This window comes from Amblyomma mixtum, unplaced genomic scaffold (assembly GCF_055824585.1).
Source record: "Amblyomma mixtum isolate Tamu unplaced genomic scaffold, ASM5582458v1 scaffold_20, whole genome shotgun sequence".
NCBI classification, from domain to species: Eukaryota; Metazoa; Arthropoda; class Arachnida; order Ixodida; family Ixodidae; genus Amblyomma; species Amblyomma mixtum.
Window position 1 is genome coordinate 1284421 of NW_028317717.1, and position 72089 is coordinate 1356509.

Sequence of the window (72089 nt, forward strand, 5' to 3'; positions counted from 1 at the left end):
ACTCCCTTTTACACTGGCCAGCAGGAGTTCCTGGGCGCGTGTGTGGTTTTCCTTCCTGTGCTCTTGCTTCCGTGCTAGCATCGGGACGATGCTTCTTTATAGGGGGAGGTAGTGTCGCGAGTGGAAGAAAAAGACGAGTAGCGATTGCGGCGCGCCGACGACGACGTTGCTGCTGGTGGACCTGCCTGTTTTGTTCTGTGCTCTCTGTCTTCACCCGTTCTCGCCGCCGGCCTGTACGTCAAGCCGTGACAATATTACACATGGCCAGAAAAATGCTGCAGTGGGAGAATAAGCGCTTCTGGTACTCATCTTGCACAAACGATAGACGACCAATGTCGTAATGAACACAACATGAGTCGGGCCACACAACACTCCGCCACGGTGATTGAAGAGGTAGTCAACGTTCGGTAAATCCATTTTATCAAAGCTGAAAAATAAAGTTCTCACCATTCTGTGCATGCCTTTGCGCTAGACATTTCGCTGTGAAAGTTGGCATTCAGAAGTTGGCGCCAGTGCTTTGTCGCTTTCTCTTTTCCTGCCGGAGAAAAAAAAGGTCGGCGCTGATTCAAAGCGGCAATTACGCCAAGAACCATATTCATTTCCGAACACATTTCAATATAAAAGTATGGTGGTACTCACAAATAGAATCTTGCAGGCCAAGCTACTGAATTCCGTCATCATTGTCAAATCGTATCGGGTGTGGATTCTCGACAACGAACGGCGTCAGCTTGAGCGCGCATGCTTCGTCGGCAAGCTGGTTGTGTGGCTTTTCGCCGCCTTGCTAGCTACAGGCGATACTCGTTGGGCGAGTGTTCGGGAAAAGAGGAGACGACGATTGGACAGGTTTCTTATATTTTTCGGAGAATTTGCTGCAGCAAGAGAAACGGCAGCTGCAAAAGGGGTAGAAGAAAATCTAGGGAGGGTGGATGAGCGGCGTTGCGCTTAGTTGGGCGCGAGGGGAAAACAGGTTAGAGAAGGTAAGTGTACCTAAAATCACAAAGAAAAAAATAACTCCTAGCATGGTGAGGGCCAGCGCTCTTCCAACAAAGAGGCTCGGTCCGGCAAAAGGCGGCTGTATGGGACTTCAAAAAGGGCGTGGAGATGGGGGGGGGGGGGTGAAATGAGTGAAAGAATTCCGGAATGTCCGGAGGATGCGCCATAGGCAGTTGAGCACGTGAAAAGCGGCAAGTAAACGATAATTCGGAGATGTAGGAAGTGGAAACGTGGAGCTTGGGCATGAATTTCGTCAAAACGGCTCCAAACATTAGCGTAATCTCTGCGGTCGTGTGCCTCTTTCGTTGAAACTCAGATAAATGTGTTACTATGAAAATACCGGAAATATAAAAGAATAAATAAAATTAGCGGGAACAATGCGTTTTCTTTGTGTGTTTCATATATGATACTTGTGGCGGACAAAGTAGGATGACATACGTCCAAGCAACACCATTCATCAATATAATGCAATGATTCGCTTCTAGAGCGACGAATACCCCACATTTTATACACACCAGTGTAGGCAGGTCGGCCTAAGCCATAGTCATGCGGTCCACCCGTGCGTGTCTGCGCTAGCTCGAAATGACGCGGCGCGCTACTCAGCAATGCACCTGTTATAGCTCATTGGTATTAAGGATACGCGCAAAGAAAAGGCAAAAAAATAACTAGTGGAAATGCGACCGGGAAAAAGTTCCGATCTTTAATTTGAAAAACGTGATGACAATTTAAAGCAAAAACGTATGCTAGAGCCGTCGTTATAGAATACCCAAAAAGCACAGCAGAATAACAAAACAATTTCCGACATTAAAAAAACCTAGCCACCTTAGCTTCGCGGCTTCTGGAAGCAGAGCCGTTTGTTCGCTTATCTTTTTTTAATTTAACATACATCTACATTTTCTTTCCCGTCTGCTGCTTCTTCACGCAGTAAATGTGCAGTGAGTTGTTCACGTCAACTGTTCATTTGCGATAAAACCAAAATCCCGTTTTACTCAGATCGTTTCTTCTCTCCAAATGCGCGACGCAATAATTTGTGACCTAGTTAAATTGTAGTAGAGAAAAAAGCGATTTATTTGTTTTTTTCTAGGGTGAGCATCCTGTGGGCGAGGCATTGTATTCCGAATTGTGTCATACGGTTCAGCGTTTCGTGCAGCATAAACTTGTTAAGTTGAGCCTATATCTTGAGACACGAATTTGAACCGGCAACTTATAATCGGGAGCTTTGGTATGCGAGAGATATGCGAGGCAGTACGTTAATTAGTGCGGTATTATACCATTCCTCGAATCGAAATTTCATTTTCTTGATTGTGGCACCTCTTTCTTTCTTTTTTCTTTGCATACCATAATTACAAAAGACGCCGTTTTTCAAAATTCGTATAGCTTCGTGAATATATCTGACCTCTGCTCACTTTCGCGCGATCAATTACATCGCGCTTTTTATTGTAATTTCGCGTCAGAGTTCGACGCTAGCGCTGTTGTTGGTCATAAAAAATAAATAAATAAACAAGTCCGAATATTGAAAAAAAACGGATTGAGAGAAATAACCACAGATAATCACAGGCACATCCTTTGGTGTGTCGTGGAGCGGCACTGCCAATACAGGAAAAACAGCGGACAAGTAGGGCCATCGTTGCGGGTGTAATGAGGCGGCACTGCCAATATGGGGACGACAGCGGACATTTAGGGCCATCGTTGGAGGTGTAACTAAGTGGCATTGCCAATATGGGGAAAGCATCGCACAAGTAGGGCCATCGTTGGAGGTGTAACTAAGCGGTATTGTCAATATGGGGAAACATCGGACAAGTAGGGCCAATGTTGGAAATGGCACATTGTGGCGGTGCCAATATGGGGACAATGAAGGCAACATTGGCCCTGTATAGGGCCACACATAGTCAACAGACTCCCAATATTGGGCCAACGGTTTGTGCTGCCTGGGTTCATGCACGCCTGGGTTGGGCCTATGTTCAGCCAGTCTATCCACAAAGGTCCAACGTTTGTACAAAGACTATGCCCGTATTCAGCCAATGTATGAATTATGCCCCGAGATTCACGCCAGTAGTATGCCCACATTCAGCCGGTCTGTCAATAATGGCCCTACGTTCGCACCAATAATATGACCACATTCAGCCGGCCTGTCAATAATGGCCCGACGTTCGCGCCAGGCCTAGGCCGATTTTCAGCCACTATCAATAATGGCCACAGGATCACTCCGACTTGTGCCCGGTTTTCCACCCTGGATCTAACTTTTAGAGGTGGCCTATCAGCAATTGCAAGAACAGTGGGAAATTGTAGGTCATCGGAGGTCCCACCTAGTTTTATACCACACCTCTTGCTAGCGACCAACAATGCAGACATATTCCGCTTGTTTTCCACGAGCCGGAACTTGTACATGTAACGTTTTACATATAAGCAGACAGCGGACATGCAAAAAAGAAAGAGGGGATTCAAGGAACGAAATTTATTGCATCTACGGTGCCAGTACATCGTGAGGTGCACTGTGTCCGGATCCTCTTAATCGATGAGTCATATCGGCACTAATCGTTGCACTCCTCTTGTAAGAGAACTTTTGCAGTGCCTTGAAACAAATTCCTCGCCAAGCTCTTGCGCGATGACCTGGCAGTACATCGAAGCTGCAAAGAGAGGCATGATGTGATCATCAGTGTAAGTGCAACCATCGCAGAAAAAAAGACAAGAAATAAAATAACACATTGAATTTGGTGGTGAGCAGCGTGCGACAAAGTACTCGCAACACATGTTGATAGTATAATTTCTAATTGATGTTTCATATAAATCCCCACACTAATTCAAAAATGTAGAATGGAATTTACAAATTTTTTTTCGCATTGTATGACTAATTTCTAATCCTAATTTGCTGTGTCAGACCCTCAAATACATATGAAAATTCCCAACAAGAGATGAATATAGTGTTTAGTACAAATTAATCTATTTTTATATTTCCTATCAAAATTACGTGTCTATCGCGAGCTGGTTGTTTGCCTTTTTGTTCCAGCAATATATGGCACAATAGCAGCTCCTCCCCACTGAACAGCTGTGAGCAATTTTTTTTCGCTATGAAACATAATATTCCATGCAAAGACGGCTTGCAGAGTTTTGCGAAATGCGCTGAACGCAGGAGGCCGAATACCCTTTTTTAAAGTAAGCAGATTATTGATGTCGCTTCGCATGCATGCAAAAGGTGAGACGGAACTCTTACTTGAAAACCACACGAAAGCACTCTTCTGATAGTGCATGGGAGATTAATTCAGAGACAACATGGATAAAGTTCGCTGGGACCACGAATTCCGCATTTTCTTGTACGCCTGCAAGTGGCCAAAACAAAGGGGCACGGCACTGAAATATTACACGTAGCCAGACAACAGCTGCTGTGGAAGAATAAGCGCCTGTGAAGCTCATTTTGCACAAATGATATACGACCAATGGCGTAATGAACACAACAGAGATAGCGAACGTTCGGTAAATCTATTTCATCAAAGCTGAAAAATTAAGTTCTCACTATTCTGTGCACTCCTTTGCGCGAGACATTTCGCTATGAGAGTTGGCATTCAGAAGTCACGCCTGTGCATTGCCTCTCTCTTTTCCTGGCGGAGAAAAAAAAGGTCGGCGCTGAGTCAGAGCGGCAATTACGCCAAGAACCATATTTATTTCGGAACACATTTCAAGATAAAAGTATGGTGGTACTCACGAATAGAATCTTGCAGGCCAGGCTACTGAATTACATTACAGTTCTCAAAACGTATCGGATATGGATTTTTGACATCGAACGGCGTCATCTTGAGCGCGCATGCTTCGTCGGAGCACTGGTTGTGTGGCTATTCGCCGCCTTGCTAGCTATAGGCGATACTGGTTGGGCGAGTGTTTGGGAAAAGAAACGACGATGGGACAGGTTGCTTATATTTTTCGGAGAATTTGCTGCAGCAAAAGCAACGGCAGAGTGAAAAGGCGTAGAGGAAAATCTAGGGAGGGTGGATGAGCAGCGTTGCGCGTAGTTGGGCGCGAGGGGAAAACAAGTTAGAGAAGGTCAGCACAATTAAAATCACAAAGAAAAAAAAATAAATCCTAGCATTTTGAAGGCCAGCGCTCGTCGAAGAAAGAGGCTCGGCCCGGCAAAAGGCCGCTGTATGGGTCTTGAAGGGGGGGGGGGGGTGATGAGTGAAATGATTCCGGACTGCCCGCCGGAGGATGGCAGTTAAGCACGTGAAAAGCGGCAAGGAAACGACAACGCGCAGATGTTGGAAGTGGAAACGTTGAGCTTGGGCATGGATTTCGTCAAAACTGCTCCAGACATTAGCGTAATCTCCGCGGTCGTGTACCTCTTTGGTTCAAGCTGAGATAAATGTGTTACTCTGAAAATATCGAAAATATAAAACAATACCGAAAATTAGCAGGCGCAATGCGTGTTCTTTGAGTGTTTCATGTATGATACTTGTGGCGGACAAAGTAGGATGACACACGTCCAAGCAACACCATTCATCAGTATAATCCATTGATTCGATTGTAGAGCGACGAATACTCCACATTGTATCTGCACCAGTGTAGACAGGTCGGTCTGAGCCATAATCATGCGGCCCACTCGTGCGTGTGTGTGCTAGCTCGAAATAGCGCGACGCGGTGCTCAGCCATCCACCAGTTCTGGGTTATTGGTATTAAAGATTCGCGCAAAGAAAAGGCAAACAAAAACAAGTGGAATTGCGATCGGGAAAAACTTTCGATCTGTAGTTTGATAAATGTGATATTTATAAGCATAAACGTATGCAAGAGCTGTCGATACAAAATAACCAAAAAGCACAGCAGAATAACAAAACAATTTACGACATTAAAAAACGTAGCCACCTTAGCTTTGCGGCTTCAGGAAGCAGAGCCGTTTGTTCGCTTATTTTTTTCAAAATCTAACATACATCTACATTTTCTTTCTCGTCTCCTCCTTCTTCACGCTGTAAATGTGCAGCAAATTGTTCACGTCAACTGTTTATTTGCGATAAAACCGAAATCCCGTTTTACTCAGATCGTTTCTTCTCTCGAAATGCGGCACGCATGAATTTCTGACCTAGTTAAATTTTAGTAAAGGAAAAAGCGATTTATTTCTTTTTTTTTCTAGGGTGAGCATCCTGTGGGTGAGGCATTGCATCGAGACAATGTTCGTCTCTGTGTTTGCCGAAAGCGGGAGCTGAAAGCGAATTTCATATCTTCTCAAGCTGTCAGTAAGTAAGCGCTCTCAACACTCTAAGCAGCAATCTTTTAAAAGACTATGAGCGATTAAACTTCGGTAGGGGCTGCCGACGGCATCTACAAATTTTGCAGTGAACTGCGGCTGGCTCAAGGTAGTAACATCTATCATATTTTATGAGTATAGGTTTAAGCTGCGGACGAGACAGTGTAACAACTGCTGTTTCTTTTGACAGCCTTTTTTGTCGGTACCTTGCAATCCCAGACAATGTAGTTGAAAAATATTCTGGGTGTGAAGTTTACCGCATTTTCAGTTGCGCGAAAGTATTTACTCGCCAAAAATTTAGATTAAGTCTGCATCCAATTGTCAAGATTAGTGGTTAGAAGCATTAAATAAACTGAAAGAAAGCGCATATCACTAGAGCGGCAGAGAAGCCACGTCTACATGAATGTGAGGGCGGCGCAGCATATCAACTTTCTGGTGTACCGCACTGCCAAAAAAATGCACTAATCGCTCAGGCATTGGGCAGATCGACAAGTGCAAGTCCAATGCAAGCGTCTGCTGGGGTGAGTAGAAACAAGTTTCGGCAGGAAGCCTAGATGTGTGCCTCCCCCCTCCCCATCCCTTTCCTCCGCATCGAGGCACCCTGGCTTTCACGCCCCCCCCCCCCCTCCTCCCTGAGCGCCTACGCAGTAAACCCTCAGAGGGATAACAAAGCATGCAGACCAGGCTCAAGATGTGAGCGGCCGCCCTCCCCCGCCGCGTGTCCTGGACAAAACGTCACTGTTCTCGCTTGACTTGATGTGGTACATGCAAGCATGGCGTGTCCCCTCGGCGTGATACACTAGGAAATACGATGCGCTGCTGTTGTATTCATGTAAACGTGGAGCCGGGCCTTGTTAGCTTGCCTTCGGTTTCGCCCACCTAAATCTCTTAAAGCTGCAGCAGTGCTAACGCTCCTTAATCTCCTTATTTCGGAAAAAAATTGCAAACTTCGCTTCGCGGCTTCAGAACGGAGATCATTCATTTTTATTTTTATTTATGTAATACGTCCTTTTTCCGCTCCTCTCACTGCTGCACTGCTCCGGCACTGCTCTCAGTGCCGTACGCCGCGTCACTTAACTTGCGCGCATCACGTAATGAGGTTGTTTGCGCTTGTTTGTGGTAAAACTATACACTCGATTCGATCACACCGCATTATTGATATTAGTAGCAAAACACTGAGCTTTCATGAAGAATAACAAAGAACGAAACATGGTGGTGCGCAGCTTGCAGGCCGACGCTAAAGATCATTTTTGTGTTTTTTATCCTGAGCCCTTTCGGATGACGAGTCGAAGCAAAAAGTTTCTTTGTCCCCGACACCACATACCATAGTGACAAAAGAAGCCGCTTTTCAAAACTGTTGCCTTCGGGAATGAATGTGACCATTGCTCATTTTTTGACCACTTTGCTTGTTTACACCGCTGTTTTCAGTAAGTTCACATCAACGTTTCACGCTGTTGTAGTTCATGAAACAAGGCAACTAATTGCAAACAACCAAACATGATCGATTATCAAAAAGAACGTTTGACGAAAATCGTCATTGAAAAAAAACAGGAAATCATTTATTTATTTATATATTTATTGTACCCTCAGGGCCCGAAGGCATTACAGAGGGGAGAGGGAATACATAAAAATTCAGCCTAAAGAGCAACAACAAGGAGAGAAAACAAAATAAACCATGAATACATAAAAAGTGAGAGCACAGGAAGGCAATGAGATTAGAATGCAGTGGGGATATATTAAAACAGTGTGTAGAGAGTGAAAGGCAATTTTTATACAGTAATAAACGACACATACTTAGAAAGAAACATTAAGGACTTTACGAAATGCATTGTTATCGGAAATACCTGCGATGTCGTGGGGAAGGTGATTCCAGCTGACACAAGTTCGGGGTATGAATGAGTCATGAAAACATTTGGTGTGACAAGATGGGATTCCAATTTTATGACGGTGATCAACGCGTGCTGATATGTAACATGGTCTAGACAGTAACTTAGGATTGAGAAAGGTGTTGTGGTAAATTTTATGAAAAAGACACAATGAGGCTATTGATCTGCGGTGGGAAAGAAGTGGTAGGGACAAACTTGATTTCATGGCGGTTACACTGCTTGTTCGGTGATAATTAGAAAGAATGAAACGGCATGCGCGGTTCTGCACAGCTTCCAAATCATAAACAAGTGAATCAATGCCAGGGCTCCAGACAGATGCAGCATATTCTAACTTGGACCGTACCAATGTTTCATAAGTAATAATTTTATTGAAGTAGATGAACGCGAGAAATTTCTGCGAAGGTACCCAAGCATGCGATCAGCGTTATTTATTATGCGTTCAACGTGAGTTTTTCAAGACAGGTTACAAGAAACTTCAACACCCAGATATTTATAACATGACACGGTTTCGAGAGACACGTTGTTAATGTGATAAGAAGAAGGGGCATTAGAGAGACGAGAAATGCGTACATGTTTACACTTTTTAATGTTAAGTTGCATGTTCCAAGTAAAACACCAGTCAAGAACCTTGTTAATATCGGATTGAAGACAAGAGACGCCATTACGATCTTTAATTTCGCGCTAAATAACACAATCATCGGCAAAAAGATTAATTGAAGAAGAAATGTTAGCCGGTAAGTCATTTATATAGATGGGAAAAAGGAGGGGCCCAAGAACTGACCCCTGAGGCACGCCGGAACGGACAGGCAAAGAATGAGAGTTTATATTGTTCGCTGTTACGAATTCTGAACGGTTAGAAAGAAAGCATTGTAGCCATGCAAGTACATTAGGTTCTATGTTAAGATTGCTTAATTTTAGAAAGAGAAGCTCATGTGAAACAGTGTCAAACGCTTTCGAGAAGTCCAAAAATATGCAGTCTGCCTGAGACCCGTAGTCAAGGATGCAATGAAGGTCATGTGTGAAACATATTAGCTGCGTTTCGCATGAAAAAGACTTACGAAAACCATGCTGGGCAATGTTGAAAAAGGAGATAGATTCTAAAAAAGAGATGAGGTGAGAATACATGACGTGTTCCATGCTCTTGCACGCAATACTAGTGAGCGATATAGGTCTAAAGTTATCAGGAGAATGTTTACTTCCGGACTTATGCAGTGGAATCACCTTCCAAATTTTCCAATCATTGGGAATACAACCTGTTGCAAGAGACTGTTCAAACAATTTAGTAAAAATTATGGAACAATAGTACTTTGTATTAATTAAAAACTTCGAATTAATGTTGTCAACACCGCAGGAAGAGGAAACCTTAAGAATTTCTATGATGCACTGGATGCCTGACGTGTCGAATATAACTGGATCCATAGGAAGAGCATCAAAAACAGGGCACACGCGATGAACAAGAGAAATATTGGTAGAAAATGCCGCAGCAAATATATTGTTTTGAACAGAAGCACATTCGTATATAGGAAAGGCAACACCAACAGAAGGAGTAAGTAGTATTGTGGAAGGGTCTTTCTTGTTAACTAGATTCCAAAATTGTTTTGGATTATTGACCAGCATAGCAGCCAGTGTGTGGTTAAAAAATGTGTCCTTTGCGTTTTTTAGCGCACCTTTGTACTCTGCAGCTGCGGAAAAGTAGGCCTCCCATCGTTGTGTAGAATTCAACAACTTCGCAGAGCGGAACAAGCGCTTCTTCTTATTGCAGAGTCTTTTTAAAACATTATTAAACCAAGGTGATTCCCGATCGCACTTCAAAGATCTTAATGGTACAAAAGTGTTAATGAGATGTTCAACGATATCCTTGAACAAATCCCAGTTAGCGTAAAGAGAACGCTGTGAAAATCCTGGTAAGTAATCATCCAAAAAACCAGCTAGTTCGCAGTTAATAGCATTAAAGTCAGCCCGTTTATAATCTCTAATGTGTTTAGTCTGACTAACTCGGATACACGCAGGAATTTGTACATCAAAATGCAGCAAAGAATGATCACTGAGACCAGGTAGGTAAAAAATCGAAGGGATAAGATCAGGCACGTTAGTTAGAACAAGATCTAAAACATTCGATGAGGATAAAGTAGTTCGAGTAGGTTTAGAGACTAACTGCGAAAGATTGCAATCCATACAAGTTGACAAAAACTTTTTACACTCAGTAGAAAAAGAGCTGAGATAAGGTAATGTACTAGTCCACACGATACTAGGGTAGTTAAAGTCACCAGCTAAGACAGTGGGTGTACTCCGAAATCGTACAGTTATCATGTTAAGGGAATCATGCAATTCATCAACGAATGTTCGGCTCGAGGAAGGGGACGGTAACATATACCCAAAATCATTCTCTTAAAACGTACACTAAGTTCCACCCAAACCAGTTCCAGGGTAGTTGAAATATTAATAGGCGATGCTACAAAGTTATCCGCGACAGCTATTAAAACACCTCCTCCAGATCTCTCACTTCTGTCAGATCTAAACACGTTATAGGGTTTTTTGCAGTCAAATAGTTCAATGTCCGCTATCTTGGAAGAAAGCCATGTTTCGGTTAGTAAGACCACATCAGCATCACACGAATCAATGATATGATTAAGTTCATCGCGCTTGGGTAGTAAGCTTCGTATGTTGGAAAAAAGAAAAAAAGCGAGTTGCCAGTATCGGACACCGGCCCACTGCCCCTCGCGCAGACCTACGGCGCGTAGGTCGAGCCAGAGGTACCGTGATTTGACTGCTGATTGTGGACTGGCGAATGAGACAATCGATCAGTCGGCTCAGCATGTGACGAAGCAGCGATACCGTGACTTGAGTTACTATCAAGAGAAGTTGCTGATTCCCGAAGATTAGCTTCCATGAAAACGCAGTCGCGAGCAGGGTTATAACTGTAGCATTTGTTCTTAATGTACAATTTGTTGTACCTAAGCTTGTAAAATGAGTCCTGACCCTTAGCGAATTGAAGCAGCTTTTTCCTGGCCTGACGCGTTTCCAAAGACTAATCTTCACTTACGATGATACCTTCATCTTTAAGTTTGGCTGACTGGGATAGAATTTGTTGCTTTGTTTTAAAGGAGGAGGACTTCACGATGACCGGGCGACATTTGTCATCCGTAAATGTACCAATCCTATGGGTACGCTCAAACGCATCCTTCGTAAGCGCCGGACTGAAGCAGTTAGAGATAACGCTCAAAAGCTTGTCTTCCGTTCCTTCCCATGTTTCCGTTGGACTGTCACGTAAGCCAAAAAACAATAGAGTGTCTCTTCGCTGCCTGTCTTCAAGCTGTGACTGACTAAGCCGCAATTTGTCATTCTCGCTAATGAGGTTATCAGCGAGTTCGCGCAGGGTCAGCAGCTCTTGTTGAGCTTCGTCAGAAGCAGAAGCTTGAAGTTAAACTGCCGACAGCCTCGCATCGATATCGGAGATATTCTTTTGCATAGATTCCTGATTTTCTTTTATTTCAGATATGGAAGCAATTAAGCGTAACTGTTCAGTTTCCATTCTAGCAGTGCGTGAGTTAACGTTCTGTAATAAAGTTAACACGTCATTAAGCTTTTTTCCTGTACAGAGTCATCCGTTTCACTGTTCTTAGAACGCGTACCAGGGCCAGGGTTAAGTTCGACATCACCCGACTGCAGAACCAGCTGAGCACACACATCAAATGACTGCACAAGCAAACCAAATAGCACTTGTGGGCGTGGGAACAGCACAAGACAAACATTGCTAGATTTCTTTGCAAACATAGGAACGTCATTACTAACCTGCATGAACAAACGCATGCTGTCAAGCAACCGCGCTACGATGCTGTTCACACGCCCACTGGAAGGCGCGGGCCGCTGGCGTTCGTTTGTATCCATAGGAAATGGTGATGTCGTAAGCGATGAGCTGAACTTCTGCGATGGAGCCACGGTCCAAGAGGGTTGCCAGGACGGGTCATATGAAGCCAGGTCAGCATAACAGCAATAAGGTGCAGGTGCAATCCATGCGGTGTCTGTTGGAGCGGTTGATGCCACGTAGATCTGAAGATATCCCGCTATCTGCATGAACAAACGCATGCTGTCAAGCAACCGTGCCACGATGCTGTTCACACACCCACTGCGAACAGCATGCGCCATGGAGTGCATTGCGAATGGAGCGCAAATAGCGTACAAGTAGGACCATCATTTTAGGCGTAAAGAGGTGGACAGCCAATATGAAGATAAAAGAAGACAAGAAGGGCCATCGTTGGAGGTCTAATGAAGTGGCGCTGCCAATATAGGGGCTACAGCGGACAAGTAGGGCCATCATTGCAGGTGCAACGAAGCGGCATTGCCAATATGGTGGCTACAGCGGACAAGTAGGGCCATCGTTGGAGACGATACTGAATTACATTGCCAAGATGGAGACAATGAAGTCACGACTGGTCCTATATAGGGCCAGATATAGCCAACTCTTTCCCAATATTGGGCCAACGGTTTGTGCTGCCTGGGAGAAATGTATGACATTTGTAGGATAATATTATATGATTTGAATGATAGGTCTATGATATCTCTATGATAAAATACGAGTTTATTGCATCATACTACTTTTTTCAGCAGGGAAGTTACTATTCCGGAGCCAATCTCAGTAATCCGGGGACTTCTGCTATGGTTTCATTACCGTGCTCCCGGACGAGACGTCCGAAAGTGTGGGGACAAAACTGAGCGAGGATTCCAACATGGTGTATGCACGCCAAATGGAAAAAAAATTGGCAGTGGTTTAGCTCTGGTTAACTCTATAGTTGAATTAGCGCGTAGTCTCTTCCTTGCTTCGTTCTTTCGTTGTTGCCTCTCTTTCGCGCTATGCATAACGACTAGAATCCACTGAGGCGAAGCCCATATATATATACGACACCGATTCGACAGCGATGCGACACCTCCACTCCCTCTACCCCAGCGAAGGGTATCTGGTGGAGCGAGCGGCGACGGCAGCGGCGTCGTCGACGGCACCATCTGTTGGAACGAGGCTGCGGTGTTGCTAGGCAACGGCGGCTTAACGTCATTCGTGGGCCACGGCATACGGCTAACTGCGACCACCCGACGAGCTGAGGTGGCTGACGTAGTGTTGGTTTCGCAACAAAACCCAGATCACTGTGAACCCCTTTGTGGGGGCAAGGACACTCTTTACAGCTCGAGAGCATCGGCACCGCCATATTTGGTGACGTGACCATTCCGTCACTTCCGGTTTCGGGCCTTCTCTTTTCGACGAGTGCCGGCGCGCTGGTGCACGGCTGCAAAACACTTCACCGCATCTCGCTGTGGATAGCGAGCTGTCGGACGGCACAAAGACTTCGGGTGAGTGAGGATAGGATGCGTTGGTACTGGGAATTGTTTCGTTAAACGGCCTGATTTACTTGTCTCGTTAAGACTGCCCGCATCGGGTCGAAAGTGTCAACAAATCGCGGTCAGCTACCTGAGCGTAACTTCGTTTCCTGAAACTTCGTTTCCCGAATTGCACATCTTAGCTTGTTTTGGCGTGCAGAATCCGAGTGCATGAATGAGGTCTTTACTTTCTTTTCTGTTTTGGTGCCTAAATGTATTTATACGTGCAGCGTGCCAAATAAATATCAGCTGTTAGTTGAGCGCTGTGTTGTCTGTTTTCTTCTTTCTCTGCTCTCTTCTTTGGCCTTTGGCCTTGTGCTGTTTCAATCATACAATATAAGAGTAGCGGGTTGCGATCGCCTGCTAGTTGTGGGCGACTTTATCGCTCCCAGTCAGCTGTGAAGGTATCGCAAGGAGGAGTCGCGCGGACGTAAGCTGGCGGAACTTGCGTCCACATTGGACCTCAGCCTCCACATGGACCCCGTCCACCCAACACGGCCAGGGAATTCCGTGACACGGGATACGTGTCCGGACTTAACCTTCACTCGCAACATACGACACGCAGACTGCCTCAAAACCGAGGAGACCCTCGCTACCGCCAACTGCATCCTTAAGACTACACTACGCACACGCCCCCTCAAGCGTCCCACAACACAAGCCAGTATCCCAGATTGGACGAAATTAAGGCAAAATTTTCACTCACTTTATAATACACCCATTTCCGATCACGGATACGCAGCTGTCACGGGCGTGGATAACCACCTTCTAAACTTCTGGCAAGTCTGTCGCAACCTCGTCCGCCGTTGGCGACGCCAAAAACCCAACAGAAAGCTTAAACCTCGAACTGCCGAGCTTACGCAGAAAGCGGCACAGTACGCGGCCCAATTCGCCGACTCCAACTGGGTGGATAGACGCAACACGGCCGCGCGACAAATGTCCAGCCGCTACAGATGGCGTCTTTTTCGAGCCCTAATCAACCCAAAACAAACACGAACCAAAACACAAAAACATTAGCAGCGAGCCATGGACGCTTTCCCTGGCAACACAACTCAACTAAACAGAAACTTCGGGACCAGAATCTATGTAGAGCCCAGGATCTCCGTACATCTGCGTAATGTTATCCAGGCAAAGAAAGCACGGAGAATGATCAACCTTTCCAGCTGCATGATGTGCGCGCGTCTCTCGCCGAAATGAAATGGTGCACTGCTACAGCAAGGGATAAGGTCACCTTAAGCTTTTGTTGAACCTGCCAAACTTGGCATACCATTCCCTCCTTGACTACATCAATGCAGTTTGACGCGGGGACGCCCCCCTGCCAATCGACTGGAAAACGGCACTGGTCACTGTTATTCCTAAAGAAGGCAAACCAATTGACAAAGATAACCTTTGCCCCATCTCCCTCACCTCCTCTATGAGCGAACTGATGGAGACGATGCTGACGGATCGGTTATCTGCATATCTTGAACACAACATGTCTTTGCAAGCACAATGTTCGCACAAGCACAAGCACAATGTTCCTCATTCAACTCAATCAGGATATCCTTGGCCACATCGAATGCCCCCATAATGACCGGGTAGTACTCGCCTTCGATCGTCAACGGGCATTTCACAATGTAACACACGAGATCATACTCACTAACCTAAGCCAGACAGCGTGTGGCCTCAACACGTCCCGATAGATGTGCCAATTTTTAATCGATCGTCAATCTTACATCCGCATCCAAGACAGAGAGCATGGTCCTTACCTACTCCGCACGTGGGGAAACCCCAAGGCGCGGTACTTTAACCGCTGCTCTCCAATCTGGCTATGATGCACTTGTCTCAGCTGGGTTGTGTCGCCGCGATGCAGCACACCCTGCACGCCGATGACATCACCCTAAGGGCCACGTACGGCAGCACAGTAGACGCTGAAACCACCCTGCTAACAGCGGCGACGATAGTAGATCGCTACGCCCGCTGCTGCGGTCTTGAATGTTCGCCTCAAAAATTAGAATTTCTGCACCTCCGCCCGTCACAAAAGTGCACAACTAAAATCTCTCTCTTGAGAGTGGTCCCATACTCGAAAATGAGGAGATACTGGTACTGGGACTCTACACCCACAAACACAGATGGTCAGACCCTACATTGGCCGAACTCCGTAAGGTGGGGGACCAGGTGAGCCGCATGGTCTGCCGGGTTTTCAACAAACGCGGGTGGTTACGAAGTAAGGACGCCTTGCGGCTGGCAAACCTCTTTGTAACCCGTCGAATTCGACTCGTTATCTGCACTAACGCAAACAAAAGGAGGATACACTTGAGGTCATCCTTCGCAAAATTACTAAGAGCGCACTTGACCTCCCCATCAGTACTTCAAACAGCCGGCTTATGGCCCTTGGGGTGGTGAATACTTTCCTGGATCTCCGGGAGGCGCACCTTATCAATGAGTATACACACATGTCGCTAATGGAATCGGCTCGCCGCCTTCTTTCTCGACTCCATATAGAACACTCCCCTGCAATAGAAGACAGGTTTCACATCCCAGAGCTGTGGAGACGTGCCCTCCACGTGCGGCCTCTTCCAGCCATCATGTCACACGAAGAACATAACGGTCGGCGCCTGGCACTAGCGGAAGCCCTTGCCCGACATAATGGCAACAAAACAGGCGTATACTACGTGGACGCCTCCGGTCCTCACCACGAAAGATGGTACACGGTCACGGTAGTTCACAACAGCAACACAGTTAACGGCCTCACCTTCAGAGCCAGCAGTGCAACACAAGCAGAACAGGTCGCGATTGCTCTCGCGGCCTCTTCACCACCTCATCGCGGCCATCACCACCTAATCGCGGCTCTCGCGGCCATAATCACTACCTGGGCGGCTAGCTGCGCAAGAAAAGTGCCGCAAGATCATCAAGCCGGGATCTGCACCCACCCAAAATCAGAAGCGGACGCCAGGACTCAGAAAGGCCCCGACGCCCGAGGCCGGATCCAAGCAGGCTCCGGCACCCAAGCCCGAACCCAAGAAGGCCCAGTCCGAGCAGCCCAAATCTCTAGAAACTGAGAACGTGACGAGGCTGCCGGTCTTCAAAGATGGGAATTCCCCGCGCCTACATGGTCAAACTCAGGTGAAACACTACAGTGGGCTAGTCTCTGGGTCCACCCCTCTCCCTCCCTAGCGAATCCACCGTACAGCGGCAGTTAGAGGAGCTCAGCCGCCAAAACCTAATTCTCTCCGACAAATTCAAGAACTACAAGTAAAGCAGGCCAGGCCTAAACATAAGGAGAGGACAACAGTTCGATTACAGACGAGAATTAGTGCACGTACCCTTAAGACGACTGGACGTACTAGTCATCGACGCGTGTAATCAATGATTCGTCAATTGCTGCTACTGTCGACAGATCCAGCGCAAAAAGCGGTCCGGTGCCATCTGGCACAACACATTGTTAACAGCAGTGGCCAAGGCGACATGGTTTAAACACGTCTTCTGTGTAGTTTAATAATTCTTCAAGAACGCAGCTACGACAACGTTTCGATTAAAGAGAAGAATTAGTGCACGTATCCTTAAGACTTCTGGACTTAATAGTCATCGCAGCTTGTAATAAGTGATTCGTCACTTGCACCTAGTGCAGGCAGACATAGTGCAAAAAAGGGTCCAGTGGCATCTTGGACAACACATCGGTGGCAGCAGTGGCCACGACGACATCGTTTAAGTCCGTCTTCGGTGTAGTTGCAGAATTCCTCAAGAACGCAAGCTATGACAACGCTTCGATTAAAGGAAAGAATGAGTGCATGTACCTTTCAGACGGATTGACAAACCGTCATCTCCGCTTGTGATCAATGATTCGTAAGTTGCTGCTAAATGCCGACAGATCCAGTGCTAAAAGTGGTGCGGTGGCATTTTCGACAACACATCGGTGGCAGCAGTGGCCACTACTACATCCTTTAAATCCATCTCCTGTGTAGTTTCAGAAATCTTAAAGGACGCAAGCGACGACAACGTTTCAATTAAAGAAAAGAATTAATGCACGTACCCTTAAGACAACTGGACTTCTTGTCATTTATGCTTGTAATCAATGATTTGTCAGTTGCTGCAACTGCCGACAGATCCAGCGCAAAAAGCGGTCCAGTGGAATTTTGGACAGCACATCGGTTGCAGCTGCAGCCACGACGACATCGTGGGTACGTGCACAAATTTTTTCTTTAATCGAAACTTTCTCGTAGCTTGCGTTCTTGAAGAATTCTGCAACTACACAGGAGACGGATTTAAACGATGTTGTCGTGGCCACTGCCTGCACTGGTGTGTTGTCCAAAATGCCACCGGACCGCTTTTTGCGCTGGATCTGTCGTCAGTAGCAGTAACTGAAGAATCATTGAGTACATCCTGAGATGACTAGTAAGTCCTGTCGTGAAAAGGGTACGTGCAATATTTCTTTTCTTTAAGCGAAACGCTTCGTAGCTTCCGTTTTTGAAGAATTCTTATACGACACAGCAGACGAATTTGAACGATGTCGTCGTGGCCACTGCTGCCACTGGTTTGTTGTCCAAAATGCCACCGGACTGCTTTTTGCGCTGGATCTGTCGGCAGTAGCAGCAACTGAAGAATCATTGAGTACAACCTGAGATGCCTAGTAAGTCCTGTCGTGAAAAGGGTACGTGCAATAATTCTTTTCTAAACGTTGTCCTAGCTTGCGCTCTTGAAGAATTTTTAAATTACGTAGCAGACGGATTTAAATGATGTTGTCCTCGACACTGCTGCCACCGATGTGTTGTCCAAGATGCCAAGGGCAATTTTTGCGCTAGATCTCTCGGCAGTAGCAGCCACTGAAGAAGCATTGATTACAAGCTGAGATGAGTAGAAAGTCCAGTCGCCTTAAGCGTGCGTGCACTAATTCTTTTCTTTAATGGAAACGTCTTCGTAGCTTCTGTTCTTGTAGAATTCAGAATCTACACAAGACAGGGATTTAAACGATGTCGTCGTTTCCACTGCTGCCAGTAGTGTGTTGCCCAAGATTCCACCGCACTGCTATTTGTTCTGGATCTGTCGGCAGTAGCAGCAAATGATGAAGCATTGATTACAAGCTATCAAGCTGTGGCTTCTATAGAGTTATCTCGTCGCTAGCGCCGCGTAATTTACGCCTGCCTTAATTGAGCAGTCATGGGACTGGGAAACATGCCTGATGATTTCATTCTGCAGCCAAGACTTTCAAAGCTGGATTTGCAGGGTCTTCCTTTCGCTTCTATGCGCTTCAGCCAGCTAACTTTCCAGCACCTGTCGTTATCATGTGATACTAGACTACTTAAAAGCCAGCATGGCCATCCACTCTTGGGTTTCGGTGCCGCCATGATGACGAGATCCCTACACTCTCTTGTTGTTCACCTTCTAGAGCTGTATCTCGTATCTAGATTGGTTTATTGATTTATTGGGGTTTAACGTCCCGAAGCAACTCAGGCTGTGAGGGACGCCGTAGTGAAGGGCTCCGGAAATTTCGACCACCTGGGGTTCTTCAACGTGCACTGCCTTTCCAGTGTACAAGGGCCTCTAGAATTTCGCTTTCATCGAAATTCAGCCGCCCCAACCGGGATCGAACCCGCGTCTTTCGGGTCCGCAGCCGAGCGCCCTAACCAATGAGCCACCGCGGCGAGGCTGTATCCCGTATCTAGAGCCGATCAGTTTACGCCTGCATGGATTGAAATGTCATGGCACTCGGAAACGTGCCCAGCGATCCCACACTGCCAGCCAAGCCTTTCAAAGCTAGATTTGATGGGTCTTCCTGCCGCTTCTACGCCCTTCCGCCAGCTAACTTGCCAACACCGATCGTCCTCATGTGATCCTGCGCTACTCAAACGCCTGCATTGCCATCCACCCTTGGGTTTCGGTGCCGCCATGAGGACGGGATACTTACAGTCTCTTGTTGTTCAGCTTCTACACGTATATCTCGTATCTAAAGTCCGTTTCGTACATTAAGTGCACCGCTGTGAAGGCTACGGAAGTAGTCCACAAAAAAAATAAAGAGACGTGTATTACTCCGTGCTGTTCAGTGGCCGTGCGGTCTAACGCGTCGCTCGGATAGTCGACAGGCAATGGGAGTGCGTGGGTTCAAATTACGCATGGTGAAGCTTTTTATTTTTGCACATTTTTTTTCATCGCAAGTTGCATTTCGCGTGACTTGAATGAGAAAACTCGTTTTGTTCAGATTCACTTGAATATTATGCCGTGTTCTGCAATGAACTGCATGCACCTGTTCATTTAATGCACACCGCGTTAATGTGAGCTGTCCGAAATTCATTGGCAATGAGCTCGCACCGGCTTTTGGTCAGCAGTGGCGGTTTTCTTCCCGATTCTTCAGCATTGTGACTATACTTTTTAGATGCAAGCAAGAGATTTGTGCGAAAGATGACGTTCATTCGTCGGGATTAATTAATTACCGCAGTGGTGAGTGCTCCGCTGTGGCCCTTTTAACAAGTGGCCCTCTGCAAGTTTCAATTTCGCCGTTGCCGAGGAACCCACTCTTTTAAGGGCCTTTCTTAAGGTACCTGGCATGTTATGAATTTTTCTGTGCAACCAGTTAGCGGCTGATCCAGTCTTCGCCAAAAGAGTCTGGGACCGACTTTGGCACTGTGCTTTAGAGTAGACCAAAGGACATGGCGAGTGTAATTCTTTGCCAAACGAGTCTGGGACCGACTTTGGCACTGTGCTGTAGAGTAGTCCGAAGGACTTGGCTAGAGCAATTGCTTTTTACTGATCACAAGGTTCAGAAGCAAGATGTCTGTTAATTTAAAATTGGCTAAAAGGTTGGGCTCCTAGAAGAGCCCAACCTGCTCAGGCAGGATTTTTATGCAGCCAGGCAAAAAGAGTTCCAAGCTGTGGGAGCGTCAATTAAGCATGCAGAAAAAGTTGTACAACGCTAGGAAAAAATATTTCGACAGAACAAAATATAAATAAGGCACGACAATAAAGAGTGCTGACCCCGCAGTGTTTGCGAGAAATCGTTTATTCTGTAAACAGCCAGTGGCACGGATCACAGTGCATACAAATTAAAGGGCACATGCATTGGTTGTAGACCAACACACAACCGGTCAAGTGCTCCAAAATTGGAAAAAAAATCTGCAGCCATCGAACAGCTCTATTTCATACAACGAAAATCTGACCAATTTACTAAGAAAGACATTACTCGAAACAAATTCACACTGAACTGAGCAAGAGCCACCTTGAAACCATTCACGCCTTCCAAAAATTAGGGCCAAATCATACAGTACTGGCTACCTCAACACTGGCACTACAGAACATGTCAAAAGGACCAGAGATTGACAGTAATGCGAGACAACACCAAACCAGGTCTCCCTTTTCAGGCCATGAAGATCAGACACCCATACATACCATACCCAACCCTCACACACAAAATGAGGCCCATTCCTAGTGGTTTGAGAAAGTTTGAAAGTTTTGGACCGCACATTGAATAAATTTCTTTTCAGTTAGTTGAACGAATCAATCAATACATGTTCACAATTACATTAAATGAATCCGGTGTGGTCTCAAATTTTCAGATACTTTGCAAATAATGGACACAACGCTTCATTAAGCACAACCGTACTTTTCTGCAATGAATATTCCAACAACTGCACGCATTGACGACGTGTACCAGTATTCATATACTAATTTGACCACCTCACCACCTACACAAGTTTCGACTGCCCGATACTATTTGATGCAATGAAATGCAATGATTTGATGGAAATGTTACAAATTCCCCAGTAGAATGATCAACACACACACACCCGCGTACACACACATTTCACATTTCCACCCACACACGCACAAAGGTGATCACAGCATGCAGATGAGTACTCTCTCTTTCCTCGGTAGCATGTGTATTACACATCAATTCGAAGTCAGACAAGTCCCTCGATGCAAATTATATCTTCACTGAAATCAATGCTCGACTAATCAGAGGAGGAGTTGCACGAGTCAGTAATGCTGAATACAACCGGTTCAATTTCAACGTCAACAATCATATCGCGTCGCCATGCTTCAACCTAAACTTGCTCCACATGAACGAAACAGTTTTGCCAGTTTTCCTAGCTTACAGACGCCAGTGCTTCCGGCAGGAGCTTTTCCACTTCAGCCAAAGTGAAACATTTTTGCGACTTGCTATGTATCCCTTCACCTGGCTCCAAACAAGTTCTATGGTATTGAACTCGCAGTGGTATGGTGATAAACGAAGCACTTCGTGGCCATGGGTAGCCGCCAGGGTGTCGATGCGGTACACAACCCTGGGTGTTTTTACTTTTAGAGAAAGCTCCAGCAGTTCTGACCTCACCATGTCCTGGGACCACGGAACACCTTTTTTTATGAGCCAAACCTGAATATCAGCTTTGCGTGTATACTGAGTAGGCGCTTTTTCAAGACCCACGTTATGATATGGAGCATTGTCAATGACGACTATGCTATTGGCCGGAATGTTTGGCAAAAGCTTCTCGGTGAACCACTTCTCAAAGTAGTTGCCATGCATCTCAGAGTGGTAGTGAGCGTGGTTTCCCTTTTTTTTTTGCTCTGAAAAAGACATCAGCAACTTGCACGAATTCTGTTGCACTGCTCCCAGCATGTGCAAGGATCAAGCTGGCCCCCTTAACCGAAAGCGCAGCAAATCCCGTTGTTAAAACTTTCAGGAAAGCATCCTGAGATGACTTCACAGTCTTGTCCTGCCAGACGTATTCTTTTGTGTGCCCTGCGTTTACCCAGGTTTCATCTAGGTAGATGATGCACCTCTAAATGCAAAACAACCGAGTGCACGAGTTAATGCTTCTCAGTAAACAAACACACTGCAGAATGTAAGCAGGCAACGCCTGCAAGAAACACGCTGCTGACCACTGTCTCACAAACAGCCGCTCAAAGACAATCGAGAAAAAGAATTATCTTGGATTTATTGATTCCTTGTTCGGGCTTATATTTGGCGCCAAGGCAGCATATGGTAGGCACTTTATATTCACTGTATGTTTGCAAGGGGTACTTGACTAATTCAGATTATTTGAAATCTCTTCACTTGTGGCATCTGCGAACAAAAATTCCCAACGTTCGCAGCAGTAGCGTCAGTAACTCGCACCACCGCAGCAACAGGCAGTGTACGGCGGGTGACTATTCGTTCCTACGGTGACGACAAGATGACACTACCCACTGCTGTACTACGACATTTTTGGCAGTTTTGTTTTTGCTTGCCGCACCAATTAGGATTTAGCGATTAATTTTGACCCATGCAGGCGCATGCCCCACACAAACGCAGCGCCAAACTGTCCATGAAACGTCACCTCTACGCAAAAGGTGGGCAACAGCAACGCGATTAAGACGGTTTCTTTTAAATGTGTCCTTCTTAAGCAACACTCACTGTTAGGACTACGAGGTTGCAACGCTAACATCGAGCTACATATGAAGCCAGTCTAAACGTGTTGCGTAAGAAAATAAGCAAGGAACGACTCGTACCTGCCCTATACTCGGAATTCATTTAACCCGCGGATACCTGCGACGCAAGGCAATGATGTCACTTCGCTCGATCAGCGCAAGGATACGGTTTCTTTTGTCAAGTGTGTATCCGATGTCCTTCATCAACCTCCATAACGTCGTTTTCTAGAAGTTAGGCAGGTCGTCGTCCTCATTGACAGCCTTTAGCACACAGTCCCGTGTTGGGACTTCCCTCTTTGCGCACATACGGTGCACTTTAAGACGGATCGCATGGACTGTGAAGCTGTCATTCTTGACTGTGCGCGAGCTTGAAATCTTCACGTCGCCAGCTCTGTCCTTCGGAGACGCCAAAGGCCCGCACAGACTATCCGCCTTGATTTTGGCAAAGGTACGGGGAGATACTCTGGTGTCCTCGCTCACAGCACTCAGTACATCTCGAGCAGACTTCTCCGGAAAACGGATCCTGGTACGGGAGTACACATTTGCAAATACTTGCTTGGCGTGCCTTGACAGTTGGGATGTACGAACCTTCGAGAAAATGCGTACAGGAGAGGTGGCTGCGGCCGCTGAGCAGGACGCCATTTTCTCAAAAGTGAAAGGGAGAATCGCCCTCAGTTTTGCAACTAAGTTTGCTACTCAGTCACTTTTGCTGCCGCGAGGGTGCGCTGACGCTGGAAAAGCGTCGGCTAGGTGGCGTGAGCTGCCGCCATATTCAAAGGACTCAGCCTTATCCCTCCACGCGGATAGCAGCCGCGATAGCAGCTGTTTTCTGCGGCCTCAGTTAAAAATGACGACACCGCGAGATGCCAACCGCGAAGTTAACCAATCAGCGGTGGCCAGTGAAGTCCATAGCTAGGGGCTTTAGCGGCTAGTAGCAGGGCTCCGCCCAGGAAGCATTTAGTTGCGCAATAAGGGACCGTATGCTAATGTTTTGCTGTAAATACGCAGTTAATAAAAGGAACAATGTTTTATTTTCCTAACAAACTATGTTTCAAACCTAACAACATTAAGCAAAACAAGAATCGCCCTCAGTTTTGCAATTAAGTTTGCTACTCAGTCACTTTTGCTGCCGCGAGGGTGCGCTGACGCTGGAAAAGCGTCGGCTAGGTGGCGTGAGCTGCCGCCATATTCAAAGGATTCAGCCTTATCCCTCCACGCGGATAGCAGCCGCGATAGCAGCTGTTTTCTGCGGCCTGGCCGTACTCCCTCCTTGCTAACGATGTTTCCTAGAAAGAACAGCTCTTCATAGGCAAAGTGGCACTTCTCTGCTTTCAAAGTTAGGCCCGACGACTTGATTGCGTCTAGTACTGTTCGAAGCCTTTTCAGATGCTCCTCAAAGCTCGAGGCGAAGACAACGACGTCATCTAAATGTACCAGACAAATCTGCCACTTCAGGCCTGCCAGCACTGTATCCATTACTCGTTGAAATGTCGCTGGTGCGGAACAGAGACCAAACGGCACTCACTTGTTCCTCCACGACACTGAGCGCGACGTGATGTTCCAGAGTTCTCACCGACGGGATGGCCTCTTCGAGTTCAAGGTGATGCCGTTTGGTCTCTGTTCCGCACCAGCGACATTTCAACGAGCAATGGATACAGTGCTAGCAGGCCTGAAGTGGCAATTTTTCTGGTATATTTAGATGACGTCGTTGTCTTCGCCTCGAGCATTGAGGAGCATCTGAAAAGGCTTCGAACAGTACTAGACGCAATCAAGTCGTCCGACCTAACTTTGAAAGCAGAGAAGTGCCACTTTGCCTATGAAGAGCTGCTCTTTCTAGGCCACATCGTTAGCAAGGAGGGAGTACAGCCAGACGCGCAGAAAACAGCTGCTATCGCAATGTTTCCGAAACCGGCCGATAAGAAAGCTGTGCGCAGATTCCTCGGACTGTGCGCGTACTACCGACGATTTATGAAGACCTTTTCGCGCATCACCGAGCCACTGACGCACCTGACAAAGGCAGACGTGCCATATAAATGGGTAGCGCCGCAAGTGGAAGCGTTCAAGGAACTTTAGCGTCGTTTACAGTCGCCACCGATCCTCGCGCAGTTCGATGAAAACGCCGAGACTGAAATTCATACCGACGCAAGTAGTGTGGGCCTAGGCGCTGTCCTCGTTTACAAAATTGACGGAATGGAGAAGTTCATCGCGTACGCTAGCCGTTCCCTGTCCAAAGCCGAAGCTAATTATTCGACAACTGAGAAGGAGTGCCTTGCCATCATCTCGGCTACGTCGAAATTCCGCCCCTACCTGTACGGACGACCATTCAAGGTGGTCAGCGATCACCACGCACTGTGCTGGCTCGCCAGTATGAAGGACCCCTCCGCCCGCCTCGCTCGATGGAGCCTGCGCCTCCAGGAGTTTGATGTAACCGTCGTTTACAAGTCCGGCCGCAAGCACTCTGACGCCGACTGCCTGTCACGAGCCCCTGTAGATGAACAGCCGCCGGACGACGATGAGGACGCCTTCCTGGGACCCATCAGCTCCAGCTCTTTTGTACAACAGCAACGCGCGGACCCCCACATAAAATGCCTCACCCCCATTAATGTTACATTATTAAGGTACATTATTAAGGTTTCTTCACCCTCCGCCTCGTTCAAGCGAGGATTGGCTTCGTTCTGTTTAAAGAACGATGTCCTCGTGAAAAAGAACTTTGCAGCGAACAAGACAGCCTACCTCGTTGTTGTACCTGTAAGTCTGCGCGGAGAAGGTCTTCAGGCCTCACAAGACGAGCCGACAGCTCGACATCTCGGGTTTTCTCGCACCCTCCGCCGCATTCAAGACATGTATTACCGGCCCCGACTGCCTGCCGATTTCGCACATTATGTGAGAACCTGCCGAGATTGTCAGCGACGAAAGACCACTGCAACCGGACTAGCGGGATTTCTGAACCCCATTGAACCCCCCTCAAGGCCCTTTCAGCAGATCGGCATGGACGTGCTTGGCCCTTTCCCGAAATCCACATCTGGAAATAAGTGGATCATTATAGCGACCGACTACCTGACCCGCTACGCCGAGGCAAAAGCCCTACCGAACGGAACAGCAGCAGAAGTCGCCAAATATTTCGTGGAGAACATTCTTCTGCGACACGGCGCCCCCGATGTGCTCATCACTGACAGAGTAACAGCATTCACGGCGGAACTGACGCAAGCCATCATCCATTACAGTCAAACCAGCCACCGGAGAACAACTGCATACCACCCGCAGACCAACGGATTGACCGAGCGCCTCAACAAAACCATCGCCGATATGCTCGCCATGTATGTCGATGCCGAACACAAGACCTGGGACGTCATCTTGCCTTACATAGTCTTCGACTACAACACTGCAGTGCAGGAGACCACCCAGATGACGCCTTTTAGTCTCGTCCATGGCAGAAAGGCCACGACCACCCTGGACGCCATGCTGCCGAACGTCACCGAGGAATATAACGTCGACGCCGCCGCCCTTCTACAACGCGCAGAAGAAGCGATAAGACTTGCCCGATTAAGGATCAAAGACCAGCAGCGGACCGACGCCACATGCTCCAACCTACAAAGACGCAACGCGGAATACAAGCCAGGAGACCGAGTCTGGGTTTGGACGCCGATTCGCCGCCGAGGATTGAGCGGAAAACTTTTGCGACGCTATTTCGGCCAGTACAAGGTTCTTCATCGGCTAGGTGAATTGGACTACAAAGTCGTCGCTGACCAAATGACTGCATCCCAGCGACGCCGCGTACGAGCCGAAGTAGTCCATGTCGTACGCCTAAAGCCCTATCATGCACGCTAAAGGGCGCCGTGTTTCCACATTCGGTGTTTATTTTTGCGCAATCCGTTTTTGGTTGTTGATAGCCGCATTATGTTCTAAAGCATCGAGTCGATGCTTCTTTAAGAGGGGAGTAATGCCGCGAATCTTTGTAGCGTTTGTTTGTTGTGTTTATTTGTTCATGCTTCAAGGCTGCCGGCACGCCGCTTTATCGCTTCGTTTGTGACGCAAGGCGCGCCTAGAATTACCTCGATTGATCGCATCCGGACGGAGCCGATTCTAGTTTGTGCCAGAATGTTCTAGTAAGTTCTAAAGCTTTATCTCGAAGGTTCGCTATGAGCTTTAAAAACAGCACGGCCGACAGCGGCGGCCATTCTGTTCGACGACCGCCAAGCACGCTTGTTGCTACGCCGCCGCCGAGTGATTCAGTTCTTTGCGGGTGCAAGTCAGCCCAAATAAAGAGTTTCGTTTCGAAGTCATTCTGGCTGTGTTCCTGTTCGCCGTACTGCAGTCACCACAACGTGACAATATTCAGCCTTCGTAAACATGGCAGCCAGAAAAAAATCAGCTGATTCCACGGCGGTCCCTTTGTTTTACACATTACTTAGAATCAAGGTACTATGCAGACGTCTTAAGTGCGCAGGAAATTCTATTTAAAGGGAGTGATTGCTACGGGTCTGCCGAGATCAATTTGCAAGGAGCGCTTGGCTCGAAAACCGGCGAGAGCAGCTTTAAGGCAAGTTCACACTGGTGAGTTGCAAACGTCGCGCTAGTATTCTAGACAACCGATTTCGGTCAATTGGTTACGGTTTCCGAAGCACATGTAAAGCGGGAAGGGAGCGTAAGAAATCGATTTAAGCCTGTCGCGCGACCTCCGCGACTCGCCAGTGTGAACTCACCTACCCTGCTATCGATGGTAAATGTGCTCTAAGGGCGATGCGTGGTTTTATTTATTTTTGTTCCGAAAATACCAGGCGACGATGAATAATCACACTACAGCAACTGCCGACATACGGGAGCAGACCGGTGCAGCTGCTGGGAGCTTGCAATCTCACTGCGGGAATTAAGAGCCGGCACGCCGGGTCACTGTGGCAACAATCACTCTTCCACCTTGTTTATGCGAAGGAAGTCCTACTTTGCCGCCGCCTTGTCTTGGGGGTCTCGCCGAAAAGCTCGCACCTCCTGCAACTTAACTTTGACAGTGGTCTCCGAAACTGACCTCAAACACTTGCTCACAATCGGTTGGGCTACGCCGACGTTTACTTCATTTACTACGGTGTCTTGACACCCACCCACCGGCGGCGGAGGCGCGCACAGCACTTGCTGCTCCACTGACCGCGCACTCACACTCACACCTCCAAGTTCAACGGCAAGTTCGTCGCACAGCCATTGTGCTCCTTCCTATGTCAAAACGTCGAAACAACTCGTCCGGCACGTCAAAACCGTCTTCATGCACCCTCTTACACCGTTGCTCGCGCGGCCACCGGCGATGTAAACAACCGCCATTTTCTGCTTCAAGCGGTTTGAGACCACTCGTCCCAATCCAGGAACAGCGTCTCAATCGGCTCGCATAATTAGGTAAGCAACGTCAACACTTCCTGCACGTTGGTGACGCCGGCCGGTGACGCAAAAAATCAATATGGCCGCTGGTCATGGCTGACCAATAGGAACGGGGCAAATGAGACACTTTTTGGGACAGTTTCCGATTGAGACGATTTTGAGCGACTCGTAATCCCGCCCCAGATCTCGATCGATTCACTCGCAATAGCAATGTTTTTTGTCACACTGATGACAGAAGTGTTTTCGCTCACCAGAAGTAACGCACTATTTTGTGGCACGGATGCACGTCGCAAAAAAAGAAGCGCTAGCTTTGACAGCGTTGCACCCGAAGTATGAAACGGAGCATAGCGGCGCCCAGTTTGCGCCTGCCTGGACTGAACAGTCATGGGACTAGGAAACGTGCCCAGCGATTCCATTCTGCCATCCAAGCCGTTCAAAGCTGTATTCGATGGTCTTCCTTTCACTTCTACCCCTTTCAGGCAGCTAACTTGCCAACACCGGTCGTCATCATGTGAACCTGCGCTACTTCAACGCTAGCATTGACATACAGGTTAGCGTTTCGATGCCGCCATAAGGATGGGATTCTCAGGCACTTGTTGTCCACCTTCTATAGATTTATTTAGTCTCATACGGCGCCCAGTTTACGCCTGCCTCGATTAAAAAATCATGGGACTCGGAAATGGACCCAGCGATTATATTCTGACATCAAGCCTTTCAAAGCTGGATTTGATGGGTCTTCCTTTCGCTTCTAGGCCCTTCATTTAGCTAACCTGACAGCACCGTTCATCATCATGTGGTCCTGCGCTACTCAAACGCCTGCATTGCCATGTAGCCTTGGGTTTCGGTGCCGCCATGAGAACTGGATAGTTAGCCTCTTGCTGTTCAGCTTCTACGGTTTTATCTCGTCTCTAGCAGCGCCCAGTGAACGCCTGCCTAGATTGAAAAGTCATGGGACTCGCAAACGTGCCCAGCGATTCCATTCTGCGGGTCATGGCTTTCAAAGCTGCATATGATGCGTATTCTTTAAGCTTCTACGTCCTTCAGCCAGCAACTTGCCAACAACTGTCGTCATCATGGGATCCTGCGCTACTTAAACGCACGGATTGCCATCCATGCCTGGGTTTCGGTGTCGGCATAATGACGGAATTCTTAGTCTCTTGTAGTTCGGCTTGTACAGATTTATCTAGTCTCAATCGGCGCCCAGTTTACGCCTGACTGGAATAAACAGTCAAGGGTCTCGGAAATGCTTATTTTGTTTATTGTTTCTTGTAATACCCACAGCGCCACAAATGGCATTACAGTGGGGAGCGGGGGGAATAACACATCATACAAACGAAAAAAAAGGTAACAAAGTGCAGTACATACAATGCAACCATGATGCAATAATACAGCCTTAAAATAGCATTCACAGAGATGAAGAGAATAGATCACCTGACGTAATTAATACCACCACTTCAGAGAGCCGGTTCCAATTTCTTATAGACCTAGGGAAAAAGCATATTTGTACATCTCTGATTTACAGTTAATTTCCTTAACTTTTAATCGATGGTCACGGCGTAGCGAAATATAGTTTGGTGAATAGATGTACAGGTCACGGTTTATGTCAGTATTGGAATAGTAAATACTATGAAAAAATTTTAACCTCAAACAATACCTACGTTTTTCAAGCGTCTTCCATCCCAGCGAGTTTTTTGCACGCGAAACGTTAAAGCTTCTTGTATAGTTGTTAAAGACATATCGGATACCCAAGTTTTGTACCCTCTCAAGCTTATCTATATCCGTTTTATGTCAAGGGTCCCATACTGCGCAGGCATAATCGAGAACCAAGCGAACGTTTGTCATGAAAAGTAACTTTCGTTTCTAAAGGGAATTGCTTGGTGTTACGCCTAAAAAAACGAAGAACGCTACACGCCTTTCCTGTTGCATAGTCGACATGTCGTCTCCAGCTTAGGTTTGAGTTTATGAATACGTCGAGATATTTGTATTGATACTGAGGAAAGTTGTGTCCCATTAATTGTATAAGAGACTTCGTGGGGCTTTTTCATTTTTGTGACTCGCATATACACAGATTTTTGCAAGTTAATAAACATACCCCATTTCTTACACAAATCAGACATCCTGTTCAAATCAATCTGTAACTGCACACAGTCAGTCCGACTATCAACAACCCTATACAATGCGCAGTAGTCATCTGCAAACAGACGAATATGATAAGAGATATTAGAGCAAATGTAATTCATAATGATCAAAACTAACAAATGTCCGAGCACTGATCCTTGAGGTACACCAGAAGATACAATATATTCGCTTGATAATTTTCCATTAATAATTACTCTTTGTTTCCTTAAGTGCAAGTAATCTTGTATCCAGTCAATCATTCTGTCATCAACGTTATACGAAGACAATTTTTCAAGCAAAAAAGAATGAGGAACAACATCAAACGCCTTCTTGAAATCCAAGAAGACGCAATCTACAGACAAGCCTTCATCAATTGCACTTGTCAGATCATGAATTAGTTCAGTCAACTGTGTTACACAAGAAAGGCCTTTACGAAACCCATTCTGCTGATTGCTTAATAAGGAATTTGTATTCATAATGATTAATAATGCTAGAGAAAAACACATGTTCCAAAACTTTACAAGCAATACTCGTCAAAGAGATGGGATGATAGTTAGAAACAACATTTCGAGGGCCAGATTTGCGCACAGAAACTACATTGGCTAACTACCAGTCAGAAGGCAGTGCACCTTCCTCTAAGGATTTTGTGTAAATGACTCTCAGATATGCAGACAACTCACACACACATGCACGGAAAAGAGCAGTTGGTAGATCGTCAGGACCAGGAGCACTGGCAGCATTCGGCCCTTTGAGTATCGAATAAATTCCTCTTTGATTAAAGTCCACACAACGCATGTGATCAGAGTTAACTCGACCAAAATTGAGCTCAACGTGAGAGGTGTTGGAAGGAGCAGAGAATACAGAAGAAAAAAACTCATTGAAGCACTCAGCTTTATTGATACTCTCGTCGATAATGGAACCTTCATGTACAAGAGATGGAATCGATACTTGATCCTTGCCGTTTCTTTTCATGAAGTGCGAAAATTCTTAAGGGCGTTCTTTTATGCGCAAATGAAAAGAAGAAAAAAATAAGTCATTTGCTTGTTTAACGGCTACCTTCGCTGCGTTCGCGATTCAATTCTGACAGCCACGCCCTTTCAAACCTGGATTTGATCGGTTTTCCTTTTTCTTCTACAGCCTTCAGCCAGCTATCTTGCCAACACCTGTCGTCATCATGTGATCCTGGGTTACGTAAACGCCTGCGCTGCCATACACCCTTGCGTTTCGGTGCCGCCATGAGGACGGGATAATAACAGTCTCTTGTTGTTCAGCTTCTACAGGTACATCTCGTCTCTAGCGGCGCCCAGGTGACGCCTGCCTGGGCTGGAAGGTCGCGGGGCTCTGAAACTTGCATAGGGATTACATTCTGCCATCCAAGCCTTTCAAAGCTGGATTTCATGTTTGTTCCGTACTCTTCTACGACCTTCAGCAAGCCAACTTGCCAACGTCGGTCGTCATCATGTGATCCTGCGCTACTTAAACGCCTGCATTGCCATCCGCCCTTGGGTATCTGTGCCGCTTGAGGATGCGATACTTATAGTCTTTTGATGCTGAGCTTCTACAGATTTATCTAATCCCAAGAGGCGCATAGTTTATGCCTGCCTGGAATAAACAGTCGTGCGACTCGGAAACAGGACCACCGATCCGATTCTGGAAGCCAAGCATTTCAAAGCCGTATTTGATGGGTCTTCCTTTCTCTTCTACTACTTTCAGCCGGCTAATTTTACAACACCGGTCGTCATCATGTGATCCTGTGCTACTTCAACGCCTGCATTGCCATCCACCTTTCGGTTTCGGTGTCGCCATGGGAACGTGACTCTAATAGACTCTTGTAGTTCAGCTTCTACAGTTTGATCTAATCTCTAGCGGCGGCCAGTTTACGCCTGCCTGGATTGAAGAGTCATGGGACCCGGAAACGTGCACAGCGGTTCTAATCTGCCAGCCAAGCCTTCCAAACCTGGATTTGATGGGTGTTCCCTTCGCTTCTACGCCCTTTACCCAGCTAACTTGCCAACCACGGTCGTCATCATGTGATCCTGCGCTACTAAACGACTTCATTGCGATAAACCTTTCCTGTTCGGTGCCGCCATGAGGACGGGACCCTTAAGTCTATTGTTCAGCTTCTGCAGGCTTATCTCGGCTCTAGCAGCGCCGAGTGCACGCCTGCCCGGATTAAGCAGCCATGGAAGTCGAAAACGTGCCCAGCAATTCCAATGTGCCAGCCAAGCCTTACAAAGCTGGATTTGATTTGTTTTCCTTTTGTTTCTACTCCCTTCAGCCAGCTAACATGTAAACACCGGTCGTCATTATGCGATCCTGCGCTACTTAACCGCCGTGCGTTGCCATGTACTCTTGGGTTTCGGTGCCGCCATGATTACACGATCCTTACATTATCTTGCTGTTGAGCTTCTAAACACACATCTCGTAACTAACGCGCCCAGTTACGCCTCCCTGGATTGAACAGTTATGGGACTCGGAAACGTGTCCCGCGATTCCACTCTGCCAGCCAAGCCTTTCAAAGCTGGATTTGTTTCGTTTTCCTTTTGCTTCAAAGCCCTTCGGCCAGCTAACTTGCCAACGGCAGTCGTCATCATGTGATTCTCCGCTACTTATACTCCCTTTCATACATCAGGTGCAACGCTGCCAAACCTAGCGCTCTTTTCTGAGCAGCCTGCATCCGTGACAGAAAGTAGTGCGTTGCTTGTGGTTAGCGAAAAATAACGAATGCTTTGCCGGCAGGCTTTGTGGATAATAGAGTAGTCGTCAGCGTGACAAAAAACGCTGTTATTGCGAGTGAATCGATCTGTGATTTTGTATTTTGCGTTTGTCGTCTTTTTCCATTTCACGTTTTCGCTGCCCCGCTGGCCGCCGTGTCTATTCTTTCCGTGCGGCTCCCTTTTACTTCTGAGAAAATGGCGTCCAACTCAGCGGCCACGGTCAGCTGTCCTGTACGCATTTTTCCGAAGGTTCGTGCATTCAAGCTCTCAAGGCACGCCAAGCAAGTAATTGCGAATGTGTTCTGCCGTACCAGGTTTCGTTTTCCGGAGAAGTCTGTTCGGCAAGTACTGAGTGGTGTGAGCGACGACACCGGCGTATCTCCCCGTACCGTTGCCAAAATCAAGGCGGAGCGTCTGTGCGAGCCTGTGGCGTCTCCGAAGAAAAGACCTCGCGACGTGAAGATTTCAAGCTCGCGAACAGTCAAGAATGACAGCTTCACAGTCCATGCCATCCGTCTGAAAGTGCACAGTAAAGTGCACAAATAGTGCACAGGGAAGTCCCAACACTGGGCAGTGTGCTAAAGGCTGTCAATGAGGGCGACGACCTGCCGAACTTCAAGAAAACCGCATTGTGGAGGTTGACGAAGGACATCGAATTCACATTTGAAAAAAGTAAATGGAACCTTGCGCTCATCGAGTGAAGTGACATCAGTGCCTGGCGTCGCAGGTACATACCTGCGGGCCATCAAGGAATTCCGAGGACAGGGCAGGTACGAGTCGTTCCTTGCTTATTTTCTTACGCAGCACGTTTAGACTGGCCTCACATATAGCTTGATGTTAGCGTTGCAACCTCGTAGTCGGAACAGTGAGTGTTGCTTGATAATAACACATTTAGAAGAAATTGTCTTAACCGCGTTGCTGGGGACCTTTTGCGTAGAGGTGACGTTTCACTACGAGTTTTGCGCTACGTTTGGGTGGGGCACGTGTCTGTATGGGCCAGATGTAATCGCTAAATCCCAATTGGTGCGGCAAGAAAAAAAAATAAAACTGCCAAAAATGTAGCACTCTAATGGGTAATGCCATATCGTCGTCACCGTAGGAAAGTATGGACACCCACTGTACACTGCCCGTTGCTCCGGTGGTGCGAGTTACTGGCGCTACTGCTGCGAACGTTGGCAATTTTTGTCCGCAGTCGCCGCGAGTGAAGATAACTCCAGGAGAGGAATAAGCCGGGCTAGTTGGTACATCATTTGAATAGAAACAGCGCATTAGACGGGACCAAGAAGAGAGAACACTGTGTGTCTGTGTGTTCTCTCTTAGTCACGTCTAATGCGCTTTTTCTGTTCAAGCGAGTAAAGAGATTTCAAACGTTGCCGAATTAGTCAAGTGCCCCATGCAAACATACAGTGAATATAAAGTGGCTACCAAATGTCGCCTGGGCCTGAAATATAAGCCTTAACAAGGGAGCAATTAAGCCGAGATAATTCTTTTTCTCGAGTGCCTTTGAGCGGCTATTTGTCAGACAGTGGTCAGTAGTGTGTTTGTTGCAGTGCATTGCCTACTTATATGCTGCAGTGTGTTTGTTTACTTACAAGCATTAATTCGTGAACTCTGTTGTTTTGCATTTACAGGTGCATCATCTACCTAGATGTAACCTGGGTCAATGCAGGGCACACTAAAGAATACGTCTGGCAGGACAAGACTGCGAAGTCATCTCAGGATGCCTTCCTGAAAGGTTTAACAACGGGATTGGCTGCGCCTTCGGGCAGAGGGGCCCGTTTGACGTGCTGGGAGCAGTGCAACAGGATTCGTGGAAAACGCGGCTGGTTTCATCGGAGCAAGAAAGGGAAACCACGCTGACTACCACTCTGAGATGGCGGCAACTACTTTGAGAAGTGGTTCACCGGCAAGTTTTTGCCACGCATCCCGGCCAATAGCATTGTCGTCATTGACAATGCCCCATATCATAGAGTGGCTCTTGAAAAAGCACATACCAAGTCTACGCGCAAAGCTGACATTCAGCTTTGGCTCACAAAGAAAGGTGTTCCTTCCTTGGTCACAGGACTTGGTGAGGGCAGAACTGCTGCAGCTTTCTCAAAAGGTAAACAAACCCAGCGTTGTGTACCGCATTGACACCCTGGCGGCTACCCATGGCCACGAAGTGCTTCGTTTACCACCATACCACTGCGAGTTCAATACCATAGAACTTGTTTGGAGCCAGGTGAAGGGATACATGGCTAGTCGCAACAAATGTTTCACTTTGGCTGAAGTGGAAAGGCTCCTGCCGGAAGCACTGGCGTCTGTAAGCAAGGAAAACTGGCAAAACGGTTGTGTTCAAAAAATAAATAAATTAATTAAAAAATCCCCTGTGCCCCTTGGTTTCTGTGGCTGTTGGCTTCTCTCATATTTATAACGAGCCCCTCATTCCCCTTTCCTTGTCTGCTTAATTGCTTAACGAGGGCCTCGGTTCTGGCAGCCTTGATGCCTTAGGAAGCATAAGAGGGTTCTCACACAGCCTCCACCCTCGTCGTTCGATGACGTTCTACGTCACATCAGCGGTAACTCAGGACGTGCTACGTCCGCCGCTTAAGAACGTGGGTGGCGCTGGTGAACACTCCCAAGGTTCGGTTATTCGTAAAACATAAATACCCCCGAAAGCAGAAGGTTTGACCAGCACCTCCTCTATTTTTACAATGCCAGCCGCATCGCCCGGTTCGCAATGGGAGCCGTCGGTACACCTGCTTTCAGTTAGTTGCCGCGCTGCGGCGCTAGCCAGATGGTTGCACTGCGTGCGTCATGCTTGCGTGCGGGCGCGCGGTGGTGATAGCGCTGTCCTACTCCTAATCCTGGCGCCTGTCAGGTTGTTGCTGTCTACCCCTTCTTGTGTAGCCCTCGCTTCATCCGTGGCGCGGCGCTTTTTCCAACGGAAATCGGCTGGAGCTGCAGCTTTGCTCGCCGTTTGCAGAGGTGGCCTGTGGCGATCACTCCGCCTATCCCTTGAGGATGGCGGCTGGCATACTTTATGCGCTTTTTGAGGTATTTGAGCTACTTATTGCTCTTCCTTGCCAGACGAGTGGAGTGTTATAAGTTTTAAGGCTCGTTCGTTTCGTGGCACCATTGTTAACGAAAATTGTTTTGCGCGGGTAAATGATGTGCTCCGCGAAGCTGACGAGGTGTCCTCGCAGCAGCAGTAAAATGGCACCGGATAATTATCTGCAGCAGGGCTGCTGCTTTCAGTTTTGTGTGAAGAGTGGGCAATTTAAGCTCGTTTATGTGGAGCTGAGGAACTTCACTGCACAGACAGTACAAAAGAAGTTTACCTTTACGTGCGTTTATTCACATATATTTACAACAATTTACAGTAATAGAATATACAACTCTTTGTATTTATAGCCATTTACATGTTTAGAATTGGTGTCTATTTGCTTGTAGTAGCAGGTATTTGCAGCCTTAAGAAGTTTGCATTGTAGCGCAACCACTTTTGTACGCACGAGGAGGACAAAGCATCTCGTGCGCGAACTGAGCTCAACAACAATCAAAACACACCTAACGCCCGGGTGGAGACGCCAGTTCGTACGCCCTCATGTGTTTGGTCGCCCTCTCTTGCGGCGTAGAACGACAACGCCGGTAGAAGTGACGCTGACGCGGCGCCGAAGAAACTGTGCCTTGCGGTTCGGCCTTTAGGGTGACTGCCCCTGAACACGTGCTGAAGGGGTCTTTATTTCCGTTTTATCTGCCTCCTTTTCTTCAGGCGCTTTTCTTTGTTTTGCATCGTTTTATTAGCGCCTGGTTGCAGTCAGGACCAGGCAGAACATCCGATATGCTTTGGCAACAGCTGCTGCTCCGTATATTTGCGAATGAAGTTCATTTTTCGCTTCTCAAAACAATCGTAGCAGCAGGCTGCCAAGGGCAGAGAATAATTTTTATCTAGTCATCGTAACAATGACAGCTTATCCTGACAAAAGTACAGCTATGACTCGAAGGCTATTGCGGTCTGGTAGTCTTGAAAAATGCCTTGTCGTTAAGATCTGTCATTCCTTCTTCCTTTCATTCTCCAATTTTCCTTACTGAACATGATATAATCCAAAGCCAAAATAGCATAACTTATTACTGAATACGTTTACTATCTGATTTATTATTTTCGCCAAGCAGTTTGTTCCTCTCTCGGAATGTTTCAGCGTTGTAGCTTAGCTGAAAGACCGACATGATACGGCAAAGCTGCCACAGCCTTCCGTTGCAATGCCAACGCCGCTGCGCTGCACTCTCTGTTTCTCCTGCAGCGGCTTTGCGATGACCAGCGCTCCACGGTGAGCAGCGCCACGAACAGTGCGCGCAATGACGCGTCCATACCTGGTCAGGCAGCCTGATGGTCATGAAGGATGCAGAGCGCCGCCTCACGAAGAAAGATAGAAACGATAACAAAGTGGCCTCGTCCGCTTTCCGTTGTCTGGCGCCACCCAGATGGTCCTCTCTCCCACAGACGCACAGCAGGCGCGAAGGCTAGCGGACGGGGGAGAGTAAGAAAGGAGTACAGGAGAGGGTTTTGGACGGTCGGATCAGCCCTACTCGGCTGGCATTGTAAAAATAAAGGAGGCGCTGGTTTGACAGCCGTTGCCGTAGCTCAGAGGTAGAGCACCGGACGCGTAATTCGGAGGTCGTGGGTTCGGATCCCACCGGCGGCATGTGGTTGTTTTTTCTTCTGCTTTTCTAATCAATTAGCTTTAAGCGATAACATATTTGGTAATATTATAAATTGATCAACACCACAAAATAAATAAATTAATTAAAAAATCCCCTGTGCCCCTTGGTTTCTGTGGCTGTTGGCTTCTCTCGTGATCATGTGGAGCAAGTTGAGGCTGAAGCATGGCAACGCGACAAGATTGGTGACGCTGTAATTGAACTGGTTGTCTTCAGCATTTCTCACTCGTGCAACTCCTCCTCTGATGAGTCGAGCACTGGTTTGAGTGATGAAGATTTAAGTGGCATCGAGGAACTTGTCTGACTTCGAATTGATGGTAATACACATGCTACCGAGGAAAGAGAGAGGGCTCATTGGCATGCTGCGATCACCTTTGTGCGTGTGTGGGTGGAAATGTGAAATTGGTGAGTGTGTGTGTTGATCAGTCTTCTGAGGAAATTGTAACATTTCCACCAAAAATTGTAACATTTCCATCAAACCATTGCATCATTGCAATTCATAGCATCAAATTGTATCGGGCAGTAAATTGTAGTGTAGGTGGTGAGGTGGTCGTGTTAATAGTGTCTGTATAAAAGTAGAATTTGTAAAGGAGCGCAAACTGTACTTTTTCCAATTAGTATATGAATACTGGTACACGTCGTCAATGTGTGCAGTTTTTGGAAGATTCATTACAGAAAAATACGGTGGAGCTTAATCAAGCGTTGTGTCAATTATTCGAAAAGTATCTGAAAATTTGACAGCATATTGGATTCATTTCAAATAATTTTGAACATGTACTCTTTGATTCGTTTGACTAACTGAACAGAAATTTATTAAATGTGCTGTCCAAAAAGTTCGAACATTCACAAACCCCTATTAATGATCCTCATTTTGTGTGTGAGGGTTTGGAATGGTATGTATGGGTGTCTGATCTTCATGTCCTGAAAAGGGCTTCCTGGTCAGGTGTTGTCTTGCATTGCTGTCAATCTCTGGTCGTTTTGACATGTTATGCAGTGCCAGTGTTGAGGTAGCCAGTTCCTAGGTTTTGTCCTTAATTTTTCGGAAGTGTGAATGATTTCAAGCTGGCTGTCGATCAGTGAGTGTGAATTTGTTTGTTTCGAGTCATGTCTTTGTTAATACATTGGTCAGGTTTTTGTTTTATCAAATAATGTTGATCGATGGCTGCATTTTTTTGCAATTTTGGAGCACTTGACTGACTGTGTGTTGGTGTACATCCACTCCACGTGTCCTTTAATTTGTATGCACTGTGATCCATGCCACTGGCTGTTTCCAGAATAAACCATTTCTCGCAAACACTGCTGGGTCAGCATTCTTTATTGTCCTGTCTCATTTATTGCTTGCTCCATCGAAATATTTTTTGCTAGCGTTGTGCAAATTTTTCTACATTCTTACTTGACGCTCCCAAAGCTTGGAACTCTTTTTACCTGGCTGCATGAAAATCCTGCCTGAGCAGCTTCTTCTCTTCTAGGAGAGCAGGGAAATCGAGACAAGCTGACTTGCCTCTGTATTGCCTTCATATACATGTGTGCACGACAACAGATCTTTAACTCTTGAGGCAGTACTATTTTCTGTCTTTGTGTGAATCAACACTATGTTCTAAATTTAACAATTAACACGGGAAAACAGGCCATGTCTAGGTGGTGTGCGTAAGAATATTTTGACCCATCAGTTTAAATATGCTGCTCGTTTGCCGTATATAATAGCCAAGTTATAGAGCTCTCTTCAATGACAAAGGAAAACGCACAAAAACAAAATAATTGTAGATATGCACAAGAATGTGAGACACATACAGTCAGAAAATAGGCGGTTAAGAATTCTACAATACGTTTTCTGCGCTCCTGCATGGTAAAGCAGCATTCTAAATTAACAGACATCTTGCTTCTGAACTTTGCGATCAGTAAAAAATAATTGCTCTCGCTAAGTCCTTTGGGCTACTCTACAGCACAGTGACAAAGTTGGTCCCAGGCTCTTTTGGCGACGACTGGATCAGCCACTAACCGGTTGCACAGAATAATTATTAACATTCCAGGTACCTTAAGACAGGCCTACAAAAAAGGGCTCCTCGGCAACGGCGAAATCGAAAGTTGCAGACGGCCACTTGTTAATCGGGCCACTGCGAACCACTCACCACTGTGCTAAATAATTAAACCCGACGAATGAACGTCATCTTTCGCACAAATCTCTCGCTTGCATCTAAAAAATATAGTCACAATGGTGCGAAATCGGGAAAGAAACCGGCACTGCTGACCAAAAGCTGGTGCGAGCTCACTGACAACGAATTTCGGACAGCTCACATTAACACGGTATGCATCAAATGAACACATGCATGCAGTTCATTTCAGAACACGGCGTAATATTCACGCGATTCTGAACAGAACGAGTTTTCTCATTCAAGTCACGCGAAATTCAACTTGCGATTTAAAAAGTATGTGCGAAAAAAGGTTTCACCACGCAGGATTTGAACCTACGCACTCCCATTGCCTGTCGACTCGCCGGAGCGACGCGTTAGACCACACGGCCACAGAACAGCGCGGAATGATACACCTCTCTATTTTTTCTTGCGGACTACTTCCGTAGCCTTCACAGCGTTGCACATGATGTATGAAACTGAGCATGAACGTCTGCATAGCCATCAACATTTGCGTTTTGGTGCCGCCATGAGAGCGGGATTCTTAGTCTCCTGTTGTTCAGCTTCTACAGATTTGTCTAATCTCTAGCGGAGCCCTGTTTACGCCTGCCTTGATTGAACAGTCGCGGTTCTCGGAAACCTGCCCAGAGATTCCAATGTGCCAGCCAAGCCTTTCAAAGCTAGATTTTATTTGTTTTACTTTTGCTTCTGTGCCCTTCAGCCAGCTAACTTGCGAAAACCGGTCGTCATTATGTGATCCTGCGCTACTTAAACGCCTGCATTGCCATGCACCTTTGGGGTTTGGTGCCGCCATGATGGCAAGATACTTACACTGCCTTGTTCTTCAGCTTTTACAGATATATCTCATCTTAAGCGGCGCCCAGTTTGCGGCTGCCCGGATTAAACAGTGATGGGACTCGGAAACGTTCCGAGGGAATCCAATCTGCCAGCCAAGCCTTTCAAAGCTGGAGTTCATTTCTTTTCGTTTTACTTCTACGCCCTTCAGCCAGCTAACTTGCCAACACCGGTTGTCATCATGTGATCCTTCGCTACTTAAATGCCTACACTTCCCTTCAGTCTTGGGTTTCGGTGCCGCCATGATGACAAGATACTTACACCCCCTTGTTGTTCAGCTTCTGCAGGTATATCTCGTCTTTAGCGGCGCCCAGTTTACGGCTGCCCGGATTAAACAGTGATGGGACTCGGAAACGTGCCGAGAGAATCCAATCTGCCAGCCAAGCCTTTCAAAGCTGGAGCTCATTTCTTTTCCTTTTGCTTCTACGCCCTTCAGCCAGCTAACTTGCCAACACCGGTTGTCATCATGTGATCCTTCGCTACTTAAATGCCTGCACTTCCCTTCAGTCTTGGGTTTCGGTGCCGCCATGATGACAAGATACTTACACCCCCTTGTTGTTCAGCTTCTGCAGGTATATCTCGTCTTTAGCGGCGCCCAGTTTACGGCTGCCCGGATTAAACAGTGATGGGACTCGGAAACGTGCCGAGGGAATCCCATCTGCCAGCCAAGCCTTTCAAAGGTGGAGTTCATTTCTTTTCCTTTTGCTTCTACGCCCTTCAGCCAGCTAACTTGCCAACACCGGTTGTCATCATGTGATCCTTCGCTACGTAAATGCCTACACTTCCCTTCAGTCTTGGGTTTCGGTGCCGCCATGATGACAAGACACTTACACTTCCTTGCTGTTCAGCTTTTACAGATATATCTCTTCTTTAGCGGCGCCCAGTTTGCGGCTGCCCGGATTAAATAGTGATGGGACTCGGAAATGTGCCCAGCGATTCCAATCTGCCAGCCAAGCCTTTCAAAGCTGGCTTTCATTTTTTTTCCTTTTGCTTCTACGCACTTCAGCTAGCTAACTTGCCAACACCGGTCGTCATCATGTGATCATGCGCTACTTAAACGCCTGCATTGCCATGCACTCTTGGGTTCCAGTGCCGCCATGATGACAAGATACTTACACTTCCTTGCTGTTCAGCTTTTACAGATATATCTCTTCTTTAGCGGCGCCCAGTTTGCGGCTGCCCGGATTAAATAGTGATGGGACTCGGAAATGTGCCCAGCGATTCCAATCTGCCAGCCAAGCCTTTCAAAGCTGGCTTTGAATTTTTTTCCTTTTGCTTCTACGCACTTCAGCTAGCTAACTTGTCAACACCGGTCGTCATCATGTCATCCTGCGCTACTTAAACGCCTGTATTGCCATGCACTCTTGGGTTCCAGTGCCGCCATGATGACAAGATACTTACACTTCCTTGCTGTTCAGCTTTTACAGATATATCTCTTCTTTAGCGGCGCCCAGTTTGCGGCTGCCCGGATTAAATAGTGATGGGACTCGGAAATGTGCCCAGCGATTCCAATCTGCCAGCCAAGCCTTTCAAATCTAGATTTGAAGGGTCTTCCTTACGCTTCTATGTCCTTCATCGAACTAGCTTCACAGCACCCGTCGTCGTCATGTGATTCTACGCTACTTAAACGTCTGCAGTGACGTAAACCTTGGGGTTTCGGTGCCGTCATGATGGCGAGATAATTACACTCTCGTGTTGTTCAGATTCTACAGGTATATCACGTATCTAAACTCCGTTTCGTACGCCAAGTGCAACGCTGTGAAGGCTACGGAAGTAGCCCGTAAAAAAAATTAGAGACGTGTATTACTCCGCGCTGTTCTGTGGCCGTGTGTCGTTTCACAGAGTCTACAGGCAATGGGGGCGCGTGTGTTCAAATCCCGCATGGTGAAGCTTTCTATTTTTTTCGGCATTTTTTTTCCCCGCAAGTTGCATTTCGCTTGACTTGAATGAGGAAACTCGTTTTGTTCAGAATCACTTTAATATTATGCCGTGTTCAGCAATGAACTGCATGCACCTGTTCATTTGATGCATAATGCGTTAATGTGAGCTGTCCGAAATTCGTTGTCAATGAGCTCGCACCGGCTTTTGGTGAGCAGTGGCAGTTTTCTACCTGATTCTGCAGCATTTTGACTATACTTTTTAGATGCAAGCAAGAGCTTTATGCGAAAGATGACGTTCATTCGTCGGGTTTAATTAATTAGCACAGTGGTGAGTGCTCCGCCATGGCCCGGTTAACAAGTGGCCCTCTGCAACCTTCGATTTCGCCGTGTCCGAGGAACCCACTCTTTTGTGGGCCTCTCTTAAGGTACCTGACATGTTATGAATTTTTCCGTGCAACCAGTTAGCGGCCGATCGAGTCTTCGCCAAAAGAGTCTGGGACCGAATTTGGCACTGTGCTGCAGAGTAGCCTAAAGGACTTGTCGAGAGCAATTATTTTTTACTGACCGCAAAGTTCAGAAGCAAGATGTCCGTTAATTTAGAATGGTGGTTTATCATGCAGGAGCGCAGAAAATATATTGTAGACTTTTTAATCGCCTATTTTCTGACTGTATATGTGTAACATTCTTGTCTATATCTGCAACTAGTTTGATTTTGTTAAGATATTTCTCGTTCTTTCGCAAAGCGCGTTTTACTTTGTGATTGAAGAGAGCTCTATAACTCGGCGTTTATATGCGGCAAAAGAACAGTATATTTAAACTGATAGGTCAAACTGTTTTTACACACACCACCTCGATATGGCCTGTTTTCCTGTGTTAAGTGTTAAATAGTGTTGGTTCACACAGTTACATGTGTAAGAAAGAGAGTTGGGGTTTGCTGCCCCAGCGGCTAGCGCCGACGAAGGAGACGAAGAAGATAGAAGACGAAGCTGACGAAGCTCGGGTGCGCGCTTGCGAACGCCGGCCTGCTGAGAAGCACTGCTGGGACAAGGACTGTGGCCGTCCACACTACCTGTGCGAGTCCCCACATTACACTTGGTGGAGGTGCTGCTTGCTCTTCTCCTGGAGCTACGCCACGATTCCCAGGCTACCAGGCTCTACCACGACATCTGAAACTTCGGCCCAACCTGTCCCCACCGCTGTCATCTGTTCCGGTGCCGTCCGTCAGCGCGACCCTGCGATCTTCAGCGGTACTGACGACACCGATGTAGAAGATTGGCTGGCCTCTTACGAACGCGTGAGTGCTTACAACAAATGGGATGACGTCGTTAAGCTCACGAATGTCATCTTCTACTTGACCGACGTCTCCAATTTGTGGTTCCGCAACCACGAAGCGGATTTTACTACCTGGGCGGCTCTAAAAACCAGCCCGATTTGCTATGCCTGCGGTCTCGCTGGTCATGTGGCCCGCTGGTGCCGCACGCGCGGATCCCGTCCTTACGACTACGGGCGCCCACCGACGTACGACGTTCCGTTGCCTTCCGTCCCTGTCACTCCTCCTCTACCTCCTCAGAATCCCTCTCCGTCTCGCTCCGACTCCTACACCCGAAGCCATCGGTCGCCGTCTCCTCGACGCCGTTCGCTCTCTCCTATGCGCCGCCGGTCACCACCCCTCCAAACGGAAAACTAGGCGCCGCAGTTCCGGAGGCAAGAACTGCGCCGTCAACGACTGTCTCAAGCCCTATCACCGCTCCCATGAATGTTATTGAAGTGATCGCTGAAGGTGTTACTGTTGACGCGCTTATTGACACTGGTGTGCCGTGTCCATCATTAGTCGCAATTTGTGCCGCAAACTAAAAAAGTGATGACGCCGCTTTCTGGCCTTTCGCTTCGCACCGCCAGTGCCAACCCCATTCGCCCTCTCGCAGCGTGCACTGCCCGCCTCGTCATCCAAGGCCTCTCATACACCATTGAGTTCTTCGTTCTCGACCGCTCCTCGCATGACATCATCCTCGGGTGGGACTTTCTGTCCGCGCATCACGCCATCATCGACTGTGCACGTGCTGAAATTGATTTGTCGCCGCTGTGTGATGCTCTTGTGGACGTCTCCCCTGTTACCGCCGCGCCTATTCTCGCCGCTGACGACGTCGACGTACCAGCTTTCTCTTCTGTTTTCGTGCCGCTGACCTGTGCTACCCTCTCTGACGCTACTGTCCTTTATTCACCCTCTCCTCTTTGTGCGCACCGAAAATCTGTCATGCTCCCTCATGCCGTGCTCACTCTTTGTGGTGGTTGTGCCGCCCTGTACGTCGCAAACCCGTTGCCATTCCCCACCACTTTACTTCGGGGAGAATCGCTTGGCACGGTTGATGTGATCGATCTCGACGACGTTTCTCCTGTCCTTGATGAACCCAGACGCCCCTGACATCAACGCCCTCACTCCTCCCACCGACGTCGCCGACCTGTCCTCCACGGATATGTTTTCCCATTCTGTCGATGCCGCTCTACCACCTCACCAACGCGCCCAGCTCATCGCTTTGGTGCAGCGCTTCCGCGCATCCTTCGACTCTCCTCAAGCACCGTTGGGTCGTGCAACAGCGGTTCGCCACCATATCGACACTGGCACCCATGGACCCTTGCGCCAACGCCCCTACCGCGTCTCCTTCGCCGAGCGCCGCATCATTGATGACCAGGTGAACGACATGCTACATCGCGGCGTGATCCAGCCCTCTCAGAGCCCGTGGGCTGCTCCGGTCGTGCTCGTCAAGAAAAAGGACGGCTCCATTAGATTCTGCGTCGACTACCGCCGGCTAAACAAAATTACTCGGAAGGACGTCTACCCCCTGCCTCGTATAGATGACGCGCTGGATTGCCTGCAGGGAGCGGAATACTTTTCTTCGTTGGATCTGCGCTCTGGGTACTGGCAGGTGCCGATGGCCGACGTCGATCGCCCGAAAACAGCTTTCATCACGCCTGATGGGCTGTATGAATTTAATGTGATGCCCTTCGGTCTGTGCAACGCGCCTGCCACTTTTGAGCGTATGATGGACAACATCCTCCGTGGACTTAAATGGCAGACATGCCTCTGCTACTTGGACGACGTTGTCATCTTCTCCAAGAATTTTCCGTCTCATCTTTTCCGCCTCGAGAGTGTTCTTCGCTGTCTCAGTGATGCTGGCCTGCAGCTGAACTTGAAAAAGTGTCGTTTTGGCGCCCGTCAGCTGACTATTCTAGGCCACGTCGTCTCCAAGGATGGTGTACTTCCGGACCCTGCCAAGCTCCGCGCAGTTGCTGATTTCCCGAAGCCCGCGTCCATGAAAGAACTGAGAAGCTTTGTTGGACTTTGCTCCTACTTTCGCCGGTTCATCAAGAATTTTGCTGCCGTTATCGCCCCGCTGACGCAACTTCTCGCTGGTAGCCACGACTTGTCGGCTTGGTCCCCTGCATGCGACGAAGCTTTTGCAACGCTGCGGCAGCTTCTCACTTCTCCTCCCATCTTGCGCCATTTCGACCCTTCCGCGCCTACAGAACTCCACACGAACGCCAGCGGCATTGGCCTCGGTGCCGTTCTAGCCCAGCGAAAACCCGGTTTCAATGAGTACGTCGTTGCTTACGCCAGCCGTACACTCACAAAAGCAGAGACTAATTATTCTGTCACAGAGAAAGAATGTTTGGCGATTATTTGAGCGATCACAAAATTTCGTCCTTACTTATATGGACGCCCGTTCGATGTTATTACCGATCACCATGCCCTTTGTTGGCTGTCGTCACTCAAAGATCCATCTGGTCGCCTCGCTCGTTGGGCTCTGCGTTTACAAGATTACGACATTCGGGTCATTTATCGTTCCGGTCGCAAACACTCCGATGCCGACGCTCTCTCGCGCTCCCCTCTGACCTCTGACCCTGACCCGCCATCTATTTCCGGCCTCGCACCTTCTCTTGACAACGTTGATATGGCTTCTGAGCAGCGCAAGGATCCTTGGATTACTTCTCTTCTGGATTTCTTAGCCAACCGCTCAGCGCACCTCCCTTCTAGAACACTCCGTCGTCAGGCTCATCACTTTGTCGTGCGTGACCAGCTGCTGTACCGTCGGAACTACCTCCCCGATGGTCGCAAATGGCTGCTCGTGATTCCAAGGCATCTCCGCTCCGCTATTTGTGCCAGTTATCATGACGACCCGCAATGCGCTCATGCCGGTCTGCTGAAAACTTTTACCCGCCTGCGCCTTCGATATTATTGGCGGGGCATGTACCGTTTTGTCCGCCAATACGTACGCTCTTGCCTGGAATGCCAGCGTCGCAAGAACCCCCCACCGCACTCACCTGCTCCTCTGCAACCTTTACCGTGTCCCGCCCGGCCATTCGACCGTGTTGGAATTGACCTCTATGGCCCTCTTCCCATCACTGCCGCCGGGCACCGCTGGATCATCGTCGCCATTGATCATCTCACGCGCTATGCCGAAACTGCCCCGTTGCCAGCTGCGACTGCCTCTGACGTAGCCGGTTTCATACTTCAGCACATCATTCTTCGTCACGGTGCGCCTCAGGAATTGCTCACCGACCGGGGTCGCGTCTTCTTGTCCGGCGTCGTGGAAGCCCTCCTTCGGGAGTGTCATATCGTTCACCGCACGACGTCTTCGTACCATCCGCAGACGAACGGCATGACCGAGCGCTTTAACCGGACCCTCGGCGACATGATGGCCAAGTACATTTCTGCCGATCACTCAGACTGGGACCGCATTCTACCTTTCGTTACATACGCCTACAACTCTGCAACGCAAGCCACTATTGGTTTTTCCCCGTATTTTCTTCTGTACGGACGCGAACCTTCCTCCATCATGGACACCGTACTTCCTTACCGCCCCGATTCGTCCGAATTTACAACCGTTTCTCAGGCCGCTGCGCATGCCGAAGAATGCCGCCAACTCGCCCGTTCTTTTACTTCACACGACCAGCACCGTCAGAAAAGCTCCCGCGCCACTTCTCCCGGTCTGCCGCCGCCCTATCTTCCTGAATCCTTGGTTTGGCTTTGGGTGCCCTCCTCCAACCCAGGACAGTCTACAAAACTGCTGAGCAAATACCAGGGCCCCTATCGCGTTGTTCAGCAGACATCGCCAGTTAACTATCTCGTGGAGCCCATCTCGCCTTCGTCTGACTATCGCCGCCGCGGCCGTGAAATTGTGCACTTAGACCGCCTGAAGCCTTACTACGACCCAGCTATCGTCTCGTGCCCTTAGGCCGCCAGGATGGCGCCTTTTCATCCCGGGGGTATTGTAAGAAAGAGAGTTGGGGTTTGCTGCCCCAGCGGCTAGCGCCGACGAAGGAGACGAAGAAGATAGAAGACGAAGCTGACGAAGCTCGGGTGCGCGCTTGCGAACGCCGGCCTGCTGAGAAGCACTGCTGGGACAAGGACTGTGGCCGTCCACACTACCTGTGCGAGTCCCCACATTACACATGAAGTAGTATTGCCTAAAGAGTTACAGATTTGTTGTCGTGCACAAATGTATATGAGGGCAACACAGGCAAGTCAGCTTGTATCGATTTCCCTGCTCTCCTAGAACAGCAAAGCTGCTCAGGCAGGATTTCCATGCAGCCAGGTAAAAAGACGTCCAAGCTATGGGAGCGTCAGGTAAGAATACAGAAAAAGTTGTACAACGCTAGGAAAAAATATTTCGAAAGAGCAAATAATAAGTGCGGCAGGACAATAAAGAATGCTGACCCCGCAGTGTTTGCGATAAATGGTTTATTCTGAAAACAGCCAGTGGCATAAATCACAGTGCGTACAAAATATAGGACACGTGCAGTGCATGTACACCAACGCACAACCAGTCAAGTGCTCCAAAACTGGAAAAAAAATGTGCAGCCATCGAACAGCACTATTTCATAAAACGAAAACCTTACCAATGTACGAAGAAAGACATTACTCGAAACAAATTCACACTGCAATGAGCAAGAGCCAGCTTGAAACCATTCACTCCTCCCAAAAATTACGGACAAATAATTCAGTACTGGCTACCTCAACACTGGCACTGCAGAACATGTAAAAAAGACCAGAGTTTGACAGTAACGCAAGACAACACCAAACCAAGTCTCCCTTTTCAGGCCATGAAGATCAGACACCCATACATACCATTCCCAGCCCTCACACACAAAATGAGGCCCATTCCTAGTGGTTTGTGAAAGTTTGAAATTTTTGGACCGCACATTCAATAAATTTATTTTCTGTTAGTCGAAGGAATAAAACAGTACATGTTCAAAATTACTTTAAATGAAACCAATTTGCTCTCACATTTTCAGATATTTTTCGAATAATGGACACTACGCTCGATCAAGCTCCACCATACTTTTCTGCAATGAATCTTCCAAAAACTGCACACATTGACGACGTGTACCAGTACTCATAATCTAATTCGAAAAAAAGTACTATTTGCACTTCCTTACAAATTCTACTTCTGTACAGACACTATCAACATGACCACCTCACCACCTACACACCAAGTTACTGCCCGATACTATTTAATGCAGTGAATTGCAGTGATGCAATGATTTGCTGGAAATGTTACAATTTCAAATGGAAATGTTACACTTTCCCCGGTAGACTGATCAACACACACACCCACGTGCACACATATTTCATATTTCCACCCACACACGCACAAAGGTGATCACAGCATGCCGATGAGTCCTCTCTCTTTCCTCCGCAGCATGTGTATTACCAATACATTCGAAGTCAGACAAGTTCCTCGATTCCACTTATATCTTCATCACTGAAATCAGTGCTCGACTCATCAGAGGAGGAGTTACACTAGTCAGAAATGCTGAACAACACCGGTTCAATTTCAGCGTCAACAATTATATCGCGTTGCCATGCTTCAGCGACAACTTGCTCCACATGAACACAGCAGTTTTGCCAGTTTTCCTGGCTTACAGACGCCAGTGCTTCTGGCAGGAGCTTTTCCACTTTAGCCAAAGTGAAACATTTGTTGCAACTTGCGATGTATCCCTTCATCCGGCTCCATACCACTTCCATGGGATTGAATTCGCAGTGGTGTGGTGGTAAACGAAGCACTTCGTGGCCATGTGTAGCCGCTAGGGTGTCGATGCGGTACACAACGCTGGGTGTGTTTACTTTTTGAGAAAGCTCCAGCAGTTGTGCCCCCACCATGTCCTGGGACCATGGAACACCTTTCTTTGTGAGCCAAACCTGAATATCATCTTTGCGTGTATACTCGGTAGGCGCTTTTCAAGAGCCACGCTATGATATGGATCATTGTTTATGACGACAATGCTACTGACCGGAATGTTTGGCAAAAGCTTGTCGGTGAACGACTTCTCAAAGTAGTTGCGATCCATCTCAGAGGGGTAGCCAGTGTGGTTTCCCTTTTTTTGCTCTGAAAAGGTCAGCAGCAACTGGCACGAATCATTTTGCACTGCTCCCAGCATGTGAAATGATCAAACTGTCCCCCTTGCCCGAAGGCGAAGCCAATCCTGTTGTTAAACCTTTCAGGAAGGCATCCTGAGATGACTTCACAGTCTTGTTCTGCCAGACGTATTCTTTTGTGTGCGCTGCGTTGACCAAGGTTTCATCAAGGCAGATGACGCACCTGTAAATGCGAAACAACCGAGTGCACGAGTTATTGCTTGCAAGCAAACAAACATACTACAGCATGTAAGCAGGCAACGCACTGCAACAAACACACTGCTGAGCACTGTCAGACAAACACCCGCTCAAACACAATCGAGAAAAAGAATTATCTCTGATTTATCGCTTCCTTGTTCGGACTTATATATCGCGCCCAGGTGGCATTTGGTTGCCACTACACATTGACTGTATGTTTGCATATAGTACTTGACTAATTAGGCAACGTATGAAATCTCTTCACCTGTGGCGACTGCAAAAAAAAAAAAATTCGCAACGTTCGCAAGAGTAGCGCCAGTAACTCGCACCACCGGAGCAACGGGCTGTGTACGGCGGGAGTTTATTCCTTCCTACGGTGACGACGAGATGGCTCTACCCATTGCAGTGCTACAAGATTTGTGGCAGTTTTGTTTTTGCTTCCCGCACCAATTGGGATTAAGCGATTAAATCTGACCCATGCACCTCGTGCCACACCCAAACGTAGCGCAAAATCGGCCGCGAAACGTCGCCCCTACGCAAAGGGTCCCCAGCAACGTGGTTAAGACGATTTCTTTTAAATGTGTCATTCAGAAGCAGCACTAACTGTCACGACTACGAGGTTGCAACACTAACCTCAGCTCTATGTGAAGCCAGTGTAAACGCGCTGAGTAAGAAAATAAACAAGGAACGATTAGTACTTGCCTGTTCGCGGAATTCCTTTATTGCCTGCAGGTACCTGCGACGCCAGGCAATGATGTCACTTCTCTCGATCAGCCCAAGGATCCGTTTTTTTTTTTTCAAATGTGAATCCGATGTCCTTTATCAACCTCCACAACGTCGTTTTCTAGAAGTTTGGCAGGTCGTCGTCCACGTTGACAGCCTTTAGCACAGAGTCCCGTGTTGGGACTTCCCTCTTCGCTTACACATTGCGCACATTCAGACGGATGGCATGGACTTTGAAGCTTTCAATTTTGACTGTTGGCGAGCTTGAAATCTTCACGTCGCCAGCTCTGTCCTTCGGAGACGCCAAAGGCCCGCACAGACTATCCGCCTTGATTTTGGCAAAGGTACGGGGAGATACTACCGTGTCCTCGCTCACAGCACTCAGTACTTCCCGAGAATACTTCTCCGGAAAACGGATCCTGGTACGGGAGTACACATTTGCAAATACTTGCTTGGCGTGCCTTGACAGCTGGGATGAACGAACCTGAGAGCAAAATGCTCACAGGAGAGGTGGCTGCGGCCGCTGAGCAGGACGCCATTTTCTCAAAAGTGAAAGGGAGCCGGACGGAAAGAGTATACACGGCCAGGGTTGCGGAGAAAGCGAAAACGTGAAATGGAAAAATGCGACGAACGCAAAATACAAAATCACAGATCTCGATCGATTCACTCGCAATAACAACGTTTTTTTTTTTGTCACACTGATGACAAAAGTATTTTCGCTCACCACAAGTAACGCACTATTTCGTGGCACGGATGCAGGTCGCAAAAAAAAAAGCGCTAGTCTTGGCAACGTCGCACCTGATCTATGAAACGGAGTATAGCGGCGCCCAGTTTGCGCCTGCCTGGTTTGATAAGTAATGGGACTCGGAAACGTGCCCCGGGATTCCATTATGCCATCCAAGCCTTTCAAAGCTGTATTTGATGGGTCTTCCTTTCACTTCTACCCCCTTTAGCCAGCTAACTTGCCAACACCGGTCGTCATCATGTGATCCTGCACTACTTAAATCCCTGCATTGACATCCATCCTTGGGGTTCGGGGCCGCCATGAGGACGGAATACTTACAGTCTATTATTGTAAAGCTTCTACAGATCTGTCTCGTCTCTTGCGGGGCCCAATTTACGCCTTCCTGGATTGAACAGTCATGGGACTCGAAAACGGGCCGACCTATTCCATTCTACCACCCAAACCTTTCAAACGTGGATTTGATGGGTCTTCGTTTCGCTTCTGCAGCATTTAGCCAGCTAACTTGACAAGAGCGGTCGTCATCATCTGATCCTGCGCTACTTAAACGCCTAAATTGTCATGCACCCTTGGGTTTTGGTGCCGCCATGAGAACGCGATATTTACAGTCTCTTGTTGTCACCTTCTATAGGTTTATCTAGTCTCATACGGCGCCCAGTTTACGCCTCCCTAGATTCAAGTCATGGACCCAGAAATGGGCCCAGCGATTGCATTTCGCCAGCCAAGGCTTTCAAAGCTGGATTTGATGGGTCTTTTTTTTTCACTTCTACGCCTTTCAGTGAGCTAGCTTCACAGCACCGGTCGTCATCATGTGATCCTGCGGTGCTCAAACGCCTGCATTGCCATGCAAACTGGGGTTTTTGTGCCGCCATGATTACAAGACACTCTCTTCTTGTTCAGCTTCTGCAAGTATATCTCGTATCTAGAGTCCCCCAGTTTACGCCTGCCTGGATAGAGTAGTCGTGGGACAGTAGGAGCGGCCTCACGCGGAAGGAGCCACACCAGCCGCCGATGACGATGACGGCGAAGATCTGCCGATTGGAGCTCGACTCTCGTGCCGGCGGCACGCGCCTCTCTAGGGCTTGCCATCTTACATTCAAACACTCCAGCTAGTAAATCAATCATTTCCTTCATCGTGCCGGCTTCATACCTTTCGGGTGCAACAAACTGGTGACTCCAGACGTCCGCTGGAACACCCGCTCTCACCATGGCCAACGCCGACGAAAACGCTTCCGCCATGCCCGGTGACGGACCCTTCAGCGCCGTCTCTGCGCTGTCCCTTCGCCTTCCCCCGTTCTCGGCAACCGATCCTCAGTTCTGGCTCGCTCAGGTGAACAGCCAGTTCACTATTGGCCGCATCAGCAGCCAGGCGCAAACGTTTCATCACGTCGCTGCGTCATTACCACCTGAGATTGCCACCGAAGTACGCGACCTCCTCATCACTCCGCCCGCCTCGACCCCGTTGGACACTGGCTGCTGAGCTCATCAAGCGAACAGCCGTCTCCGAACATCGCCGCCTCCAGCAGTTCATCTCCTCCGAAGAAATGGGAGACCGCAAACCTACCCAGTTGCTGCGGCGGCTCCAGCAGCTCCTGGGCGACAAGGCTGCTACCTTCGACCAAGCCTTCCTGCGTGAGGTTTTTCTTCAGCGCTTGCCACCGTCTGTCCGCATGGAGCATGCGCCCGCCCAGGGCTTGTGATTGGAGAAGCTTGCTGAGCTGGCGGACTCCGCCATGGAAGTTTCCTACTCCGCAAAATCTCTCGGTGCAGTTTCGCAGCCTCCCACGCCCCCATCCTCTCCTGCATGGACCTTCAGACGACTTCCAAGCCCAGATGACGCGACTCTCCGACCAAATCGCCGCACTGTCGACTTGCCGCTCTCTCTCGCCTTCCCGTCGCCAGACTTCACCTCGCCGACGCAGTGCTACCCCACCTCTTCAAGGGAGCGAGTGCTGGTATCATCGCACCTTTGGTGAAGCAGTGCGTCTGTGTACCCCTCCCTGTCGCTTCCAGGAAAACTTCCCACGGCACCACTAGAAGCGGCAAGTAGTGTCAGCCCAGAGACCAGTCGCTTATTCTTCATTCGCGACCACAACTCGGGCCTCCGTTTTCGTCGACACCGGTGCTGAAGTGAGCGTTCTCCCCTGCAGCTTTACATCATCACTTTATCGCCGTCCTGGCCCGTCGCTCCAAGCCGCAAACCTCACCCCCATCGCTACGTACGGTGAACATGCGCTTACACTCAATTTGGGTCTCCGACGTGTTTTCCGACGGGTTTTTCTCGTCGCAGACGTCCGCTACCAAATCCTCGGAGCTGATTTCCTGCGCCACTACAATCTGCTGGTAAACGTGCACAGCAAGTGTCTCGTGGACGCCGCGACGAACCTGTCTGTTCAGGGCCTGCGTATTCGAGAACCACTTGCCAGTATACCCAGTCCACACCAGTCCGCCTACAAGATCGTCCTGGATGAATACCCTTCTCTCTTTCCTCACTCCATCTTCTTACTGCCCGCCAAGCACCAGGCCACGCATCACATTGTGAATACTGGCCCGCCCACACATGCTCGAGCCCGTTGCCTTGCTCCAGACCGTTTACAGATCGCCCGCAACGAGTTCGAACACATGCTGGAGCTCGGCATTATCCGCTCTTCCTCTAGCCCATGGGCGTTCCCTCTACACATGGTACCGTAGAAATCCCCAGGGCACTGGCGGCCCTGTGGCGATTACCGCGCCCTCAACAATGCTACCGTTCGGGACCGTTATCCCCTACCTCAAATAGCGGATTTCACCGCCGCGCTGCATGCCGCCATAGTTTTCTCTAAAATCGTTCTGGTCAAGGCCTACCACCAAATCTCTGTAGAACCATCCGATGTACCCAAAACTGCAATCATTACACCATTCAGCCTCTTCGAATAACTCCGCATGCCATTTGGCCTAAGTAACTCTGGCCAGACATTTCAACTCTTCGTTGACACAGTTACACGCGGTCTATCTTTCTGCATGGCCTACATCGATGACCTCCTCGTATTCAGCCGCGACAGGGAGCAGCACTTGCAACACCTACGGCAGCTGTTTCAACGGCTCTCTGATTGCGGCCTCATCATCAACAGAGCCAAATGTGATTTCGGCAAGTCGGAACTCGTTTTCCTTCGCCACCGTGTGAACCGTTCAGGCATCCAGCCTCTCCCATCAAAAGTCCAGGCTATTCAAGACTTTCCGCAGCCTGACTCAATCCGCCAGCTCCGTGAATTTCTCGGCCTTATAAATTTTTATCGCCGTTTCATCCCTCACTGTGCTGCACTCCTCAAACCATTGACAGGCATGCTTCAAGGAGAGAAAACAAACTCCGCACAACTGACATGGTCTTCAGCTTCACTGGATTCTTTATAGGCCGCCAAAACGAAACTATCAGACTTCGCCTTTCTTTCTCATCCGCGCCCTGATGCACCCTTACGCCTCATGACCGACGCCTCCGACTCTGGCGTTGGACCAGTGCTACACCATCTCGTGGATGGTGCTTGGAGCCCTCTATCTTTTTCTCCCGCAAGTTTTCCTCTGCCGAAAGCCGCTACAGTACTTTCGGCAGTAAACTTCTTGCCATGTACATGTCCGTGCGGCGTTTCAAGCATCTCCTAGAAGGTCGGTAGTTCCACATCGTCACCGACCACAAACCAGTCATTTTCGCCATCAAATCAGGCAGCCGTAAATAATCGCCTCGTGAAATTCGTCACTTTTCGTACGTGGCAGAATTCACGACCGACATCAGACATGTGCAGGGTTTCGACAATGCCCCGGCGGACGCTCTGTCGCGTGTTACTGCTTCCCTCGACTCTACTGCTCCATCAACGAACATCGAATTTTCCGCCCTCGCCACAGCGCAGCAACATCGCTCGGAAGTTATTCACCTTTGCAAGGACCCTGGCCCGCTGGTTCTCCGTGAAATTCTTCTCCCATGATGCCCCGTCCCCAACATCCGTGACACTTTGGCCGGCACTCCGCGCACTTTGGTCCTCTCTACCTTTCGTCGTCTTGTCTTCGACGCCCTCCACGGCCTGTCCCATCCCGGAATCCGCGCCACGCAGCACCTTATCACAAAACGTTACGTCTGGCCCGGCATCAACAAGGACATGCGCGCCTGGGCCCGTGCCTGCCTGGCTTTCCAGCAGTCTAAAACTTAGAGACACACGACCTTTCCCTTCGGCTCGTTCCCTCCGCCGTCCGCCCGTTTTGACAACGTCCACATCGATATCTTGGGTCCCTGGCCACCTTCCACTGGACATGCATATCTTCTCACTTGCATAGATCGGTTTACTCGCTGGCCCGAAGCTTCCCACTGCCTGGCGCCACCAGTGACACCATCGCCAGAACATTCGTTGCCGGTTGGGTCGCCTGGTACGGGGTTCCCTCGACCAACACCACCGACCGTGGCGCCCAGTCTGAGTCTTCCCTTTTTAATAACCTTATGAGTTTACTTGGCACTTCCCGAATCAGAACTACAGCTTACCATCCCATCGCCAACGGGAAGATCAAACGTTTCCATCGTTCACAAAAAACATCCCTCAAAGCCAAGCTCGACACTACCCACTGGACTGCATCCCTACCACTGGTTCCACTCAGCCTCCGTGCTACACTAAAACAAGATTTTCGTTGCACTCCAAGCAGAAGTTGTCTTCGGCTCGCCCCTGGGTCTTCCTGGTGAATTTTTCGAATCCACCGATTCGTCCACAAGACCCGACCCTACTGATTACGTGACGCAGCTCCACCGTTTTTGCCGCAATCTCCGAGCGCCACATCTCCGACGCAAGCCTCGGCCATCTTCATACGTTCCATCCGAACTAGCGACTTGCACCCACGTCTTTGTTCGCCGAGACTCTATTAGCAAGCCGCTTCAGCGCCCCTACGACGGCCCATTCCGTGTGCTCGAAAGAACACCCAAGTTGTTCATCGTAGACCTTCATGGGCGCACTGACACCATTTCCATCGACCGCTTGAAGGCAGCCTTCAGAGAAGACGCCCCGTCCACAGGGCCTCGGTGTGGGGTTTATCTGCCGGAACCGACCACCTGCCTTCGTCCGCCATCTTTCCCTGCTACCACTCAGCATCGGAAGGTATCGTTCCGGCTCCCAGCTTCACCGGACTCCTTCACTAGCGGGGGGGGGGGGGGGGCTACTGTAGCAGTAGCAGCGGCCTCACGCCGTAGGAGCCGCACCAGCCGCCGATGACGATGACGCCGAAGTTCTGCCGAATGGAGCCCGACTCTCTTGCCGGCGGCATGCGCCTCTCTTGGGCTCGCCATCATACATTCAAACACTCCGGTTAGTAAATCAACCACTTTCTTCATCGTGCCGACCTGATACCTTTCGGGTGCAACAGGACAGGGAAACGTGCCCAGTGATTCCATTCTGCGAGCCATGACTTTAAACGCTGCATTTAATGGGTCTCCGTTTTGCTTCTACGTCTTTCAGCCAGCTAACTTGCCAACGCCGGACGTCATCATGTGATCCTGCGCTACTTAAACGCTTGCAGTACCATCCATGCTTAGGTTTCGGTGCCGCCATAATGACGGGATTCTTAATCTCTTGTTGTTCACCTTCTACAGATTTATATAATCTCAAGCGGCGCCCAGTTTACGCGTGCCTCGAATAAACAGTCATGGGACTCGGAAACGTGCCCAGCGGTTCCAATCTGCTAGCAAAGCATATCAAAGCTGTATTTGATGGGTCTTCCTTCTGCGTCTACGCTCTTCAGCCAGCTAACTTGGCAGCACCGGTCGTCATCATGTGGTCTTGCCGTAGCTTCCCTAGAAAACACGTTGACAGCCATTTTGCCTCTGAAAGACGTCATTGACAGTTTTGCACTGATACCAATGCACGTTGATAAGTTGACGCTCTCTTATCAGACCCTGCAGACTGCGACTGTTGAATTAAAAGCATCAATCACATTCATGTCATCTCAATACGACAAGCTTCTGGAACAGTGTAACACCAACTCGCAAGCAACGATGAAACTTGATCGGAAAATGGCCTGTTTTGAGGAAACTGTATTGGAGCAAGGAAAACAGATCATTCACTTACAATCGCAGCAAAATCACACTGAACAGTATACTCGCCGAGCTAACCTGGAAATAAGCGGATTACCGGTCACGGCAGATGAGAACTTGCAGGCAGTCTTGTCGGACCTGGCTGTAAAGCTTAATTTGAATGACCACACGACGGAGAAAGTAAGTTCTGTTCACCGTTTATCAGCAGGCCAGGGAAAGATACCGGTGGTATTGGCTAGATTTACGTCACCAGGCCTGTGAGACACATGGCTGAAGGCAAGGGGTACCACTCAGGGCGTTGGCTGGGAACAAAATGATTCCTGACATTTTCTTCAGTGAGAACCTGACTTGTGCGAACAGAACTTTTTTGGAGGACTAGGGTTCAAGCCAAAACAAAGGGATTTAAGTTTGTCTTGGTTCGATACGGGAAAATATTTGCGAGGAACACAGAGGGTGCTACTGCTCTAAAAATCATATCAATAAGTGACGTTGATAAGATGGTTTAAGGTTTGTGCTTCCTTGAAAAGAGGATGTCGTTTCCAGATTTCGACTCCTTAAGACTTTCAGCAGCGTTGGGTTGTTCTTGACCCATTCTTCACATTAATATCCGGAGCATAAGGAAATACTGGGATCAATTTGCGGTCACGGCTTGTGCTCTCAGTGACTTTGTTGGCGTGTTTGCATTAACAGAAATGAACATTACTGGCACTCTAACCGATGCCTTTAGGCTTCCCGGTTAGGCTTACCGGCACTCTAACCATGCCTACTTCTTGACACGCAACAACAGCAGGGTTGGTGGCATTGCGGTATTCTTCAAGGAATCACTGATGGTTAGTGTTTCCTTCGGCACAGCAGAGGTCATGGCCTTTGAAATATCCTCTCATGATTTTCGTTTTACTTTCTTGTTATGTATCGACCACCTAGTCTAAATGCGTCGGCATTTATTGAAGAATTACAAACAATATTTAAAATCAATTTTGTTGGGAAAAATCTGTACATGATAGGGGATATTAATATGAATTTGACGAAGGGCGATTGCGATGGCACTGAAAATTATTTAACCGTGCTCGCGGAATTTGGCATTGAACCACAGGTCGCCGATCCTACCAGAGAAGAATTTCTTAACATTCGCATCACAACTACTTGCATTGACTATGCTAACGTCCGTGCGTCGGATATCTCAGTATCCGGAGCTGTAATCAAGCAGAAACTTGCAGATCACTATTACATTGCGTGTCGCCTTAAGAAAACAGTCTCTACGCTGCACATTGACTCTACTAGGTGTGTCGTGACCATTTTATACCAAAAGAGTTCGATAATCATCTTACTGGATATGATTGGGCTTCATTTATTCATCATAACACTAGTGATACCGCGTACGATAGCTTCGTTAAGGTATTAGGCGAAATAAAGGAAGTGTGCAAAAAAACTTTCGCTGTGAAGAAACGTAAAATTGGCTGTCAGTGGCTGACTGCTGAAATCCTGGCTCCTATCAAAGAAAAAGAAGCTATCTGGTCTCGATGCCGCAGGGCACCAAAAATGACTAACTTCGAGCGGAATATCGTTGCATGAGAAACAAGGTAACTGCACTTATTCACTTATCGAAGAGAAAGTTCTTTGCACAGCACTTTCGCAGCACTCGTCGCGATGTCAGGAACACCTACTCTCTGATTGACCAGTTACGTGGTAACCAACGCTTTTTCATTCAAGAATAAGTGGAGCACAATTTCGGTGTTGTTTTGTTTTTTGTTTTGTTTATGGGGTTTAACGTCCCAAAGCGACTGAGGCTATGAGAGACGCCGTAGTGAAGGGCTCCGGAAATTTCGACCACCTGGGGTTCTTTAACGTGCACTGACATCGCACAGTACACGGGCCTCTAGAATTTCTCCTCCAAAGAAATTCCAGCCGCCGCGGCCGGGATCGAACCCGCGTCTTTCGGGTCAGCAGCCGAGCACCATAACCGCTGAGCCACCGCGGCGGCCTAATTTCGGTGTTGTGTCGCATATTTTGGCGAATGAGTTTAATAACGTTTTCTCCGCTGAGCAACGGGTCGCAGTCCAAACTGTGAGCTCGACGAAAATGGCAAAAAGCGTATCGCCATAGCCTTTCCTTCCTCTTATGACAGAACTGATCTTTTCAGCATTTTGTCTAGTCTGAAACGTAACAAATCTGCCGCACTTGACAACATTTTCATAGGTGTTCTGATAAGAAACAATACAGCTGTGAAAAATGTTGTGCTGCTTATCTTAAACGACATAATTAAAAGTGGCACATGGCCACAATCACTGAAGAGCGCTCACGTTGTTCCTGTGTACAAAAGTTGGAAGAAGAATGATATTGCAAACTACCGCCCTATATCTATTCTTTCCTGCGTATCCCAGATATTGGAAAAACATGTACTTTCTGTGAATAATGTATTTATTAATAAACATGGTCTAATGAGTGGGAATCAGTACGGTTTTGTCAGTGGGTTAGGAACACAGCTGCTATTGGAAAATCTCTGATTTACTGCATCAAAGCCTGGAGAACAATAAGGTGAAATTTGGACTTTTTTTGGACCTAAAAAGAGCTTTCAACACAGCAAATCATCAAATTTTGTGCTCGAAACTGTATTCGTATGGATTTAGGGGTCCTTTTTTGTCATTAATTGAAAACTATCTTCATAATCGTTCTCAAGCAGTCATATTTGGGCCCATCTGCAGTGACGCTGTATGTCTGTTGTGTGGTGTCTCGTAAGGGTCCATTTTATCTGCTTTGTTGTTTAACTCATATGTGAAGGATATATGGGATCATGTGAAATCATTCACCATATTCCTATACGCCGATGACACTTTACTAGTTTCAAGCAACCCCGATTTTCCATTTGCCCTGGTTAACCTTCAGGAGGACGCTATTAAAGTTAGTGATTGGTGTGCCTCAGATTTAATACAAATAAATAGCACCAAATCCAGACTCTTCTGTTTTCGTAACCCGCATAAAGATATACCAAGTGTAGGTGCCATATATTTAAACATCTCATACTAATCTTTGTGTTCTTGTCAACCTATAATGGGCGTCCCGTCGGTTAAGTGTTTTTGTATATACATAGACAGGGAATTGGCATGGAATACTCAGATGACTCACATTTGTAAGAAACTCCGAAGTGTTGCATGCTACTTATTTAATTTGCGAACTATGATGCCATTTTCTATTACAAAATTAGTCGTCCAGGCTCTGCGGTATAGTGTTTCAAGATACGGTATGTGTTTTTTTTAACTGCTCTCTCACATGGAAATGTCGGGTTAATGGGATTTTGAAAAACATTGCTACAACAAGCGTTCTCTACTTGTCGCAGGAAAATTTGCCCAACAGTGTCTTTACCGCAGCTGGTTTGCCTTCTTTTGACAATCTTTTTAAACAAATTGTAGTACTAAAATATTTTTGGAACAGCGCATACAAGCACAAGAATACGAAACCGGTACCATTGAGACATGTTCCTCTTTATCATAAACCCAGTGTGCGCAACACTACGGCAAAACAACTTGATAATATAACGGGCCAGCTATGTTTAACGAATTACCGGACGATTTAATTTATTTAACCACCCGCAAAAACTGCTTCTTGCTGTTCAAGCGTGAGATAACCTTTAAAATGTACTAAAATCTTATCAGTGTTTTTTCATTCCTTTCTGTGCCAATACTTTTATGCTCTTTATATATACGTCTTTTAATTTTCCTTTGCCTCTGATGGAGCTCTGATGGAGCGCGAAGATAGCCGCGACTGCCGGTTGTTGCCGCACCAGCCAACTTGTAGCTTCGGCGCTTCCGTTTTATGTATGTTCCAATTATACTGAATAAAATTATTATTATTATTATTATTATCATTATTATTATCATTATCATTATTATTATTATTATTATTATTATTATTATTATTATTATTATTATTATTATTATTATTATTATTATTATTATTATTATTATTATTATTATTATTATTATACTGAAACGCCGGGTCTCGGTGCCGCCATGAGAACGGGATACTTAGTTTCTTCTAGTTCAGCTTTTACAGATTTATCTCGTATCTAGCGGCGCTCAGATTACGCCTGCTTGGATTCAACATTCATGACACTCGGAAACGTCCCCAGCAATTCCATTCTGCCAGCCAAGCCTTTCAAAGCTTGATTTGATGGGTCTTCCTTTCGCTTCTACGCCCGTCAAATGGCTAACTTCCCAACACCGGTCGTCATCATGTGAGCCTGCGCTACTTAAACGCCTGCATTGGCACGCATCCATGATTTTCGGTGCCCCTATGAAGACAAGATACTTACACTCCCTTGCTGTTCAGCTTCTACAGACATATCTCGTCTTTAGCGGCGCCCAGTTTATGCTTGCCGGATTAAACAGTCATGGGACTCGGAAACGTGCCCAGAGATTTAATCTGCCAGCCTAACCTTACAAAGCTATATTTGATTGGTCTTCTTTACACTTCTACGCCTGTCAGCGAGCTAGCTTCACAGCACCACTCGTCATCATATGATTCTACGCTACTTAAAGGCCTGCATTGCGATCCACCCTTGGGTTGAGCTGACGCCACGAGGACAGGGCACATATAGTCTATTGTTCAGCTTCTACAACTATATATCGTTTCTAGCCGCCCCCAGTTTACTCCTGCCCGGATAGAGCAGTCTTGGGACAAGGAATCGTGCCCAGTGATTCCAATCTGCAAGCCAATATTCCAAAGCTAGATTTGATGGGTCTTCATTACGCTTCTACGCCTTTCAACGAGCTAGCTTCGCAGCACCTGTCGCGTCATCATGTGATCCTGAGCTACTCAAACGCCTGCATTGCGATCCACCCTTGGGTTTCGGTGCCTGCATGAGGACAGGGTACATGCAGTTTCTTGTTCAGCCTCTACAAGTATATCTCGTCTCTAGCGGCGCCCAGTTCATGCGTGCCCGGATTAAAGTCGTGGAACTCGGAAACGTGCCCCGCGATTCCAATCGGCCAGCCAAGCCTTTCAAAGCTGGATTTGATGGGTCTTCCTTTCGCTTCTACGCCCTTCACCAAACTAACTCACCAACACCGGTCACATCATATCATTCTGCGCTACTTAAACGCCCGCATTGCAATCCACCCTTGGGTTTCGGTGCCGCTATGAGGACGGGATACTTAGTCTCTTGTTGTTCCGCTTCTACATTCATATTTAAATTTCGGAATTTATTTTCTTTCTTTCCAACAGAAAGAGGAAGCCGGGGCAAAAGGCCGATTGGCGTGACGACGTCCCGGCACCTGAAGCAGGGGCAGCGGTGCGCTGCACATACCATAGATATACAAGCATTGTGGCAACAAAATACAAAGAATTGGTGGCATTATGTACACAACACGAGGTGAAGAAGCACTGTATTAGAAAGTGTGGCGACGGTATTTGACACACAGGAGATATAATATATCGGAATACCGATATATTAATTCTCCGGATATAATATAATATCCGGATATAATATACCGATATATTATATCTTCGAAGAAGATCGGAAGACCGAACCTCTTCGAAGAAGATCGGTCTTCCGATCGAAACTTCGACTCGAATAAATGTTTCCTTTAACGAAGCGTATACTTCGCTATATACTCTTGTAAGCAGTCAAGCACTTCATGCTTCATATATATATACAAACGTAATTCGGTTGACACACGGTAGAATAACAACACCTTTATTATAACGCTTCGACCAGGGTCTGGTCAGAGCATTGAACCGAATTACGTTTATGTTCTACCGGATCCATCCGATCTTCACCCCCTTCTGATATATATATATATATATATATATATATATATATATATATATATATTGATCGAAGCATTGATCGATACGGGCGCCGCCATTTCTGTAATTCTGATTTATGTTCTCGTCTTCGCAAGGTGCGCACCCCTTACAGTGGTCCTTCTCTCCGTGCTGCCAATGATAAATCAATGCGTCCTTCCGGATTGCGTACAGCACGAGTCACTATCGACGGCATCCTGCACTCCATAGTATTTGCTGTGCTTCCCTTCTGTGCTTATCCCCTCATCCTCGGCTGGGACTTCCTCCACTCTGCGCAAGTTGTAATTACCTGCTGTCCCCCTACTCTAAAAGCTTCTGAATCCGACCTTTCTGCCGTTTCTGTCCTGCCTTCTCATCATCTGGTTACCACCGCTGATCATGTACTTTACCCCGGCTGCGAAGATGTCCTCTCTGTTGCTTCTGCCCACGTCAACGCTGCGGACGTTTTCGTCACACCAAGCCCCCGTCTTTTCTCAAGGGGCATCTTTCTCGTCACGTCCCTGCTCCGCTTCACCAATGGGTCTTCACTACTGACTGCCTTCAACACTACGCCGGAACCCATTCTTCTGCGTCAAGGTACAGCCATCGCACATGTGGATACCACTCAACCTGTAGCAGTTCTTTCCTCTGCCCCATCAAGCTTCGCTCTTTCGACCGCTGCTTCTGCCTCTGCATCTATTTCATCCGCTATCAGCCCCGGTCTCACCCCGACTCAAAAAGATGAATTGCTTGCCGTCTTGACCAAGCATGCCGCTTCCTTCGATACCCAGGCAACAACCTTGAGCCAAACCACCGCAGCTGAGCATCGCATCTACACAGATGGTTCGGGCATCATTCGCCGTCGCCCGTATCGTGTGTCTTCTAGTGAGCGCAAGGTTATTCAAGATAACGTAGCCGACATGCTCAAGCGCCACATCATACGCCCTTCTTCGAGTCCTTGGTCTTCGCCTGTTGTGCTGGTTCAAAAGAAGGATGGCTCAGTACGCTTTTGTGTTGACTATCGCGCCCTTAACAAGATCACAACAAAAGATGTTTATCCGCTGCCTCGGATTGATGACGCCCTCGACTGTCTCCAAGGTGCACAATTTTTCTCTAGACTCGACCTAAGATCCGGATACTGGCAAATACCGATGCATGAGGCCGACAAGGAAAAAACTGCTTTCGCCACTCCCGACGGTTTATACGAATTCAACGTTATGCCGTTCGGCCTATGCAATGCTCCGGCCACGTTCGAGCGCATGATCGACACCGTTCTCCGAGGCCTGAAGTGGAAAACGTGCCTATGCTACCTCGACGACATAGTAATTTTTCTTCGACTTTTTCTGAACACCTTGTTCGGCTCGATGAAGTATTAAGCGCACTTTCTGAGGCCGGCCTTCAGTTAAACACCAAGAAATGTTGCTTTGCTTCCACTTCTATCAAGGTACTCGGACACGTCGTTAGCCAGAAGGGTGTAAAGCCTGATCCCGACAAAGTGGCTGCAGTTTTGCATTTTCCCCGCCCATCGCGCGTCAAAGACCTGCGCAGTTTTCTGGGGCTAGCGTTATACTTCCGGCGCTTTATACGCAACTTTGCCTCTATTGCGGCCCCTTTGCATAAGCTCCTCTGCGCTGACGAGCCGTTTGTTTGGTCTGAGACCTGTGAGGTCACTTTTACTACCTTAAAGAAGGCTCTCACATCTGATACGATAATGGCACATTTCGACGACAATGCTCCAACGGTTTTACACACGGACGCCAGTGGACACGGCATTGGTGCAGTTCTTCTGCAGCGGCAGCACTCCTCGTGCGCGCAAGTCATCGCCTACGCCAGTCGTACACTGACTGCAGCGGAACAGAACTCCACGATAACTGAGCAAGAGTGCCTCGCTGTTGTCTGGGCCATTCAAAAATTTCGCCCTTATTTGTACGGCCGCCAGTTCACAGTTGTCACTGACCATCATGCCCTGTGCTGGTTGTCCTCGCAGAAAAACTTGTTCGGCGCCTCGGCCTCTGGATTCTCCGTCTCCAGGAATAAGACTAGTAAAGTTTCACAGGTTCTTTATCTTCCTCGCACCAGGGGTGCCCCGCCAGAGACGGTTGGTTTAACTCTCAAGACTGAAGCTTGATCTTCGCACCTGGGGTGCCCCGTCAGAGACGGTCTCAAGATGTGTTGACACGCAGGGATAAAAAAAGGAATAACTGAAGATTTATATACAAATATTTACAGAATATACAAGTTAGATACAACGGCAAAAGGACAAACAACAAAAAGGTGGATCTGGCTAACATTAGGGGAGGCCCCTACTCGGCGTAGCCGAAGATGCGTAGCATCTCACCTTAGCGCAGAACCCCGCTTCAAGCTCCGGGGCCCGGTTTTAAAGCCCTAAAGGCCCGGCCCACATTTCGTAGCTTCCAATCATGTTGTGCTCTCAACATGATTGGCTCTTCAAGGGCATGGCCAGTCCTCCGGCTTCAACAAGGTAAAACCACCCTCTCTACCACTAAATAAACATAAAAACTAACACAAATACACATTCCTGCCAGCACGTGCGCGAATCGGTTCCGCGGGGTGGGGGGGGGGGGGGGGGGGGGACACCCGTACTTGCCGGCGCGTTCGCGAGCGGCCGCGTTCCAAGAAAGGAGACGCTTCGCTTTGAGCGCCCCTGCCGCGTTCCGATGACCCCGCGTACAATACTGATCCTTTACACGCCGTTTCCAAGATTCTACAAAGGGCTCAAATGCCACTTTTAGAATTATAACAAGAAGGGATCGGTACGGGTCACAAAACCACCCTGTAGGTGACATACCGCAGCTACACCACCACTGGCACCAACAAAGCCAAAAGTAAAATGCACACAGGCACCAACACAACATAAGCAAATTCTACAAATACACGCGGTGGCATGCCTGCCGTGCACTGTAACACGGGGTCCAAGTTGGTGGGTTGCACCCAATTCACCATCTTGAAGCACACTCGTCCTCGCGAATGGGCACACATGCACACAGACGCAACCGGAGCGTTCACTGGCACTCATATTGGGTCCGTAAGCGGCCACGTGAGCCTCCTTAGTCGCACCGCGCGTCCTTGTGTGCGTTGGAGCCCCCACGTGTCTCAATCGACACGATTAGCACCTAATGGTCGCTATGCTCATTAGGCTGGCGCCACAGCGGGGCGAGAGCTCAAAAGCTGGTGCCCTCCTGGATCAAAAACGTCCCGGTCCTTGAGGGGTCCAAACCCCTGTCTACACGACGCACCTGAGGGCCTGCTCTCTCTGGCGCGCCGGTACGAAACGCGTGCTGCGTAAGGAGCATAGCCTTTGCCCCGTCTAACCATACCAATACAGCCGGTCTCGCTACACTTGATTTGGCGACCTGCAGGACGGAACGTAATGTTCCACGAACCGACTTTCAACATGAAAGCCGCGCACCTGCCTCCTGGCACTTCGCCTCGCTTAGAGCCATTTGCCCCGTTCCTGCTCGGGCGAACACTGACGTTGCCGTTCTCTACTTGATAGGCATTTGCCGGCTTCGTGGCATCGTCTAACTCCGAGGATCCATGAGCTCCCTCGCAGTCACTTGACCCGCGCTTGCCTTGCGGCAAGTCGCCGCTCATTTCCGGGTCCTCAAACGACCTGGCCGGACACACACCGGGTGCGTTCGACAACCGCGCGGCGCTCTGCCCGGTCGGCCCAGCAGGCCCACCTCCGCTCTCTGCCTCGGATGAAGAGCTCTTGCCACCAGTAACGCTACGGGGAACTCCATGCCCTATGGCCGACACAGTGTGTGTTTGCAGCAACGCCAGATTTTCACCTGTTACTAGCTCCGTGTCAGAGGTCACAATCTTAGTCATAGAGCCTGCAGGAGTTCCACCGCTGTCCTGTTTGTTATCGGACACCTTGGTCTCGATTGGACCTAGATCACGAGAATTGGGCTGCTCCTGTTCTTTGCTAGAGCCCGCGGTGGCGGAAAAGCTGTGATATTTCCGCGTCTTTCAGGAATCCTGTTTTCATTTCCTGAACCTTTTCCTGCCTTTACTAACAAAGATGTGTTCCCGCATACCGGGTGATTGCTTTCAGCGTCATCACTACTGTTTCCCTGACCTGTGCATGACAAGCATAATCCTTTGTCTTCCAGCACAGGCGGCCTCTCTGCTCGGGACTCGGAGCAGTTCTCCCTGGCTAGTTGACTAGCTCTCCGAGACTCTTTGAGCTTAGCCAGCTCGAGTTCTAGCTGTTGGCGCCTTGCTTCTAACGCCTGCAAATCCGGAGGTTTTTCCTCGCATAGCGGCGCCTTTCCTCCATTCACTTTTGCAAGCTCAGCCTGATAATAAGCTAAGCGCGCCTTCGCCAGTTCCACTCGATACCTCACATCGAGTGAGGGCCGGCATGGATAACCGTCCATACCGCCGTCTGCACACCTAAACTGTCCTACCGGCTCGAACACATGCACAGGGACGTGAACAATGCGACGAAGGAAACTAACAGTTTCGATGCGTCGATCCGCATTGCCAGCTCCTTGGCGTCGCAGTCCACCGCCACTTTCACCGGACGCTGCTATGAGCTGTCCCACGCCGCTGGTCCTGTGCACGTTGTCGTCACTTGCTGTGACCCGCCGGTGACCGTCAAGTTCTCGACGCGCTGCTTTTCTTGACCGGATGCAGTCCCGCGTCCCTGGACTACTGCCGTGGTCCTAGCGTCCTTGCCGCCGTCTCTCCGCAGGCCCTTCCTCGAACCCTGCTCTTGCCTGACCGTCGCCTTTCTCCCTGCCTTCAATCTTCTTCCGATGGCCGCAGGATCCTGTCGACTGGCGGAACTGGCTAATACTAGGGGAGGCCCCTACTCGGCGTAGCCGAAGATGCGTAGCATCTCACCTTAGCGCAGAACCCCACTTCAAGCTCCGGGGCCCGGTTTTAAAGCCCTAAAGGCCCGGCCCACATTTCGTAGCTTCCAATCATGTTGTGCTCTCAACATGATTGGTTCTTCAAGGGCATAGCCAGTCCTCCGGCTTCAACAAGGTAAAACCACCCTCTCTGCCACTAAATAAACATAAAAACAAACACAAATACACATTCGTGCCAGCACGTGCGCGAATCGGTTCCGCGGGGAGGGGGGGACACCCGTACTTGCCGGCGCGTTCGCGAGCCGCCGCGTTCCAAGAAAGGAGACGCTTCGCTTTGAGCGCCCCAGCCGCGTTCAGATGACCCCGCGTACAATACCGATCCCTTACATGACTTTACCGTCACCTATAAATCGGGGAAGAAACACCAGGACGCCGATGCGCTACCTCGTTGTCCCCTCGCCCAAACCCAACCTCCGCGCGTGTCCTCCGCATCCTCAAACTGCCAAACTACCCCTTCGACGGCTATCTCAACCTTGACCGCCGCACCCTTTGACTTGATGCAAGCTCCCAGTCTTGGCGATCTCGCCTCAGCGCAGCGAGCCGACCCTTACTGCCGGACCCTTATCGACCGTCTGAGCGGTGCTACTCGGCCACCGAATGCCCGCCTACGTCGCCAACTTAACTCTTTCAAGCTAGTCGACAACATCCTTCTTTGGCACAATTACAGCCCCTTCGGTGACTCATTGGTGGCTGTCGTACCCCGTTCTCTTCGCGGAGAAGTTTTGCAGGCCTTTCATGATGACCCCACGCCTGGCCACTTGGGCTTTCAGAAAACTTATGACCGCATCAAGCGCCGTTTCTTTTGGCCTGGTCTCTCAACCGCTGTTGGAAAATATATTGCGTCTTGCATCTCTTGCCAACGTCGTAAACGGAGCACGTCTGCCCCTGCGGGCCTTCTACAGCCTCTCCCCTGTCCGTTCTCCCCTTTTGAAGTCGTTGGGATTGACCTCTACGGTCCCTTACCATTCACACCAACGGGCAACCGTTGGATCGTCACTGCCATCGACCACTTAGCTAGACACGCTGAAACGGCCCCTGTTCCTTCCGGCTCTGCTTCAGAGATCGCCAACTTCTTCCTGAACGCCATCCTTCTGCGCCATGGAGATCCTCGTGTCCTTATTAGTGACCGCGGTAAGTCCTTCCTCTCCAGCATCCTTGCCGAAGTTCTTCCCGCCTCCAGAACCGTGCACAAAACCTCTTCAGCTTATCACCCTCAGACCAATGGGCTCACAGAGCGCTTTCATCGTACACTGTCCGATATGCTAGCCACGTACATCCAGCCCGACCACACCAACTGGGACACCATGCTTTCCTTCGTTACCTTTGCATACAATAGTGCCGTGCAAAGAACCACCAACTTCTCCCCATTCTTCCTTGTGTATGGACGCCAACCTACCTTCACCCTCGAAGCGTCTTTCTTCGCCCCCTCAACCTCTTCCAGACTCTCTCACGAACAGTTTACTTCTCGTCTTACCTACTGCCGTGCCATTGCCCGCCTGAATACCGACGCCTCCCAAGCCTCCCGGAAAAGCACCTATGATCTCTCCCACCATTCCATATTTTTTCACCCTGGTGATGAGGTAGTGCTGTGGACTCCAGTGCGTACCCCGGGATTGTGTGAAAAATTTTTGAGCCGTTATATTGGTCCGTATACTGTACTCGAACAAACGTCCCCGGTGAACTATCGCGTTGCCCATGTTCATCCTGTTAATGATCGTCGTTGCCGAGGTGCCGAGATTGTTCATGTTTCCCGCCTCAAACCCTTCGCCCTACTGTGCTATAATCTGCGCCCGGGCCGGTCGCTTTCGTATGCGAGGGGAGAAAGTGTAAGCACTTCTTCTTCTTCTTCTTCTTCTTCACAAGCACAACATGCGACCTTCGTCTTCATCTGTACATATCCATCATCATCGCTCATCTTCTTCTTCGAAGGGTTGGTCGCCATACTTGCGGGTGCCATTAAAGCTCGCTCCATCCTGCGCTCTGTCTCCCGTCTCACAATATATATATATATATATATATATATATATATATATATATATATATATATATATATATATATATATATATATATATATATATATATTGTACAGGTGCGTCTTCGAAGCACAGGTCGGAGGCCGTTGATCAAAGACGCGTCACGGCAGACACACACCCAGGAGTCACACCGAAACCAGCACAGCACTTCGTTCTCCTCTGCGGCCCACCGCGTGAACGGCTGCCGGTCGTTCCCATTACAGTTACCTCCCCGGCGAAAAGAAGCCATCCTGGCGACTTACGGGGACGAAAGAATTGTCGAATCGTAGTAGGGCTTAAGACGCTCGACGTGTACAGTTTCACGCCCCCGGCGACGATGATCCGGGGAGGGGTCAAGGGGCTCAACTATGTAATTCACGGGAGAAGTTTGTTGGAGAACGCGGTAAGGGCCGTGATAGCGGGAAAGTAGTTTCGTGGCGAGGCCGGGAGTGGAGGAAGGCACCCAGAGCCAAACGAGTGCGCCGGAGGGATATGACGCGGGAGGGTCCAAGGGTCCCGACGGTGCTTCTGGTGCTGCTGGAGTTGTGTGGTGAAAGAGCGCGCAAGTTGTCGACATTCTTCGGCATACATGTGGGCTTCGGAGAAGGATGTTGTCTCGGAAGAATCAGGGCGATAGGGAAGGATGGTGTCCATTGTGGAGGTAGGCTCGCGACCATATAAGAGAAAGAAAGGAGAGAATCCCGTCGTTGTCTGCGTAGCCGTATTATACGCGTAGGTTACGAAAGGAAGTACTTTATCCCAGTTGGAGTGGGCGGTATCAACGTACGTGGCGAGCATGTCACTGAGAGTGCGGTTGAACCGTTCAGTCATGCCGTTGGTTTGGGGGTGATAGGCGCTGGTACAGCGATGAACGATTTTGCATTCCTTGAGCAGTGCCGCGACGACTTCCGATAGAAAAACACGGCCACGGTCACTGAGCAATTCTTTCGGGGCGCCGTGACGAAGAACAAGACGGTGTAGGATGAAAGAAGCAACGTCCTGTGCGGTCGCAGATTGGAGAGGCGACGTTTCTACGTAGCGGGTTAGGTGGTCAACGGCCACGATGACCCAGCGGTTTTTAGCCGAACTGGTGGGAAGCGGACCGTAAAGATCAATGCCGACGCGGTCAAAGGGGCGGGCAGGGCAGGGTAACGGCTGCAATGGGGCGGTGTGGCGGCGGGGAGGGTTCTTGCGACGTTGGCAGGCTGTACACGACCGAATGTACTGTCGTACGAAGCGGTACATACAGCGCCAATAATATCGCAGACGCAGGTGAGCATACGTCTTTAATACACCGGCATGGCCGTATTATGGGTCTGCGTGGAAGGAGGCGCAGATCGCAGCACGGAGGTGGCGAGGAATCACCAACAGCCACTTCCGCCCTTCGGACAGGTAGTTACGCCGGTATAAGAGGCCATCACGAACGGCAAAATGGTGGGCTTGGCGACGAAGAGTACGGGATGAAGAAGGTGGCGAGGGATTAGAGAGGAAGGTGAGGAGTGAGTTGATCCAAGGATCCTGCTGCTGTTCGGAGAGCATATCAGGGACACCGAACGACGAGAAATCATAGGCACAGACGAGGGCAGAGGCGGAATCGCAAGGAAGTGGTGAACGGGAAAGTGCGTCGGCGTCGGAGTGCTTGCGTCCAGAGCGATAAATGACGTG